This window comes from Thamnophis elegans, chromosome 5, assembly GCF_009769535.1.
Source record: "Thamnophis elegans isolate rThaEle1 chromosome 5, rThaEle1.pri, whole genome shotgun sequence".
NCBI classification, from domain to species: domain Eukaryota; kingdom Metazoa; phylum Chordata; class Lepidosauria; order Squamata; family Colubridae; genus Thamnophis; species Thamnophis elegans.
In genome coordinates this window covers 29,247,043-29,319,131 of record NC_045545.1, presented here as the reverse complement: position 1 = coordinate 29,319,131, position 72,089 = coordinate 29,247,043, and the positions used below count along the sequence as shown (strand labels likewise).

Genomic DNA, 72,089 nt, shown 5'->3' with positions numbered 1-72,089 from the left:
GAATTCCCCAGCCAGCGAACACTGTTTTAGGTTGTTCTGGGATTATAGTATTGCTCACCACAGAAATTGGTGATTTTATTGGTTATTTATTTTGAAGCAGAAGAGTTCCAAAAGCACAGCTTCTAGGTCACCAAAACAACATCCTTATGTTTCTTCTCATACCGTCTTCAAAGGAAGTTTCTGCTTGAGTTTAGATGGCAATGTATCATTAATTTTACTTTCTATGTCTTTCCATCAAAATAAGATTATAACTATTATTAACTATTATACCTATTTGACATTGGAATGTGTTAAAAGTTGGGGTCTAATGACGAGGCAGGACTCAGGATAGTGACTACAGCTATTTATTGCAGGCTTGGTACATTCTGCATTGCTCTATTTCCCCGCTGGTAGCATCAGCCAATTAAATTAAACCTTACAATTCCCGCTTGGAAAGTGGACCTGAGTGAAGCCTACATCCCAGGCTTCACTCCCTATTAACATATCTAACAGAAAGAACTACTCTGGAGTTACTATCCTAGATTATTTACTTTCCACATATTTAGTGATGAGAAACCTGAGGGATATTAATTAGCGTGAGCAGAATTTTAAGATTTCTTTTAAAAATAGGCTGAACGATATCCTTTATATATAATACAATGGATTTTTCTATGCGTTTTTATGCATCTGGTAACATTTTTAAATTTAAAACAAATTGAAAGTAATAAAACTGTCATCTAGAATTAGACACTTGAGCCAAATCATTTTATATCCATACTAATAAATTCCAATGCTGTGATTCTACTATGTCAATGACAATGACACATTGTCACGGCGGCCTCCCTCAGTAACCAAGAAAGAAACCACTCAATTCCATTTTGCAGAATTAAGAGTACTTTTACTGGTCATGAGTAGATAGCAGCTAGGCAAAGCAAGATCTGAGGTAAAAGCATGCGTAATCATAGATATCAATATGTGACCCAACCCCCTCGCCTTGGTAATCCCATCCCATAGTCCAATCCGTACACCCTACAGTGTGGGAGACATCTTCAAAAAGCATCATCAGGCTGGTATGCCGGACAGCTGGCCTTGGCGGCAAATCCTCTATCTGCAACATGCGCAGTAGATGGTGAGAACAACTCCCTTTTTATAGTCACTCCTGCACTGAATACTCCCCCACCCAAATACCATGCCCCCCCTTCCCCGTTTCAATGGCAGACGAAAGCAAGCAGCAAAACAGAGGCTGACACATATATTGCAAAACTCAGCACTTTAGACCGGGGGGTCTCCAAACTTGGCAATTTTAATAGTTATGGACGTCCGTTCCCAGCATTCCCCAACCAGGATTCCCTAATTCCCTCAACCAGTTCTCAGTAGTAAATTGCAAATTTGCTGCATCCTACTCTTAAACATTTTCCAATATGTTTTCTCCATTAAGAACAAAAACCAAAATAAAGTCTTCCCATTACCCAGAATGAGAATAGCCAAAAAAAATGCAGAATTACATTCACCATTATGTGACTCTGTCTGGAGAAGAAGTGATTTTTAGCTATCTGTCACCATTTGGGAGAGATGGTTACATTTATGAAAACTTTATCTTGGTTTCCTCCAAGAAGCCATTAGCTACAAATAGATTTCAGCTGCTACGAGGACCTAATTAAAACAAAATGTTCTGCTGGTGGCCCTTTTGACTGATGCAGCCTCAATGAGATGTCAAAAATGCAATCATGAGTATCCTTAAACTCTTGAAGGACAAGCTCATAAATTGATCCTTACAGCAAACAGAGAAGATTAAAGCATTCAGATAGAAACGTTCATGTACGCACACTCTGACATCTGTTCTCAGGGATTCAGGATTTCACAATCTTAGACGTTGCAAAACACCAGCATTAGGAGATACAAAACTATAAATAAACCAGTTCAGTTTTATATTATAAGGTAGCTCATTTGGGGGGGGGGGGGTTGAGGTGGAAAAAAGGTGGAGAAAAGTATGATTTATTTGTTAAGGCAGTAAATCTTCACAGCTTGGTGTTAGCAAGTTGACATTTTCTGCCTTGGATGTGTTAACTGTTACGATGGCAGGACTGATGCTATAGGGCACTGAAAGCATTGCTTGCTCATGTATATAAGACAGTAGAAATAATTTTTAATTGAACTCGGAACATTTCTGGGACATAACAAAATAAAAGTCAGGTTTCTCTGCAAATAATGCCTGCAGAACTGATCAGCATGTTTATTATTATTTTTTCATTTCCTCAACCCCCATTTTCACTCAACATCTGTAATCATTACCAAACATAGGCTAGGAGCTATAGAAAATGTAAATCACGTTTGTAACCAGGGTGGATTGATTGCAAACAATTTGATTAGAGCTATAAGAATACCGAGCATTTATAAACACACGGTCTGTTACCGGCATCAGAATAATCTCAACCTGTGATTAACCAATGTACACATCAAAGAAATGTTCCCATTACACTTTTAATCTGTACTATTCCCACATTCTGGAATTTGGAAGGAGGAGGCCATATTATTTCTTGCTGCTGAAAAAGCAACCAAATGGAAGACGTTAATGGTAAACAATGGATGGCAAGATCAAAGAGCATGAAAAGAGAACCACAGGGAGACATCTGTGCAAGGCAGAGAAAGGGAAAACTTCAGAAGGATTGGTGTGCCTTCTTTTGTCAGAAGTCTGAAATCCATCCCCCTGAAGCCAGACACAAAATAATGGCTTGGGATCAGAGGCATCTCCCTACCGTACCCCAGTGAGATAATTTGTGCATGCATGAATGTAGGATTATTACAACTCAAATATTCTATTTTTAGTTCTGAACCAAAGTGTGTGTTTTTTTTCTATCCAGTTTTCCCCCCACTTCCGCTTTCTTTGTTCAGCAACCTATTTCGGAATTGAAATGAGGTGGCCTTGTGCCATTTCTGCTGTTAAACATGTTTCTTCAAGGCATTTGCCACTAGACTACAATTTAGTTTCTGTTTGCCCCCAAACAGATTATTCCCAGCCCAGTTACAATACGCATGGGATCAGACCTATTGTGTTGTGATTAATAAGGTCTACTTCACACCGACTTATTCAGTTATGTTTATTTGTAGAATTGAAGACATTTCAAGACAGGTAGGGAAAAAAATCAATCAGCCAATGAAACATTAATATGAATCCATAACACAAGGAGGGAGCAGAATACATGAATAGTTCTGCCTTTATTAGAGTGCTAACTGGCCATCAATGATTACCTGATGGGATTGTTCATTTCCACTGGGCCTTAATGCTAATGCTTGCCATACAGAATGCCTGATGCATTTTTTGGTGAGAGCACAATCTGCAGTCTGGCAACTACTACAAAATAACCCCCCTTTCCTGCCTCTTCCACCTGCTGGTTGACTAAGGCGTGTGCATAAGTTGAATGGGAAGCATAGTCAATTCTTTGACCTGCTATAGATTTTCAAGAACAGCCCTTCCCCAACTAGATTCCTCCAACTGTTAGACAATGTCCAATATTCTCAACGAAAGACATACTGGTTGGGAAATTTTACTATTGTACTTCCAATCATAAGAAGCACTTCACATGAGTGAATACTTCTAGAGAATATTTCAACTTGCTATTATTAAAAACAATAAGAAACAGTCTCCCCATCTTTAATTATATGGTACTTTCTCCATGTACAGCTGTGTGGACATGCTATGAACATGCTATATTGGAAAATAAAATACAGCCTGGAGAGCAGACCACTACAGGTGGCATGACTGCATCACTTCTTTTTCTGATTAAGTATAAGTGTGTGTGCATATATCCGTGTGTACATGTATCATGCAGGTCTATCCAACTAGTTGTTCCAACAAAACAACATTTTCACTTGTGACATTGCTCAGGATCATCACAGGTTGTCTCTGCTATGATGATGTTCCAGCAGCATTTTTAAAAAGACAATTAGACCATTTAAATGAAGATTGTAGAGCAACGACCCCCAACCTTTTGGGCACCAGGGACCGGTTCTGTGGAGAAAGGTTTTTCCGCGGATAAAAGGGTATGGTTTTATATGCTGCCTGCATCCCATGGATGAAGCTTCGTTTGTTTGCACAGCCTGGTTGCTGGATGCCGTGGACCAGTGTCAGTCCATGGACTGGGGGTTAGGAACCCCTGCTATAGAGACGTAAAACTAAAATATGAAAATGAAACCAAGATAGCATTGCTCCACAGGAAACATGTTTTGACACTCAAGAAGAATAAAACAGTATCAGTATGGATCATATTGGACTAAAAAGCCCCCCAAAGTTGGTGTTAGCAACCAAATTTGCAGGTGGTATAAAAGATATCCCTCATGTAGAATTTGTGTTTCTGTTAAAGAGTGATTTACTGCAGTGTTTCTCAATCTCAGCAACTTTAAGATGCTGGCTGGGGAATTCTAGGAGTTGAAGTCCACACATATTAAAGTTGCCAAAAAAAACCAAACCACTGGTTTACTGAATTAACAAGCTAAATGAATATTAATGGCCTATTTACAGCTTGAGAAACATTGTCTTCTGAGATTGAATGAGATTTGGGTATTGGGTATGTCTAACTGAGGGGGACAGAAAACTTGTCTGCCTTATCTATGTGTGGCAGATGGTAAATATGGCCTTTGTCTATCCACTGAACAGATACATACACACTCATACACCTTTAAAAAAAAGACAAGGAGATCCAAGTTGCCTTGATAACACTTTCTTGGAATACAGATAATCCTCAATTTACAACCGTTCATTTAGTGACAATGAAGTTACAACAACACTGAAAAAATGACTCATGACTGTTTTTCCACACTTGCGACTGTTGCAGCATCCTGATGGTCACGTGATCAAAATTTGAATGATTGTTAACTGGCATGCATTTATGTCAGTTACAGTGTTCCGGGGTCACCTCCCAGGGTTGGAGCACTTACAACTTCTGGAGGAAAGTTGTTCCACTGATTAATTGTTCTATCAGGAAATTTCTCCTTAATTCTAGGCTGCTTCTCTCCTTGATTAGTTTCTGTCCATTGCTTCTTGTCCTGCCCTCAGGTGCTTTGGAGAATAGATTGCCTCCCTCCCTGCCTTCTTTGTGATAGCCCCTTAGATACTGGAACACTACTACCATGTCTCTCTCTCACACACAGACAGTCCTTCTTTTCATTAAACTAGACATACCCAATTCTTGCAACTGTTCTTCATATGTTTTAGCCTTCAGCCCCCCCCCTTCATCTTTGTTGCTCTTCTCTGCACTCTTTCTAGATTTTCAACATCTTTTTTTATACCATGTGATCAAAACAGGATGTAATATTCCAAGTGTGGTCTTACCAAGGCTTTATAAAGCTGTACTGTGACTTTAACTGTGTCAAAGTCGAAACTGAAACATGAGAATGTTGTTCAGTTGAGATAAACAGTTGGGTAAAAATATATGGCCATATTGTATCACCCTAGACCTTCTACCATCTTTCTGTCTTCATGATATGCTAGATTACAACTCCCAAAATGCTAAGCAAAAAAGACATCTGGCTGACATTTCTGGGAGTTATGCTCCAGTACAACTAATATTCTGGATGTTTTATGTTGGAAAGATATCTTAATTTACCATTAATGGAAATAAGACTACTAATTTAATTCTTCAGGACTATATAAATTGTGGTATTCTTTGAGTTGAGATGTTTTATCACCAGACTAGATAATACTATCAGTACTCTGTCATAGGGAAAAAAGATGAGTGGTTGGCTGTTTATGTGCAGCAGCTTGTTTCCCTGAAAATAAGACAGGGTCTTATTTTATTTTGACCCCCCCCCCCAAAAAATAAGCAGTTGGCCTTATTTTCGAGGTCTTATTATTTTTGAGGTGCAGGAGGCGGCGAGCGTGGTCACGTCCTGGCTGCTGCTGTGTTGCAATATTTTCAGGGAGGGTTTATTTTAGTGCATGCTTAGGGCTTATTACCTGGGGAGGTCTTATTTTCAGGGAAACAGGGTAGCATTGTGTAGATTTGGGTATTATCTGTTGATTGGTCTTATTGTTTCTTCTTTGACAGGCAAACTTCCCTACCTCTTGTGAAAATTAGATGCTGGTTCCTAATGATATCACAATGAATAATATCCATGATGGTGTCCTTGAGAACTATAGAATTGTGATGCCTAGAATTTCCTTCCAATTGTAGTCCAGTTCTCATGCAGGCAATGAGATGTGTTCTCTGGCTTATGGTTGCATTTTTCCATTATTTGGTGGTGGAATCAGAATATCCTTCTTTCTCAATTCCCATGTAGATGTTTGCAACTGGCATTCTTCTTCAGGCAGAAGTCAAGCAACTTCTCACATGTGACAACTGCATTGAAAGGATGTGACATAGCAGACCTTCCTTTGCTTCCAGAATATGTGTGTACTATCACAGAAAGATACTGAGAAGTGGCCTGGGAATTCAGACAAGAGTAAAACTAGAAATATTAATGAACCAAAGGGAAGATGGCAGGCAGTAGGAAAGTGTGTAATAAATCCCTCCCCCCTCCACTTATGTGTCTGAGCAGCATCAGGCGAGGGTTGATTTGTTTAAGAGGAATCTAATTAGGAGCAGAAAGATAGACGTAGAGGAGTATAATTAGCAAATTGAGAACAGCTTTGTATTTTTCAAACTGCGATGTGGTTGCTCACTAATAGCCAGGGATATATTGTTTGTCAAGTCGTTACAAGGAAGAGTGCAAAATGCTGTATCGCTATCTTACAGCAATATGGCCTTTGTGGAAGATTGCAATTCAGTGTGAGAAAAGTACGTCCTTTGCTTTAACATCGTTTGTTGGCCATTTGTCAACAACTGACTCAGGGAAGTTCATGTGAAATTCGGAGCTTTTTCAAATGATTGCATGTCAATTGAAAGGGTGAGTTTGACGTGGGGTTGACAAATTAAGACTCAGTTCCTCAGCCAATAGATAGAGTAGCCTGGCCTTGGAAGAACAGTCGTTTCTGAATGAGGTAAGCTGCCCTTCTGAGATGCATAGTTTGCAGAAACCTGCAGGTTCTCCCTTGCTGCTGGAGACCTGGTGATGTCTGTAGCCTCAACAATCTGTGTATTATTGATCTCCATTTAGATTACCACAATGCGCTTTTTGCATAACTGCTACAGGGTGGTCAAAAACCACAGCTAGTACAAAATAGAGCAGCCAATTTGTTTTCCTTTATGAAACACTAATCTTATGCCAATTACCCTGATCTGCTTCCTTTTTTCCAAATGCATTTCCAAGAGTTTGTTCCTTCTTATCTATAAATTCCTAAGAAGCCTGTAAACAGAAGCACTAAAAGATTTACCTCTTGCCACATATATAACCATAAGACATGGAAAATTTCAGAAGTTCTCCAAGATTGCATCGGTCTGTAGGAAGTTAAAACCCATCCCTTTCCTAGAAAAATGAAATATCCTGGAAAATATTGAAAAGGCAGAATATTGTATTTCCCTGGATAAGAAATGGAGAAACATGTTTTTCAGCAGGAAACAGACTCACTCTTAATAATCCCCACCTTTGTCAATGGGCCATTAAAAGGCCTGAGCCAATCTATTCTACATAACAAAAATCTCCCCCTTCAGTCCAGGGTGATGGGATTAAGGCATGATAGTATTAGCTCTTTACCCATCTCACCACAGGGCACCTGGGAAGAAGCAATGTTCAACCAAACCTGGACTCAAAACAAAGCCTACAGAGTTGCCCCTGCATGGCCGCATGGGAATCTGACAACCAATCAGAATACAAGCTCAGGTTCAAAGCCCAGAGAGGCATAAAACCAGGGACTTTCAGCATCTCTCTTTTTCTTCTTCGCCCAACATCTGGAAGCATGTGATTCCCCCTTTTCTGTTCAGGAGCTCAAGCCATGTGATCCTGTTCACCATTAAACCATCTTTCCAAGCAGCTTCCCTGAATCCAGTGTCTTTTTCCCCACTTGGACCCAGAAGGACATTTCTTCCAACAGGTCTGAACAGAAATGTCCAAAGGGGATGGTCAAAAAGTTAAGATGGCAGTCACAATAATGTGATCCAAGTTCTGCCTGGTTTTTATATGTATTGCAGGTGAGGGCATTAAAAAAATTCTGTTTTAGTATAATGGAGGTCGCATCAGCCACTGTGTTGCCAAGATTTAGAAAACTATTAATGCAGGTTTTATTTTTTTACAGTAGGTTGGCTTTGGGTGCAATTTAACCCATTAACTCAACCCATTGTGCTAATTCGTTTGTTTTACTGTAATTTGTCAACTCACCTAATTATGACCTCTTCAACAACAATGATTAGGTTATCCATGAAATTATCCATGACATTATCAGCCAGACTTGTGGTTTATCCTTTCCTAACCTAGTTATGAAATTGCAACTCGCCTTGATGACTTTGGTGGGAAAATGGTGGCTCAAAAATATTTTAATAAAGAAATAAGACAATGGGCTCCATAGATTTATTAAGCACAGTTAACTAATCTGCTTAGAATTCCATAAAACTCTGTGTGTGTGTGTGTGTGTGTGTGTGTGTGTGTGTGTGTGTGTGTGTGTGTGTGTGTGTCCCATAACTAAAGACTCACTTACTGGCCCACCATAAATGCAGCTATTCCTCAAGCAGCAATAAAAGGCATCATTGTGGTTAGCAGGCACAGGAATTTCAAGAGGGTCTTTTACAGCATTAGCGGTCTCTTAAGACATATTGATGAAAAGCGAACAGCTATCAATATATGCTTAAAGAGATTTTGGCCTGTGATAACCAGCCCCGATTGAAAACCCCCAGTAATTTCTGGTTAGATATATAGTGGCTTTTTGCTAAGAGAAAACACTCCAGTTGACCAGATTAATCTCCATTCCATGAGAAAGTCTTGTAGAAAGAGAAAATTAAGTTGGAAAATCAAGTATTTGGCAGCTGTGCAACTGAATGATAGTGTGAAAGGTGGAGAGAGGGAGACAGAGAAAGGGAGGGAGAGAACACACAACCTAGACAAGAGATAATGGTTGCAAGAATGTCAACCATGTGCTTTGTACCTGTGAGGGAAAATAGTAATGTACTACGCACAAGGACATTAGCTGACAACAGAGTTGTCCCTAGGAGGATAAAAAAAAATCAGGATAATGAGACACATTAAAAAGAGGTGAGGCTCTGATTGCACAGTTGTGGTTGTCATGTTGATGTTTTTACCCCTTCCCCAAGGACAGCCCTGGCTGGCAAAAAAGCATGTGAGGTCAAATATTGCTGCCTTCTATTCTGGCAGTAGTAAGGAGGCAGACAAGAGTTCCATCCTTATGTACTAACTGCAGGTCATACTAAGGAAAGAGACTGCTGGTTTCTCCCAATTTTTTTTCCTCACCAGCCAATGGGAAATCAACTTACAACCTCTCTCCCAGGGTGGCATTCCTGCCTAGGCAGAGGGTTGGACTAGAAGACCTCCAAGGTCCCTTCCAACTCTGCTATTGTATTGTATAGAATAGTATTGTATTGTGTTGTGTTAACTATAAATGGGTGCTTTAATCACCATTCAGTGACAGATTGAAGGAATAGAAGGGTGGACAGGATGAATTGAGTGAGTTTCTAGATCCGTGTTTCTCAATTATGGCAACGTGAAGATGTGTGGCACACTGGCTGGGGAATTCTGGGAGTTGAAGTCCATAGCTGCTGAGATTGGGAAACACTGTCCTAGATGCTCTTGCTCAGCAGGTCCATTCGTGCCTTTCAGTTGAACTATTTCTCAACACAGGTCTACTGTTCTCCTGATAGAGCATTAAACCCTTATCCAAAAATAGCTCATCTGCTGTTCACGGGCATGGAGGAGAGGCACAGTGGAAAGGGGGAGATGATAACAACGAATGAATGATTAGTGCTGTAATAGAACGGCAGTGCTGGAAACAATTAATTAAACTGCCCAGCTTGTGCAGGTGGTGGTTGTCACCTCTAAACTCTTACATGGCATAAGGCCAGGCAATTTGAGGGAACTGCCTCTTTCCCAATGAATCTGCTCAACTCACCAGATCTACAGAGAGGGCACGTTCCAGGTCCCCTCTATTAAACAATGTCATTTTGATGGACCCAGGAGTCATGCCTTCTCCGTAGCAGCACTTGCATTGTGGAATAGCCTCCTGCTCAATAGCCCCCAACCTTATTGGTCTTTCAGAAGACCTGGCTGTTTCCCTGGGTATTTGGGGCAAGAGGTTAGGCAACCTCTGTTGATGTGATTTTATGATTGGAATGTATTATTTATCTCAAGAGTCCGGGGCTATTTTTTGTAATAAGTTGCGTTAGTCTGGGTACGCTGCCTGGAATCGCCGTTAGGATAATGTGTGACCATATAAAATATTTAAATAACGAAATGGAAATAGCTAGTTGACAGAACATGTGATCAGCCTGCATATAATAACTGATCACCATGGCTCTCAGGCCTTCCCAAAGCAGAAAGGAAAGGATGTTATCCCTTCCCCCAAATTTAGTAAAAATAGTAGAAATACAGCCATGCAACCTCCTTTTTTGGCTGAAGCATTTCAACTGTGAGCTATCTGGAGACATGTATATGAGATTGGCAGCCTATAAATTGTTATATATACATACATACATGCATAAACCCAGAGATGTTGCTGATGGTAACAGAAGGAGCAATTACATAGCTGGTAAAATCCTGTTCTCTTTCCCAATTTAAATTGACTTTCTGTGCAATGTGAGAACATTACATTGATAAAAGACTGGCAGATGCTTTGGAAAGCGTTGGTCAGCCATTACATGGCAAGGCCTCTGTAGAAGCCAGGTGTTCATCCAAATTGGCCATGCTTGGCGGTTCTCAGTGCCAAGGAGGAGGAAGGTCTGGGCATCTGCAGCAGCCTAAAGTGACCAGTAGGAGTCAGGTCCCAACCCTTAACTGCATCAGTAACAAAGCAGTCAGTTCAACCTGCCAAATTGTATGAGAGCAAGAAGGGTATTAGGATAAAGAGAAAGTTATGAGGGCATGATATAAAATACATGATTATCACCACATGTTCTGCAATCATTCTGGAGTTATATGCTGCCAAATTGAAGTAATTAAATAAACCATTTAGGTAGATGTGAGAAAGAGCTGTAGGTTTCCCTTTCATATAACATAAGGCAAAGATTGATTTAAACAATGGTTTGTTGAGTTAGGCACAATGGCCAAGTTGATATGCAATGCTTAGTTACATTAAGTAAAAAACAAACTATGTTACAGTTACAATAAATTCTGTGAACCAAGTACACTCTGTTGGTGGCTTTTTCTGATTTTCAGAGCCTTTTAATTGTGAATAGGGCAGTCCAGTGCAAATGTTCTATTTTTAATGGAGAAACAGAGAACTCCCTCCTTCATGGATGATCTCCTTCCATCAAGTTTTCTTTATCCTGAAAACATTTCGGAGAAATGGCCAATCAAATTAAACCACTGGTTACACTCTACACTATTTGGGAAATCTGAAGGTTTTCCTGGAGACTTCTTGTTCAATTCATTTCTGGATGGAGGGGGTGGGGTGGGGAAGCAAAGATTATCAAGAATATGCTTTGAATTTATTAGTCTAAAACCTGAATGACATAGAAATTAACAAAACCTTAGGAAACGTTATAAGGATGCACAGAATAGCTTAGCATCTGTGAAGCATCCATTCTCAAGATATGGTTCATAGGGGTCAGGGTGGAGAACAGGAGGAAGATTTCACATTCAAAGACTGGTTAGCAAAATTAAACCATCTGTTATGGGTTATGGGTTTCCCGTTTAAAATTAGCAATAGCAATAGCAATAGGAGTTAGACTTATATACTGCTTCATAGGGCTTTCAGCCCTCTCTAAGCGGTTTACAAATTTTTTTAGCAAATTGAGTCAGCAACTTGCCCTCACAGTCTGGGTCCTCATTTCACCCACCTCGGAAGGATGGAAGGCTGAGTCAACCTTGAGCCGGTGAGATTTGAACCGCCGAACTGCAACTAGCAGTCAGCTGAAGTGCCTGCAGTACTGCACTCTAACCACTGTGCCACCTCGGCTCTGAGGTTTCAAAGAATGTGTAGAGTTTATTTCAAAAATGAAAAGCTGAGGGCCTTTCCTCACTTGCCCTTAATCACAATTCATATTGTGCACGCTGGCAATGTCTTTTTACTCCTGGGTTCTTAAGGGCAGTGACCTCATTTCATCCCTAGCCCAGGAATAGCAACTTATATACCGCTTCACAGTGCTTTGCAGCTTTCTCTAAGCAGTTTACAGAGTCAGCCTATTGCCCCCAACATTTGGGCCCCTCATATTACCAACCTTGGTAATATGGAGGGAGGGAGGGAGGGAGGGATGGTAATATGGAAGGATTGAAGCCTGAGTCAACCTTGAGCTGGACAAGATCAAACTCCTGGGTATGGGCGGATTTAGCCTACTATGCTGCATTCTAACCACTGCCCCACCATGGCTCAGTCAGCTAATGTGACAGCATTAAGTTGTCTTTAGCATCTGACTTGGGGTTTAGTACAGTATTTTCTCCTTCCAGTATATTGATACCATCTAAGGGCCGCCTTCGGGTGTATACTATCTGATATGCTTTGTTACCCATTACCCAGACAAGTGACTGAGATGACTGAAAAAGGAGCAATTGATAGAGATTTGCAGGTGGCCTTTTCAAGAATTAGCAACATTTCAGTTTAGGAATGGAGAAAGGATTGAGGCCAGAGCACTTTTTGACTCCTAGTTTACATGATTCTAGAAAGATAAAATATTGGGTGAAGTTTCAGTTATTTATGAAAACCAACAAAAGCTCCTTTGATGCAAAATCTTGTTCTGATTTGTAAGAAGTAGCCTTGTTTCTAACAAGGAGCTGAACAGCAAATCAGAAAACTATTAAGAGATTGTTTCTACCTCCCCCTCCCTCCGATTCCTGATCTTCCACAAGAGACATTTTGAAAGGGGCTTCATTGTGGGATATACTTTGGGAACAAAGCAAGGTATCTCCCTCTTGCCAACTTTTGGAAAAAGGCACAGATAAAAGCAGGAAGATACTGAGGCATTCCAAGAAGTTGGCATCAGATTTCCTATATGAAGGCAGCCCTAGAAATAAACAGAATACATTCAGTCAGCAACACTTTCAAACAGCAGCCGATGTTGTAAACCAAAATGAATTCAATCCAACTTCACCCAGTGAGTTGTTTCTATGCCCTTCATTTTTTTCCTATGCTCAGGTTTTGTTTTTTTGTTTTGTTTTTATGGCTATTCCATTTCCTAGCCATCAAAGGATAAGAAGCTCAAGGAAGATTCTGATCTTTGAATATCTGACAGTAATAAATGATATGCATTGCTTCCCTGACAGGTTGCTCACTTGGTAACTGATGAGCTGAGGTCCCGGAGAGCAAAACCCATGTATTTAACAAATAGCAAACCAGCTGCAGTGATCGAATCTGTACGGATAAAAAGAAAAGCAAATATAGGCTTTTGCGCTAAACATGTATGATAGATAGATTCATCTTACTGCATACTACTCAGACTCAAACGTATTTATTCAGAATGTGTATGTAGTTTGAGGGGGTTCCCTCAACTTTGGTTCTTACTCAATAATACTTCAAAAGTTCTTTCTTTTAAAGAATGCCAGTCATTTATGAAAAATGTTAGTTCACATTCCAGATGAAGCCTGCAGTACAGAACTTGGTACTGCCATAAATAAAACTTCTATGCAGCTAAGCCCTGGTGTAAATCAATATATGGAGAACAAGGATTTTCCATTGCTCTGGAGAGGGTTTTGTTCTATGGTTTAAACCAGGGGTGTCAAACTCGATTTCATTGAGGGCTGCATCAGGGTTGTGTTTGACTTCAGGGGGTTGGAGTGGGCGTGGCAAGATGGGGATGGCTAGCTCGACCTCACCATAAGTGTCAGGAGCACTTATGGTGGCCCGAGTGCTCTGCCAAAGAAAATGGGCTCCTGAGGTCTGTTTTTGGCTACAATGGCCTCCTGCAAACTTCTGGCACTTTGGGGCCAGTCCTTCACTGTTTCCAGGGCAGCCCCTGGAGCAAGATCTAAGCACTGAGCAGGCCAGATCTGGGCCCTGGGCCTTGAGTTTGACACCCCTTGTTTAAACAAAAAGGGGGCACAGTTTAGTAAGCACTGACTTCTTTATTGGTTATTTGTGACCCCAATTTCCATATTTCTATCTGTGTTTGGTGCCCTCTATTTCACATTTGACTCTGGAATTGCCATCGCCTAAAATTTATAGAAGGAGCACTGGAGTAGCTAAAAATAAAATAGTGCCACTTTTTAAAAATCTGTTTTTTTGAATGCCACCTCCTGCTGGCTTTTTCTTTACAGGATATTCTAAACAAAGTGCGAGCTTCATTTTTAGAGTGAAAGATTTATGGAAGCAATTTAAAACTTACTTTAACATACATAGATACACAGGCAAAGGAGTCTCTAGAATAGCCTTTCCTAATTTCCTTGTTGCCAGCCTCCAGTCTATATGTAGTCTTCGGGTCTTTTCCCATGTAAGATTGAGATTGTCTTTGCAACGTTTTGGTGAGGTCTCACTTGCCATCTTCAGGCTGGTGTTTTCGGCTTAAAGTGTGGTCGGAGCTACCATCTTTCTATAAATCTTGGTGGGTGGGTGTGGAATGCTGGCGTTGTTTCAGTAAGTGGAATGATTGGTTGTGTGGTTGTATCATTATTGGTGGATTAGTGCTGAATGGTGCTGGCTCTGTGTCCGTTGTTTCATGTTGTAACGGCCTGGGTGGTGGGTGGGGCTCATTTGTTGATTAGGGCTGGTTTCCAGATGTCTAGTAGGTGGGAGGCATCGTCACGTTTATTCATGTTGTGGGAGTGTTTTTCTATTTCGATAGCTTCCATAATTATTCTCTTGTTGAAGTGTTCAGTTTTGGAGATTGACCTGGTTCTTTCAAAATTAATTTCATGTCCTATAGCTTTAAGGTGCTGGAAAAGGGACGAAAAAGATAAAGAAAAAAAAGAAAAAAAGAAAAAAGAAAAAACTTCCTCACTGAAACGTTGCCAAGACAATCTCAATCTTACACGGGAAAAGACCCGAATACAATAAGACCAGCATACCTACACCCGTGAAAATCAATGAAAACAAATATATATACCCCTGGTATGCCCAAATATGGGAGGGAGCATACTGCTTCCTTTTTTCTGTCTTTCGCCTCACCCTAGGAGCCATTCAGGCAGAAAGCCATTTTTTTATGTTGCCATTGTTATTTATCAGCATAAATGCAACATGTGTGTGTGTGTGTGTATTTCCACATACATACATACATACATACATACATATACATACATACATCATATACAACATATATACATACATACATACATACATCAATACATACATGTGTGTGTGTGTGTGTGTGTGTGTGTGTGTGTTGCAATTGTGCTGATAAATAAATAAAGGGACTAGCATAGATCTATTTCAAGCTATTTAGCTCTCATCAGCTAGCCGTATCCTTACTGGGAATCAAACCTTATTTATATATATAAATGTACTGTTTAAAGTCATCTTAGCAGACCTTGGACATTCAAGCAGATTATGGCACACAAGAACATTTTTTAAGAAACCTATATAAAGAGGAGGGGTGAGGAGGGGAGGATTATACTACTACGGTACCAACTACTACTAATTCTTTATTTACTTCGCAGGAGTAATTCTACCCACAGATCTTCCATGGCCATTTTATAACTGATGGAATGGGGGGGGGGGGGGAATATCTTAAAACTTCCTAGAAATACAAGCATCATCAGAACAAATAATAAGTTTCCAAAAAGCATCATCAGAACAAATAGTAAGTTTCCAAAAGCTTTCGGTTTGAACATGGAATATTGTGCAAGAACCAAAATATTTTTTTTAAAAAAATTAAAAGCCCCAAAGAAAGACCATCACAATTTGTCAAAGCCAGACTAAGAACTGAGCAATTTCAACACATCAATTAAAACAGCCTCATAGAGACAGTCGAACTGCCATCTTGTGGTTAACAAATCTTGTTGCTGTGACTCTAATACATTAGTCAGTTTTCCTTTATTCTGTGCACGTAAGGAATAAATCAAAGGGCAACATATTCCAGGCAGGAATAAAGAGCTTTGATTCTCTGGAGTCTAAATATCCAATATGGATCAATGTTACTAGAGGGAAAAGGAGAGAAATTTAATTACCTCAAGCCTTCAACCAAATGCATAAGACAGTAGGACAGGAAGCATTTGAACAAGGGCAGAGGCCATGTAAGTGCTACATTGTTCACTGCAACTAACTGATAATGGGGTAAACAGGCTGCAACATCACTAGGAAAGAATTATCTGGAGAAAGAAGAAAAATCACAGAAGTATTGCGCCAGCGCAGACTTTCACAGATGCCCTAGAAATCGGTCACAGAGGACAGAGAAAGATTTGTTTGCAAGCTACTTTTGTAATGTTTGGGATAAAAATCATCCTGTTCTCTTATCTTCTGGAGGTTGCCTCTTGCCAGTTAAAAATGTAACCCTGTAGGGGAAAACACCCCACAAGGGAGATAGCATGTTAGTCTCTGGAACTGAACTTGTTTCATCATTTCCAATTGTTTCTGCTGCTACAATCTACCTTTCTCTGGTTGTGGTGTGCTGTTGCGTTTTTGAATCCTCCTTATAGCACCAATTTTTTTCCCATGACACAAACACAAAAGCACTATATGTGGGCTGAAAGACACAATAGGAATAAAACCTCACACTGTGGTCTGCAGAGCCAAGTCACGATGAGTTTCTTAACCCCCACGAGTCCAAGATGTATGAACTTCAATTTGCAGAATTTTCCAACCAGAATCCCTAGCGTCAGAATGCTTTCTTTCAACTCCCTCCTTTTCTGACCAGCACATGAGGTAAGGAGCATATTGCATTATGTCATGAAATTCATTTTGAGTCAAGGGAGTTTAATTAGGCAATATGTGCTAAGGGATGCTCCTCCAGCACAGCTTTTATTTGGGAAGTTAACAAATAAGGTAAAAGTTCCCCTCGCACTTATGTGCTAATCATCCCTGACTCTAGGGAGTGGTACTCATCTCCGTTTCAAAGCCGAAGAGCCAGCGCTGTCCGAAGACGTCTCTGTGGTCATGTGGCCAGCATGACTAAATGCCAAAGGCGTACAGAACGCTGTTACCTTCCCACCAAAGGTGGTTCCTATTTTCTATTTGCATTTTAATATGCTTTCAAACTGCTAGGTTGGCAGAAGCTGGGACAAGTAATGGGAGTTCACTCTGTTACGTGGTGCTAGGGATTTGAACTGCCGAACTCCCGATCTTTCTGATCGACAAGCTCAGCATCTTAGCCACTGAGTCACCGCGTCCCTTAACAAATAGATATGAGTTTTTATACAGGTAGTCTTTGTTACAATGCTGAAAAAAATATAACAATTTTTCACACTTACAACTGTTGCAGCATCCACATTGTTGTGTGATTAACATTCAGATGCTTGGAAATTGGTTCATGTTTATGACGGTTGCAATGTCTTGGGATCACGTGATCACCTTTTCCAACCTTCTGACAAGCAAAGTCATCGGGGAAGCCAGATTCACTTAACAACTTTGTTACTAACTTAACTAACTGCAATGATTCACTTAACAACTGCTTCAAGAAAGGTCATAAAATGGGACAAAACTCAGCAACAGAAATTATGGACTCAGTTATGGTTGTAAGTCAGGGACTATCTGTATTGAGGACCATTCTTTAGGACAGGGGTCTCCCACCTTGGCAACTTTAAGACTGTGGACTTCAACTCCCAGAATTCCTCAGCCAGATGGCTGAGGAATTCTAGGAGTTGAAGTCCACAAGTCTTAAAATTGCCAAGGTGGGAGACCCTTGCTTTAGGAAGAACAACTAGCCTTGCTTTGTAGTTGAAAATAAACTTTTTATGGGGAGACTTCTATTAAGGGTTAATAGCCAAAGAATGTTCTGTAGGGAGGCCTCTATTCATTCATGCAGAAAGACACATATTCTACTGCTACCTAAAAAAGTTAAGTAGTCTTAAAATTAAGCACAGCTCCTGCCCAACTCATACAGTAGACATGTCTATAAGGTTGCCTTGGCAACCGTAAGGAAGGAGACGGACATCATCTTTGTCTAGAATTTTTTTAACTTCCAGTTTTGCCTATAATCGTGAAGTGTCTTACTGGACTCTCCTTCATGTAATAACCAGGCCCGACTTTGCTTAGCTTTCAAGCTCAAGCAAGGTCAGGCAGATGCTACCACCTGCTGAGACACCACTGCTGTGCAATAAAGCAAAACTCCTCCAGCATTGAACGCTTTCATCTGGTTCAAAGGGAACTAATAAAGAGTAGGCAATCAAAGTCAAGTGGCCTAAGTGGCCGTGGAGTCAAAGGATTAGGAGTCAGGATGAGGGATGGGTTTTCTAAAATGACCTGTTGTTTTGCAAAGAAACCTATTATTCAGAAATTCTTCATTTTTTTTTCCAAATCCCAACCAGATAAAAAGGTGATAATGAAGTCCTTCAGACAAGCTGTACAAAACTTTCTAGAGAAGATGAGGCAAGTGAAATTGGTTTTGCATACAATTTTTTAAAAAGTGAATTAGACTATCCATTTAGTGGGGATTTTAAAAGTTTATATCCATTTGTCGGATTGTATATAGCTGGAGGCAACCTTTATTTACTAAGGACTGCAAGGTGAAAATGAAGTCTGCAATACACCCTTGAGGGTATGTAAATATTTCTCATATAAACTGTCCTTTGATATTCCCTAACTATAATGGGCATTTGCAAAATGAAGTGCACATTAAAATATACAAATGAAATGTTTAATTAAATTTCCCTGCACCAATTTCTGCCTCCAAGTTCTTTTCTTATCCAGCCATTCTCCTAAGCTACAGGCAACACCTAAAATTTCTAGCCAGCAAGTTCTGACACCTTGACAGTTATGGAACTTAAAAGTTCAAGTTCACTTGGAGGTCACCAGATTGGGGAAGACTGAGTTTTCCCATCTATTAGAAAAGCCGTAAAATGCAACATGTTGCACCAGAAGAGTATGAGGGTTCTTCAGATGCTATAACACTTCCCACTTTCCATTCTCACGTGGTTCTGCTAGCGTTCTGTCTTAAACTTGGTCCATGGTGTTCATGGCACAGTATGTTTTGTATATATTCTTGGTGAGATATTGTCACCATCTTTTCTGAATCAGAATCATCAGATACAGTTCCATTAAATATCAAATAATTGTTTTCCCAAGATGATTTTTCAGGTGGCAACTGGACTTTGTTTTTTCTATGAAGACATTTCACTTCTCATCCAAGAAGCTTCTTCAGCTCTGACAGGATAGTGGGGAATGGAAGGATTTATATTCCTTGCAGACAGCTGGTCATTCGCTTCCTTGAAGCACTTGGGAGGTTTATCTGTGTCCTCAGGGTCAGCCTGCTTTGGGGAGTGGCTTGTCGGCGATGTGACCGGGTGGGAGTGGCTTGCTGGCCATGTGACTGGGTGGGAGTGGCTTACCAGCCATATGACCAAGTGGGAGTGGCCAACTTGTAAAATGTGGTGAAACTCACTTAACAACACTCTTGCTTAGCAACCAAAATGTTAGCTCAGAAACTCTGGCATTTGAAGCACGCAAATCTTAAAAGCTGTCAAGTTACAAGATCCTTGCACCCTAACCCTTTAGAAAAAAAAGGGGTGAACCCCAGGGGTGTTCAAACTTGACAGCTTTAAGACTTGTGGACTTCAACTCCCAGAATTCCTTCTCCAGACAAGTTGGCTCAGGAACTCTGGCATTGAAGTGTGCAAGTCTTAAAGCTGTCAAGTTACAAGACCCTTGCACCCCTAACCCTTTAGAGAGAGAAAACCCAGGGGTGTTCCAACTTGACACCTTTAAGACTTGTGGACTTCAACTCTCAGGATTCCTCCTCTTGCTCTTCATCTTAATTATGTCCAGACAGACGGGGGGAGAGAGCTGGAACCGCTTCTAAATGGCACTGTAGATTTGTGGAACTTCTTCTATAGAAGAGGTTAGAACTGGCAGGAACCCACCCCTGCCTGAGTAGTAGTAATAGTTCCTGTAGTCTGCAGTATTTTTTCTTTCTGGAAGTCCATTTCTCCTGCCACACCATTCAAAGGCTGTTCATCCCAAATTGTATAGCTAAACATCTGTAGAAATTCTCAGTATGGGAATATGCTCTTTCATATTTTATCCATGGGCATATTGTGTTTGTCCACAGACTCAGTTTAAAATGCTGGTTCTCATTTTTTCCCCATTAACAACGTGGGATTTGGATATATTCCCTCATTCAACTTCTGTTGAATTCCTGTTCAACTTCTGAAGTTCTGGTCCATGTAACTCCCAAACCAAATCTGTAGCGATTCAACTGGAAGAAGGCATTCTCAGTTATCATGCCAAATGTATAGAACGTACATGCCAAGTAATAGCACTTTTACACGCCAAGTAAAAAATGAGATAATTTCAATTTGATTTCTATCCTGTGCTTTATTGCCAATCTTTCCTATTCTATTCAGCTTTTTTATTTCTTGTAATTTTGTTTTGCTGATAATTATTTAACTTTGTCCTGTAGTTTAACTAAACACTTTACTATTGTTTTGCTATCCACTTCTATTTTCAAAAGATATAGATGGATACCATTGTAAACCGCAATTTCTTTTCCTATATCAGAGCTCTGCCCCAGGGATTTCACTGTTTTAAAATGAGACTAAGTCTGAAGCCACTTCCTATGCCGATGCTCAATCTTTTCATCCTGCCAATGTGAAACAAGCACTACCTTTTTTCCTTTTTCCTATTGTCCTCCCTCCCAGCAGGAAAGCAGACAAGGGTTATCTCACACACACTGGACAAGAAATATTTTCTTCCTTTCCTATCAAATGTAAGGGCATCCTACATCATTTACTTCTACAAAACACTTGGTCCCTAACCTATTTATTTGATCTATAGGGGGAAAATGATTACTATACGGGTATATTAGCCCGAAAGTGCTTTTTTTAAAAACTGATAATCTCCATAGACATACTGTACATTATGCTTTTCTCTTTATTTTATGTGATAGCATCAAAATAGCTTAGCGTATTTTGATGTTTCTGTTTATAGAATGGGCAGCGAAATCCTGAACAGAAATAATGATGTGGCCAAGAATAGCCAACGTGAGCCTTTTGTTTGGCCTTGCATTCTGAAGCATAGAAGAATTGAAAATGATGCATACTAAATCAACTCATATAGAATCAAGACTGACAATAGAGAGAGCCAATTGTGGACAATCCTCTCTGGATAAAGATAGATTACATAATGTTAGTAAATAAACTAGTAGGTTTTTTTCTCCGTTGCTTTCCTTTAGTGAAAACAAAACAAAAAAAGAACATTTCCAACAACCAAAAGGTTACACACACACACCCTCACAGAACAGCCCTTAACAAGATACCTCATTCCCAACTATACATTAATACTTTGGTTTTATTTAGTATTGGTGGCATCTCACTTTTAAGCAGGAGTTCCAGGTTGTTAATGCTATTATATATTTGACCTATATTTAATTTATAGAAGCTATTTAGGCCTAATTTGCAAAAACAAGTGAAAAAGCGGAACAACAAAGGCATGGATTAGCTTCAGATTTGGGTTGATGGTTTAACAAGGCAGAAATTGTGTGCTACCAGCAAAAACTTATTTTATTTGATTGATTGATTGATTGATTTTAATTGCCACCCATCTCATTATGAGGTGACTTAATGCTGTATTTTCAAATCATGCCATGCCTGGTAACAGTAAACTGCCATCTCAGTTTTGGATGAAACATTAAGCTATAACTTACTCAGGCTCAATTCTTATCATTGCTTAACTTACATTCTTCTATTAGTGAGTGTGAATGGGTTGCATAGACATTTAGCACACCATCCTTATTGTGGCTTAACCTCTCTGAAAACAGCAAGCAAACCCATATTGTGACAAAAAAGTGAAGGTATATATTCAATAATCTTTTAAAACTGTTCCACACATTAATTTTTCAATATTCCTTGACTGATAATTGCAGAAACTACCATTACTAGTAATGGATGAACTTCTGAAATCTGGAATTTTGCAGCAATGTCTCTGGTTATAGCAATATTCTCTTTATAGCTTTTATTTCAGAAGCACTCTACTTAGATTTTTAAAAGAAATACTTTATTCCAGTGGAAACGTTTCTCAGAATAACATGGAAGAAAAATCTCCTACTTCTCATCTTCCTGGATTTTTATATCTTTAGCAAAAGATGCGTAAATCTTTTAAATTGTTTTGGAAACATGGCTGTCCAGTAGTGGAAAGCCTTTGCTGTAATAGGCGAAGTGGGATTTAGGGAATGAGTTTTATAGCGTAAACAAATGTTCTAAAATAAGGACTACATTCTGACAGTCATGTTCTCCCTAGAACGGTTGGGTTGCAGAATTATTATAATATTGGCCAGGCACGATATCATCATTATCAACAGTATGCTTCAATGTAGAATATTTACCTACAGTAAAAATGAAAACACTGCAAGGATAACCCTTTGCAAATGGACTAGTTATGAATTAGGTTCAAAGTAGGGACACAGGAATGAATAGGCAGTACAAGGTTAGATGGATTGTTTTAATCCTCACGCCTTCAGGCACTTCTTCAAGAATGGCATCAATGTATCTTAGCAATATGCTTTAGGAAACAGGCTTTAGCCTGGCAGAGTCCTCACCAAATGTTTATGTTTAATCATTAAAATCATGCTGGTTCTGCAGGAATTCAAGGCAATATACAGGGCGCTCTCTCCTAAGTTTTCTTTACAAGGTCAATTGAGTCAAATAGGTTGAGATGAGAGATAGTGAATGGCCTCAGCGACCCAGTAAATTTCCATGGCTGAGAACAGATTTCCAGTCTCACTCCACCAATTTAGTGTACCACATAGCTAGAACTCATGAACTTCCCATCGATGGGTAGCCAAACAAAAAAAAATCTACTGAGTTTAATCTAAATGGTGTTTCATCTACCCTATGCAGATAAAGTTATATTTAATTACATTAATCTTTAACAAAGGAAATGTAACCTTAAATGTAACAGGCATCACAAACTTGAGGAAGTCATTTTTCACAGCCCTCCTGAAATTAGGGAGCAGTAATTTCTCCCTCTGGGACGCAGTGGCTCAGTGGCTAAGACACTGAGCTTGTTGATCAGAAAGGTCAGCAGTTTGGCGGCTTGAATCCATAGTGCCATTTAAAAGACTGAGCTCCCGTTACTTGTCACAGCTTCTGCCAACCTAGCAGTTCGAAAGCATGTAAAAACCCAAGTAGAAAAATAGGAACCACCTTTGGTGGGAAGCTAACAGAGTTCCATGCGCCTTCGGCATTTAGTCATGCCGGCCACATGACCATGGAGATGTCTTCGGACAGCGCTGGCTCTTCGGCTTTGAAAAGGAGATGAGTACCGCTCCCTACAGTTGGGAACGACTAGCACATATGTGCAAAGGGAACCTTTACCTTTAATTTCTCCCTCACCTGCAAAGAACTATCCCAAAGAAAGTTGCCCATTTCAAGGGATGCAACAAGTGTCGCAAGAGGAAATTCTGCAGCCAGACTGAGAGAAAGGAAGAAGGGTGTTGTCTTGCCAATGGCTCAGAACAGAAATGCTTACTCTCAAAGCACAAGAACGACAGCAACCTTGATAATTTTTGGTCAGGCACTGCAGAACCTCCTGGGATTAAGAGGAAATGGCTTGGCACTCAGACAAGGCAAGGCAAGAGGCAGGGGACAATCCTACTCTCATATCAAAAAGCCACCAGAGTCAGAGCCAGAAAAAAAATACTCTACCAGTGAGAACCAGGAGGAAGAGCAGGAGCAATTTCAGCCTCATTTCTTGGCCATGATTTGTAGCATCTCCTTCATGCAGGATTAGAACAACAGCTACCCATTGACCTGCCCTAAGCACAGACTGATTTGTGTCTGTCTAAAGCTGTAACATATGTATGGAATGGAGAAGTGGGAAGAACAAGTGGTTGTGATGATCTTACTCCTTCTTGAGAGCACCTCAAGGCTTTCCTCCTGCTTGAGGACATCTCAAGAGGGAGTATAGAGAGAGAATAACAATATTTGCAAGGCAGCACGCTGAGGCTATGGAAGGAGGCACCTCCCCCTAGGTTTTGGTGCTTTCACTTTACAAAGGTATTCCTATACCCATTCCTCGGAGGCAAAGGCTTAGCTATTCCTAGTCATTCTCCAAGCAACAACTACCTATCACATACTAGCTCCAATATCAACAGCAAACCCAAGTATCACTGCACAGCTGTCACTGTGAGCCAGGTGGGCAAAAGATGTGGTGGAATGTTGTCTGGATTTCTAAGAGGGAGGGGCTGCATTCCAGAGGGGAGTGACAGCCAAGGATGGTCAGGGGGAGTTAACATGGCTCATCCCTAGCAATTCCCAGAATATATTTATAGTGATGCAATTAGCTGCTTCAGTTTGGCAAGACTATAGGTGAGGAATAAAGGAAACTACTCAGAAATAACTCCACGCGCCTTTCTTGGTTCCTGGAAAATGCTGACAAAAAGGAACACCAGTTTTTATTACAAGGCTTTTTATCAATGTGTGGAAAAGTTTTGATATATTGGCCTTCAGTGTAATAAAGAAGTCTTCACACAGTACTTTCGTTGATTTAAGTATGAAACTTCTGCTACATTAACTTTTACTTATTTCCACAACACTTTGGGCTAAAATATGTAGTGATTTCAAAAACTAAGCATGATTGAATTTTTCTTAGAATATGAATGGAAGACCAAGAGAAAATGCCAAATGGAAATTAAAAATAAAATATCTGAGGAGATGGCAACAAGCAGCTACTTCTTATCAACACCAAGAAAACAACATGGCTGTAGCCTTGTTACCAGTTGAGCATATTGTAACACAAGGTTAACTTTACCTGACTCAACCTGTCTTTTGGAAATACAAGAGAAACTCAACATGAAGTCAACAAATTAGATGATGTTCTGCCTAGTTCATTGTACAGTTTACTGCACATTGCTTCTTGAGACAGGCAGTGCAATTTTTTTGGTAATTCAATACAAGCTGAACAAAATTGTGTAAAGCTTATAACAGACTGTGAGCTAGTGAATATAACTTAAATGTACCATGCAAACAGGAGCCATATTTAAACAGACATTCAAAGGGAAGCAAGATTTTAACTTTACCAGTACCAGAAGTAAAAATCCTCTCCCCTGACTTTTCATATAGAAATATGGTATTATAATATGATATAAATAATGGGTATTTTTATAAGAAAAAAAATGTACAATCATTTCTTTGTTTTTGAGCATCTGGTGTGACAGTCCTTGGTAGATATCTTGTTATGTAAGTAGAATCCACACTTCTATGAAACGAGTTCCAGGCAACTAGAGGGATGAATTACAACACTGTGTATAAGAAGCCATCTTCTGGTAATCCATCCAAACATCATGTTTATTATGTGCGTTAGGATTTGGGGGAGGGGGGGAAATCATAGTCATGATACACATCTTTCTCTTCATGTTGTCGTCAAATGTTTGTACAAAACCTATGACATATGATCCATCATGTGATGAGCATTTGGATAAAAAGTATCCAGAAATATTTTGGCTTTCATACGGAGTGTTATTTTCCAGTGACATAGTCTACTGGCACCGTTTCCTTTTTTGCGAATGGAAGTTTAATGTTGGGGGGAGCAGAACTATGAGGAGTAATATTTGGGGTTTTTTGGCCTTCAGATGCTTGCAAGAGATGCTGCATACTCAGTTTGAATATAAGGCGCGGATCCTGACCAGGCAAAGACGGGCAGTTGCAACTTTCCCTTATTTTCAGTGCCTGCAAAGAGAGAAAAGGTGCGTTATGACACAAGCAAAAAAACCATTAATCAACAAAATTTACCTCAGAAATCCATAATTCCAACCAAAACCTCAATGTTGCCTCATTTACAGTTCAATATTGTTGGGCTTGGATTGAAAACTTCTCTGAATCATTTTTTAAAAATATAACACTTCCACCTATTTTTCACACTACTAATACTTTTAGAGGGAAAAATCAAAGTAACATTTTGATTTGTACATGGTCTTCTCAACATTGCTTCTAAAAAATCACTAGCTGTAGACCCAGTCATTTCCACTTACCAATCAATAACTTCACAGATATTTGCAGTGACAGAGTTTTCTCTTATTCTCGTGTTGAACATAAGCCACTGCATGACTGCATTAATGTCAAATGGTATTACTCAAGCCAAGCATAATGATTTGGGTTATTTGTTAAAAAGAGGAAATTCAGTTCCTTTCATACTAATGTAGCGGTTTTTTAAAAAAATCTTGCAGTGTTTGGGTTTTTTGTAAAACTGAGTATTGTACCCATCTTCCCTTTGTTTTGTTTATTTATTTAAATTAGCAGAACATCAGCAACAGAGCCAAAGTTGCAAAAAACAGCAGAGCTTAAAGTAATATTTTGTCTGTACAAGTTTGAGGGAGTAAGAGGGGCCTGATTAAACGTACTTCACACTGTTTTATCATCCATTAAATACAAGATAAAGGCTATAGGCAGGAGAGATAGAGAGTTATGCTCAGCATGGAACATTCTGAAATTTTAGGCCACTCAAAATGATATTTGCAACTATTTCCTGTATGAAGATTTATTGCTGGTACTGTAAATTTAGACTCACCAAGGGAATGTCCTGTGCTGACTATTTTGTTTTATTTAGTGCCAATAATGTTGTGGAACACAAAGTAGTTTAAGACTTGTTACTGGTTTTATAGCTTGACCTATGGTGCATTGCAACAACAGAAATACCACTGTATGGATATATGGAAACAAATAACAGTGATATCTATTGTTGTTTATTTGGAATAAGCTTCCATTTAGTCAAATTATGTTTCCTTCATAGTGCATTTTGGACTTCAATTTAAAAATGGCTGCTTGCATATATGTGCATGTGGAAATAAAGTCTTAGGTCTGGAAAAAAAACAGTTTTTCCATATTTACAAATGCCATTTCTGCAATGTTCGAAAAACAGCAATATTCTGCTGTGCCGCCCCATTTCCACCATTCACAAACATGTTCCTGTGTTAGTACAAGGAAATGAAAGAAAAACACTTTTTCTTGAAGTATGAACAGAGCTTTATGCAATTTGCTTCAACAGAGCAGAATAATTAATCATGAAATCTGTCTGCAAATTTGAATGCATACTTACTATTTATATGTTCCCAGCTGGGAAGGCTACAGATGGTGGTCACAGGACTTGGGACATTGCAACTATCATAAATACATGCCCATTACTAAGTGCCCAAATTTTGATGCTGTGACCATGGGGATCCTGCAACTGTCATAAGTGTGAAACTTATCATAGGTCACTTTTTTCAGTGCTGTTGTAATTTTGAAAGTCACTAAAAGAATGGGTTGGAAGTCGAGGATTTCCTGTGCTTTGCGTCTCTTGGTCAAGCTTAGCTCTTCCCTTTTCTGAGACATCAGAACTTCATTCTAAAGGCTTTAATTTTTCCCCACATAGAGCCCCTCCAGGGAAGGAATTTTTTTTCCAGAATTTAAGCAAGGGAAATCCCCCAGCACTTACTCCATCCAACTGATGCTAATTTCATTTTGAAAGCCTGCTAATGTTAAAGCTGTGTTATCTGCCCTTTAACAACAACTTACTTTCTTCGAGCATTAGCTAGTGTTAATTCCTCCTTGTTTGTTGTTCAGCTAACCCCATATTCTCTCACCAAAGCAAGTAGGGAAACATATGAAGCAATTATTATTTTGATTTACATTTCTGCCCAACTCAAAGCCAATTCTGGGTGGAATACTATTAAAATCAATGCAATAGCTAAAATAGCAACAACAACAACAACAACAACAACAACAACAAAACGAATAACACGTAATGAGAAAAACACATACTATATAGCCATACAGATCAAATGAGCACACGAACAAGCTATCCTAGAACTTAGGGAAAAAGCCAGGTTTAAATGTCTAAAAATTTGCAGAGCCAGGACAATAGCATCAGGGGAAAGATGCTATCCTAGAAGATAGGAACCATGACAAAGAGTGCCTGTTTTCTAGAACTTACCTGTTCTGACCTAGGCTTCCCAAGAGCATGAAGCAAACTTCTTGTTCCGACAAAAAACCCTTTTATTGATTTATTGTGAATTTTGCTCATTCACACCCAGCAAAATCTTTCAATGGAGGATTTACAGTCACAGACCTTATCTAGCTTGGAGAGTTGACAGGCGGATATCTGCGAAACCTGACAAGGAGTCTTGGAGAGTTACGAACCAATTAAGCAAACTAATTGTTTCCTGCAAACTCCACTCCCCTTTTGCTCCTCTTTTATTTCCTCTGGGAGGGCCATTCATCATCCACCTGTGGCCTTACTCACAAGTCAACCCGTTCTTTAGCTGTTCCCTTCGTCTGGCAACTCTGTGCATGCGCACATTGGGAAGAGGCTCCAGTGTTTGTCTTCCTCACTGATGTCTAATTCTGAAAGTAGCTGATAACTGGCATACAGTTCTGGCCCCCTCTGTGCCTCAGACACAGAGCCCTCAATAGCACCTTCCCAGACTCCAGGACTGGCCCATGTTCCTTCCCAACCTCCTCACTGTCCGAATTTGCTGCCAGCTGCACTTGCCACTTGCAGGCCACAACATCACCAGACACATTGCTTAATGAATGGGATTTGCCCATCCTGTTGAATCTTACAGGGCAGGCAGAAATAATGGGAAAGTTGTAAATGCAGCAATAATTATTATTCAATTTAGAGCAAACTAGATTATCTGGATCCTTTTCAGTCAGAGTTCATGGGACAATGATCATACGCTTATATAACCTCTGGTGGGAGAGGATGGGGGAGTGTGACCATCCTCATTATTCTTGACCTCTCAGAAGTCTTCAATACCATCATGGTATCCTTCCGGACCTACTTTGGGAGTGGGTGATACTGTGTTGCACGGATTTTCCTCCTCCTGTGGTCAGTTCCAGTCAGTGTTGAGGTCAGGAGAGGGGGAAGAGATCAGACTGCAGCCGTTACTTTGTGGGGTGCCCCAGGGTTCAGTTCTCTTTCCTCTCCTATTTCATATCTACATGAGGCTGCTGGATACCGCAATACAACAGTTCAGGGTGAGGTATCATCAATATGTTGATGATAGTTAGCTTTAGATCTCTATCCCAGCTCATACAACTTAGCTGTTGGGCCTTTTCTTTGTTTCAAAGCATTGGATAAGTTATCCAAAGAAGACACTAGAAAATGGGACCTTTACAGAAAACTGATTGCAAATTGGATGATGGAAGTTGGCAGTTGAATGCAGATTGGCAACTGGATACTGGAAGTTGCTTCAGCAGAGGAAACTGAATTGCGAAATGAGAAATGCTGTAAAGCAGGGCTCTTCCTACTTGGCAACTTTTAAGATACAGTATGTGGACTTCAACTTCTAGAATTCCTTAGCCAGCCATGCTCTAGAGCAGGGGTTTTCAATCTAGAGTCCATAAATTCCTTGGGATCTGTGGATAGAATTTCAGGAAGTCTGCAAAGTTGCATGGGAAAAATAACTTTATTTTCACTAAACTCTAAGTGAAACTTAGCTTTTCATTCAATAATGTACGGAGGCAATAAAGTAATTTATGACTTCTGGACTCCAAAGATATTTGTTAACTTCAATAAATCTTCCTATCTAAAATTATTACATCCAACAAAGGGCACTGTTTTATTATTGATAAATGGATTAATAAAGAAGCACATTTATTATTACATTACATACTTTTTAGTATTTTGGTAACTATGCTTCACCTTAATTGGCTTCCTTTATAATAATCTATATCGCTGCACGCTATTTATGCATTTAAATACATTTTTATGAAAAGGGGTTGTTGATTTCACCACTCTCAAAAGGGTCTATGGCCGTGATGGCGAATCTACGGCACGCATGCCACAAGTGGCATGTGGAGTCCTCTCTGCGGGCATGCAAGCCATCACCAAGTTCAGCTCCACCACGCATGCGGGTGCACCTCCCACCAGCCAGCTGATTTTTTGGTCTCTGCCATGAATGTGGGAGATGCACATGCATGCACGGGGTTACACACATATGCATGGGGGTGAGAGAGTATGGGGGTGTGGCAAAAAAACCTGTGCTCCATTTTTTGTGCCAGGAGTCTTCAGAGAGGCCTCCAGAGCCCAGGGGGAGGCCATTTTTGCCCTCCTGGAGGCTCGAAGAAAGCCTATGGAGCCTCAGGAGGGCGAAAATTCCCCTCCCCCACTATGATGCAGGAGGCTAAATAGGCCACACATATTCATCGTCACTTTACACATTTATGGTTTGCCTTATGTTTTCTTTGGGTATACTTCAAGTACCCTGGCTTGCAGTTTTCATTATATTTTGGGAAAAGCAGTTAAGCCAAAAAAAAAAAAAAGATTCTGGAACTGATAGGAACAAGAATTGTATTAATATCATTTATCAATGCATTTCCTTCTTCCGTGTGTTAAATTACAGAGAGCTACATGTTTGCTTTACTAATTAGATCAAACAATGCCAATACTTGACAGTATCTGTCTAATTCCAAGACTCATCTTTCCTGGGAAATCCTCCCTTTATTGAACTGACTTAGAAGGAATCCTAGCAGAATTGAATCTTAGCAAGAAAAATAGCCTAATCTTGGTCCATTGCTACTTTTCCCATTTAAAACAGCTCAAGAAATTCACAGCATGATTAAGGCACTCTCCTGAGATTTAATTTGATATTGGCTATAATGCACTCTGCATCCCAATGTTCATTCATTATTATTTAGCATTTTAAAAATATTATTTATTCTTTGGGAGGTAAGAAGACACAGACTTTACCAGATGAAAGGTATGCTTTGCATGATTCAGCTTCATTTGTGTTTTGGGGCATAACAGATCTATAAGAGAGGTCTGGAATGGATAACTACCCAATTAGAAATTGCTATGCCTTGAACAGTTAAAAACAGAAAAGAAGCTGAAGATCCTAACGGAAGGAAATACGGTCTTCATTTATTTCTGCTCATAAAGGCTCTTTCAAGACATAGGAACTCTACCAGAAAAAGAAACATCAACCCACAGAAGTCCAGTTCGAAACCCAGTAGCTGCTCCTTTCTTGCAAGGCAAGAAAACATGTTTTCAGTGTTAAAAACACTTTCTTGACATGTAACTAGCAAGCACAAGCCGTCTATATTGTTCGATAGCATGTGACAGCTCTTCAAAAAGATGCAACTGGGATGGACTGAGAATTCCATTTTTTCAATTCTCAAGTTCAGCGTAAAGTCCACCTGGCATTTAATGTGATTGGAAGTGTACAAAGACAGAACAACGTGATTTATCTGAAATTTCAGAACTGTCCTGAGCTTGCAGCTGGCATTAGTGGTCAGACCAATATTTCTTCCAGACTGGAAGTCTGTCCCCCCCCCATCCCCCCCCCAATTTGGCATAGCATCACAAATGTATACAAGTTGAGATTATGAACTGCAAGAGTTGTGACATTTGAAGAAGGTCTAAAAGATAACAGATAAATGATGCCTATGGAAGCTTTGGCTCTGTCTTATCTAGCAGGAAATGTGTACACAGATTATATATATATTCTGTGCCCTGTTTTACAACAGCTTCTTTATACCACATCCCCTAAGTATGTAAGTATAGATTCAGTACATTGTACTTTCTGCCAAATTCTGGTTGCTTCCCCAAAGCAGATGCCACATTCATTATGTATATAGAAAACAACATCCACTGTACCACTTAAGAGTTAGGGTTATTGGAAGTATGGTTACCTTTAAAAAGGCCAGGCTGCGAATTATCCCCAAGGAACAGGACACCAAAGGTTTTTAGGTACCATTTTCGTTTTTTGCAAACCTTACAATTTTATAGTCAAGTAAAATAAATTTTAAAGGAAAAACATAGTAAACATAGTAAACTATATATATAGTTTCCTGAATTACAGTGCTCAGTTCAATATGTGGAGAAATAACATATTAACCAATAACACAGTTTTTTAAAAAAAATTATGGTCTCCACACAAGTTTGTCTGCTTATCATCTGCTTACACAAATATTCACAGAACGGCAGCATAATAGTATCCTAAATTATACATTCCCAGAATACTTTTCTCCATCTATCTTCAATCATCCAAGTGTTAAATTTCCCCTCTGACTTGCTTATCTTAAATCTGTACAAACCAATTCTGTATTTCAGATCTCTCCCCAAGGATTTCTTTTTCCATGCTAAATTGAAAATCTCCTTCCACTTCTTGCTATAAAAGGAATAGCTTTTCCTTAAATAAATGTGCCAAGGTTTTAAAAAATGGTCATCTTCCAGTCTCAGCAGATTAGAAGTGACTGAGTTCTTAGTTTCTCAGTATAAGTAACCATTTGCTTATAACCATGGAAAGCTTCTAAGATACGTAGTATTCTTGATTTACTGCACCAAGATTTCTCTTGTTTCTATCACTTTGATGTTGAGTGAATAGTTAGCTCTGTAAAATAACAATGACAACACCATCCATAGCATTTTTTTACAAGAATATGCATTATGGTCACAAAATGGAAAAGCATATGAGTGTTCCTATTTCAGGAGGCACTCTCAAACATTAAGGTATTTGGGCTGCTTCAAAAGAAAAACTTGTCAAGTACTTTAATGGAAATGACCCACAATCACAGCTGTACAGGTTGACATTTGATTAGTAAAAATCTGAAAATCCTTCCTTTTTGCAATTAACAATTAAACTTTAGCAGTTGGCATTGAGTTCAGTTGAAATTATTTCTGAATAGACATACAGGAATTATACAGCAAGATTTATTTTCAAATTTTCAGTTAGTTTGTTTGACAAAACTAGAGGTAGAGGACAGAACCAAATGCTTACATGTTTAAATTTCCAGTACAAATCAGAAATGTAAACTCAAATAACTTCTCCAATATTCCCAATAGTTTAAGAGTTGTGGAGACTACAAATTCATCTGATCCAAACAGAGGAATTAACAAATATTTATTCATAAATTATATGGAGCTGATTTTTGATGGAAACAAATTATTCAAAACAGTTAAATAAAAAATAACACTGAAGATCAGAGGAAGAGGAGGAAGAGAAGAGGGGAAAACAGTAACTAAACTCAGGGAAAAGGCATTTCATTGACAAATATTATTCAATGCAAACATGGGTGTACAGTGCTGAAACTTGGACCAAGTAGCTTAACCTCTACTGAAGAAGTCTGGGATGGCAACAACTGTCCTGGGAAGGGATCACATGAATGTGATGAACAGTTTGCAAAATCATCAACTCAATTTGTAGCAAATTCTTTGTCTAAGCTTAATAGGAACTTTTTAAAAATTGTCAGTATCATAATGTTTTATGTAATGTTTTTATGTAATGTCCTATGATCATACTTGAGGTGTGAAGGTTCTCCTTGCACATATGTGCTAGTCATTCCCGACTCTAGGGGCAGTGCTCATCTCCGTTTCAAAGCCGAAGAGCCAGCACTGTCTGAAGACGTCTCCGTGGTTATGTGGCTGGCATGACTAAATGCTGAAGGTGCATGGAATGCTGTTACCTTCCCACCAAAGGTGGTTCCTATTTTTTCTACATGCATTTTTTACATGCTTTTGAACTGCTAGGTTGGCAGAAGCTAAGACAAGTAATGGGAGCTCACTCCGTTACGCGATGTACGGATTCGAACTGCCAAACCACCGACCTTTCTGATCCACAAGCTCAGTGTCTTAGCTACTGAGCCACCGCATCCCTTTTTGAGATACCCTATATACCTGTCTTAAGGAGAATATTGCTGACTTGGAAGAAATTTTGGGAAAGACTAATCAAAATAATCATATGACTGTCACTACTTTATAATGTTGAAGTTATGACTTTCACTTTTCATGTAAAATGTGTGAGTAAAAAGGAAGATATTTTTCCTGCAAAATAGAAACAGCAAGGAAAACGTTCTTATCCTTCAAAATACTAAGTTCTGGGGACATCCAATTAAGTTCGAACTTACGAGGGCCCCCCAAAAAGTAACTTACAACCTTTCCTGGAAATTGGGATTGTCACAAAACCTCTTTCGTCACAAGATCAGAATTGGCTTGTATTTATGACAGTTGCAATTATCTTGGAGTGATCACAATTTGTGACTTTCCCGGCTAAATTCCAATAAGCCAAGTCAATTGTGGAAAGCCGGATTCACTTAACAATCATTTGCTTAGCTTAACAACCATGATAAAATGATCATAAAATCAGGTCTGGCCATGTAATGACTTGATTTCCTTGCTCAGAGATCCAAACTGCTGTCCCGATTTGTTTGTAAGTTGAGGACTACCTGTTCTAAAGGATACAGATGTATTTTTAACATTAATGTTATTTTCTTCAACTGAAAATCTGAATCATTATCTATTTCACTATCCTTTATATACAGATATGGAAGGTTGGAAGAATTCTTAACAGTAAGTTGGGGATCCCACCATCAACATACTGAAGAAGGCAAGTATGTTGTTCTTATCAGTTCACATTGCCCAGATCCTCCAATATGTGGCCTCTTTGAAACATTAAAGTTTTAAAATTTTAAGATGACAATGTGGCCATATCATAAAATCAACATGAAGATTCATTTGATCGTTTGATCTTGCTTAGTACAAATTTTGCGTAATGAAGGACTGCAAAAGTTCCCAGTATGGTGCCCTTCAGTTCTAATTTGTTCACAAATCTCTTTTTTGATGCAGTATATGTGTGGAAGAGAGAGAGAAGGAGAGGAAGAGGGAGGGAGGGAGGGAGGGGCAGAGAGAGAAAGACAGAGAGAGAAGGAAGAAAGGAAGGAAAGAAGAAAGAAAAAAGAAAGGAAGGAAGGAAGGAAGGAAGGAAGGAAGGAAGGAAGGGATGCCCACTCTCTCCTTTGCTGTTTATATTAACTTTGGAAATTTTATTAAATGAAATTCGGAAGGACCAGGGTATAAAATGTTTAAGACTCAAAAATGAAGAATATAGGGCCCAAGTCTATGCCGATGACTTAGTATTTGTTCTAGAGGACCCATTAGAATCCAGCCTGAAATTAATTCAAAAATTAGAAGAATATGGCGAAGTGGCAGGACTAAAGATCAATAAAGACAAAACGAAGGAAGGAAGGAAGGAAGGAAGGGAAAGAGAGAGAGAGAGAGAGAGAGAGAGAGAGAGAGAGAGAGAGAGAGAGAGAGAGAGAGAGAGAGAGAGAGAGACTGGCCAAGGTTCGCCACCACAATTTTATTAAAGGACATCTATCCACCACTATGGCAGTCCAATGCCCACAAAATAACCTCTCAAAACTCCAAATGTGCCACTGATCAATGAAGCTGAGGATTTTTGCCTCAGGCTACAACATAAAACTCTACTTATTTTCCCCTAACTGTGAATTTCCCACAGGATTCCTGTTGGCTGATTTCATTCTGTGGTCTAGATGAGTATTTAACTCAGCAGAGTTGTTGTGTTTCTTTACACTTATTAAATGCAAGCATAATTTGCATTCTGTGCATCCAGCAAATCCACAAATAATAGAGAAATGATGCATATTTCTATATACTTCATTACACTGAGAATAAGCATTATGTGTTACTAGATGAGAGCCCACTTGTAATTTCCTTAAAATCAACTATATGAATTCCACATACAGGTAGTCCCCACTTATAGCCATTCATCAACTGATTATTCGAAGTTACAATGGCATTGAAAACAAGTAACCTGTGACCATTTTTCACACTTACAACCATTGAAGCATCCCCCAGTCACATGATCAAAATTTGGACACTTGGCAACTGGCTCTTATTCATGATAGCTTCAATATCTTGGGGTCATGCAACCTTCTAACAAGCAAAGTCAATGGGGAAGCCAGATACATTTAACAACAGTGTTACTAACTTTAAAAACAGCAGTGAATCACTTAAAAATTGTGGAAAGAAAGATTGTAAAATGGAACGAAACTCACTTAACTTTTTGCTTAACAACAGAAATTTTAGACTTAATTGCGGTCGTAAGTCGAGGACTACCTGTACTTCTGATGCAATGCTTTAATGTGCCAATGACTGCCAGAAAATACATGCATACATTATATACTAGTTCATTATATACTTTTTTCTCCTTGTTACATCACAAACCACTATCCATAGTCTGAATCCTCTTTGAACAAGGATGAAAATCACGTTTGGGGGAGAACAACAAATATACATACAACGACATCAATTCTAAGAGCAAGCAATTTACAGATGGTAACTCCCACTAGAACAAGTGGAGGAGTAGAGTAACACAAACTTTTCAATACCCAATCGCTAGGGGAGTAAAGAAATGAATGAGACAGAATAATAAATAGACCATACGTGTATCAGTCCACTCAGTATTCTTACCACAGGTCATCTGACTGGAGGGATGACTGGAAAGTCAATTATGAAAACTAGCCCCTGTCATCTCGGGTTATGTCTTATACTAGCCAATTTCTCTACTATTTATTTTATTATTATTTTGAAGCATCTATGCATGGATTGCAAAACACAGTACAAATTGACAGCACACAACCTGGTGACAATTTTCTTTAGAAAAAAAAGGGAAAGACAAAATAAAGCATCTTTGCTGGTAGATTGTAAAACGCATTATGTATATTTATCAGCAACACATTAAAGAGAATGGACACCCACATTATCTCAATGCTAAGTTATTTCATGTGGAGTGAAATTCTCTGTGATTAACAAATAAGACAGGGCACGCAAGGTTTACAAAGAGTGACTAACCTCTGGTATCAGTCTGTCTAATTGTTCAGCTCGATTCTCGTGTGATGGATGTGTAGAAAGCCATTCTGGTAATTTGGGTTCATTCTGTAGAATCTTAGCCAGTTCCATTTGCTGCCAGAAGACAGAACTGGCTCTTACATCCATACAAGCCTAGAACACATATGCAGAAAACTGCTTAGTAAAAACATTTTCAGAAATTCCTTGCACAACAATTAGAAATCTTGTAAATATTGCTTGATGCTCTCTTGACACAAAGGAAATTTACCCATTAATCAAATAGGTTTCTATGGCAAGTTCCTAAGATAAGATATGGGAAGTTCCTAAGATAGGGACGAGGTGGCTCAGTAGCTAAGATGCTGAGCTTGTTGATCAGAAAGGTTGGCAGTTCAGCGGTTTGAATCCCTAGCACTGCCTAACGGGGTGAGCTCCCGTTACTTGCCCCAGATTCTGCCAACCTAGCTGTTTGAAAAATAGGAACCACCTTTGGTGGGAAGGTAACAGCATTCCATGTGCCTTTGGCATTTAGTCATGCCGGCCACATGACCACAGAGATGTCTTTGGACAGTGCTGGCTCTTTGGCTTTGAAACAGAGATGAGCACTGCCTCCTAGAGTCGGGAACGACTAGCACATATGTGCGAGGGGAACCTTTACCTTATGGGAAGTTCCTAAGATATCAATATGCTGAAACTCCCAAAGTACAGTAAGTCATTAGGTTTTTGGAGAGGTACCTTTGACTCAGGTTGACTCCTGGTGACTACCTGGACTAGTCCCTAAAGTTTTCTTGGCAAGTTTTTCAGAAGGGGTTTGCCACTGCCTCTTTGCTAGGGTGAGTGTAAATGACTGGTTCAGCTGGCTTTGTGCCTAAGGCAGATCTTCAACTCATGGTTTCCCAGTTTCTAGCCTGATGCCTTAACTACTACACCAAACTGGCTCAAACACTGAGATAATTTACAGCCAATTGCTATATTCGAGGTTTTGCTCAAGTCACAATCTTCATCAGGCACTGTACTAGGACGGGGAAGTTGCTGTCAGCAAAGAAGACGCAAAAGACAGAAAGCATAGGAATACTCCTGGACTGTTTTCATTGCAGGAATTGTGACATCCCTTGCTATGAAACCAAAGTAATTGGTAGACCTTCTCACTTTAGAAGTGAATGGGGTAATAATAAAAATAAAAAAGCCAGCATAGTTATTGAAGTGTTTTATTGAAAGAACAAAGCCCTCTAAATACAATAAAGAATTGAAACAAAAAATAACTGAACTTCTAGAGCAGCCCAAATACAACAGAATAAGGCTACCTACATTGAAGTTTGTTACAAGGAAACAACTAGCACAAGTATTAATAGATACCAATATTGTAATATCTAATACCATCTGATTACAAGAAAGAAATTAAGTAATTTGCTAAAATCAATTGTTGTTGGATGCTGGATACAAAATCAGCAAACAAGAAAAAACAAACAGTGCATACCAAAATGGAAAATCAGGTGGGCATTTTCAGAGGTATCCAGAGATTGTCGTAAATATCTGCAAAATTGTCTGGCTTGACTCAAATGACTATCTTTTATTACATCATTTTAAAAACGAACAGCTTCTGGGTAGTAGAGTGAAAAAATTTCAGTTGGCAATAAGAGCCTTTGCCCATTGACATTCATGGGAAAACACTAAGGCAGCAATAGAAAACGTTGATTAAATATGCACAGAAAAAACTAATACCAATGTATTGAACATTACTGTAAACACTAATTATTATTTCCTAAAACTATTTGTACCCAAACACAGTTTAATTGAAAATGGAATTTTTATATGTTATAAAATAAAATATTTTTTCTTTAAAAATATGCACAGAAAGGCTGGGTGGGAGAAAGATGGGATGTATTTACTGAGTCAGAATTAACCTCTAAACTGGCAGTTCCCAGATGCATGGACTTCTCAGAATTCAAAACCACTGTAATTATGCAGAGAATGTTTGGGTAAACATCCTTGTTTAGAACTCATGATTATTCAAGCAATCACTCATAGTAGGAAGAACCCTAAGCAACAGACATAATGAGATAAGGTAGCTCAATTGTAACATTTTTATCTTGGTAGCAAATTACCGTAGTTTGTCTCCTCCCTAACCCTGTTTCCTCTTACTTCAAACTAATCCACATGGGAGGATTATATCAAATGAGAGGAAGTAGGCATATTTGCTCTCTTCCTCTTTAGTCAGTTTTGCCTGAAACTTTTTGAGGGTGACAAGAGGAAGTCATTTCATTTAACTGGAACAGAAGAATAGAAGATGAGTAATTGACTCACATACAAATATAAGGAGCAGAGGTTTGGACCAGTTCATCCAAACTGGTAGCGGAAATCATGGGTGGGCCTGCTCTATGCCGTCCTATTTAGGGTCATTTTTGAGGCTGGGCACATGCATGGAAGGCGTGCGCCCGAGCAAAGCGCAGGTGCGGATAGCTGGGTACATGCGCGGAAGGGGCATGTACGCCAAACCAGTGGTAACAAAATGTGAAACCCACTGCTGAAAAGAAGATACCAGTTTTGCAAAAAGAAACAAAACTACCTGAACTAAGATGTGGACTTTTGTCAGCAAAACAAACATGCACATGCACACACATACGCAAATATGAAACAAAACTGCTATACAATGTGGAAACGATAAAAACAAAAGTTTTGAAATATTCTTTACAAATATAGAAGGTACTGGAGAAAATATTATGGGGATAAATGGTTAAAAATTTTCTGTATGTTAAAGTTTTATTTAAGAAATATTTGTAGCCTCACTGACTCCACTATATACTCCAGGATCAGACTGCCTCTGAGCCTGCTGGCTTTTCATAAAGCCTGAAGATCTGGATGTGCTCCGGGGTCTCAGGGTCAGGAGATTGAATGCCCGCTGAGAGATCTTTAATAATAGTTTTGTTTGGATTTATCTTCTGTGACCACTATTAGTTTTTCCCCCCCTTCGCTTTTAGTGAAAAGCTGCATTTGTGAGATGGGTGGCCATATAAATCAATTTAATAAATACATTAAATAAGTGTGTGTTTACATATTCGTATTCCACTTATACATGCGACCCATCATAAAAGGCTATTCAATAATGCAAAGGTGTGAACATGGGATGATAAAACCTGCTGCAGATGCCTGGGGGGAGGGGGAGGGAATGAGCACCTTCAGATAGGTAGTACTTTCATACAACAAGCCTGGATTTTCATATCAGCACCACAGCACATACATGAATAGTAGCGGAGAACATGTGATGTGTAGTGATGTGTTATGTTCCAACTTTTAATTAATTGTATAGGTTGAATGTTATGGGTTGAAAGAAGGTAGCTATTTGGATTTCACTGCTTACTCCCATTTTTCCTTGTGCTGGTCATTGATCAAATAAAGACTACTTTACTTACCCCATCTTCCCTTTTTTGAAAGAATGAATGTTATCATTATAAAGTAGTAATAGTGTGATTTTTCTATAGAAACCATTTAAGTTGATTCATCATTGTATAAATGATAAAATCCCGGAAAGGAATTTAAAGAATTCTGGCCCACAAATATAAAGGAAAGTTCCTGATATTGTTGTTAATTAACATGAGCTAGAACACTACTTAAATATAATGCTGTATTTAGCAGTCCAAACAGTTCACATATTCTAAAAACCTCATATACATTTTTATTATCACTAGGTGGCAGTGATGGTATATAATGATATGCATGTCATATATAGACTTATAAGTGTATATACATACATGTATTAAGAATGTATACAAAGTTAGTGGAACAAAATAATCCCAAGACTAAAATTAAAGACATTACAACTAAAGGCGGAAGCTATTTGTCAGCTACTGAGAATTCAACTGAAACTCTAACAAAGAAAGACAATTCTTACCTTAGCAGCAAACTGAAGTCCCACCTTGTCAGCTTCAGCTTCTAAATTCCTGTTGTATGGCATATCAAAAAGCAACTAGAATGAAAGAAGAGGAGAAATAACCCAGTGTTTATACTTGCTACTTTCTGAAATAAACCAGTTTCTTATCAAAATCTACCTAAAAATTACACTCATTGAGTTTCTGCTAAATGCAAGAGTGCATATTTTAGTAATATAGGTAGAGATGATTAATGAGTAGAATTTAAAAAAGGAAATGTTTTGGAGCACACATGGTGAGCAGGGTGGGCCCATATGCACCTCCTTAAACCAAGTGCTTCTTTTCTTGGATTTATGGGATTTGGAAAAGGCATGACTTATTTATGTCTACTTTTCTTCCAAAGTATTGGACTCCCGCCCCCTATAATTCTTAATTTATAAAACTACCTACCTCAAGGGTATAGTTTTCTTATTTGTTTATTGAAATATACCCCACTGAAAACCAAACAGTCCCTTTGGCAGCTTACAATTGGTCTAGTGCACAGGTGTCAAATTTGCGGCATTACGTTGCCATCACGTAACATTTTGTGACTTTTTTCCCATTCGCGGAGTGGGCATGCCACCAGTTTGAAACCCCTGGTCTAAAGGTTAAGGCAGCAGAATAGAAAGGAGGAAAGTGTGAGTTCAAATCCCACCTTAGCCATGAAAGCTAACTGGACGACTTTGGGCCAGTCACTCCCTCTCATTCCAACTCACCTCATAGCGTTGTTATTATGAGGAAAATAGGAGGAGGAAGGTGTGTTGGATATGTTCACTGTCTTGAGTTATTTGTAAAAATAATAAAGATGGAATATAAATAAATATCCCAAATTTAAATACAATATATATAAAATAACCCAAAACACAAAAACTCCACTAAAAATAAATAGGTGCTGCCATTTCTCAAACCTCCGTTTATCAGAAAAAGGACTGCTTCTGGGCTTCGGCCCTCTTAACCTCCCCAAAGCAGGGAAGAGCCAGCTGCTTCTCCAAATAGGATCAGTCAAGCTAATTCCAAGGTTGGGAATTCCAGAGGTTCTGCAAGTAACTTAGAGCCAAGCTTTAAAGAGCAACATGGGTGAAAGCCAATACTTTAAATCAAATGGTAATAAGGATCCAGTGCAGATGTAATATGATTCCATGAACAACGGCCAATAAGCATCTAATCCACTGCCTTTTGCATTAACTGTGGCTTTCAGGTAGTCTTTAAAAGCAACTGCATGTAGAGCATGTCCAGCAGCTGAAGTAGGTGGTGGGCATGAGGCAATGTAAAAAGGTTCTCAATGGGGAATATAAGCATTGCTGGAAACAGAAGAAGTGCTAAATATTGCCATTTTCTTTGCTACACACTATTGTTTCATGCATTCTGTAAATGAAAATCAAAACAAGTTTGGTGTAATGGTTATGGCATCCCTTTAATTCAGAAGAGTTTAGTGCTGCCCTTGGGCCTGAAGCCAGCTAGGTGACCTTGGGACAGCCACTAGAATGCAGGCCAGGGGTGGGTTGCTGCCAGTTTTACTGCTGGTTCGCAACCCGTGCACAAAGTGCACTGAGTGCACTGTTTAATGTAAATTGTTCTGCACGCATGAACAATTTACAGTGAACTGCACACGCGCAGACACTAAAATCCAAAATGGTGGCGGCCAAGCAGCAGCAAGGAAACCAGTTCAGGGGCATGTCAACCGGTTCTGCAACCCAGGCCTGAATTCAGCTGAACTGAACTGGGCCGAACTGGCAGCAACCCACCTCTGAAGCAGGCAATGGCAAACCATTCCTGAAATCTTGCCAAGAAAACTGCAAGGACTTGTCCAAACAATCACCAGGATTGTCAAGAATAATTTAAAAGTATGCACACAAACAGAGGCTAAAAGGTGTGGGCCAGCTGGTGGGCAGGGCTTCAGCTACATTCGCTCTATAAGACGCACAGACATTTCTACCCACTTTTGGGGGGACGGGAGGTGTGTGAATCTTATAGTCCAAAAAATACAGTAAACATTTTACCTAAACATAAACATATTAAATTGGAATGGAAACTAGTTAAGGCATTAGCCATGACTTTTCCTGTTATCTGTGGAATGTGAGAAGAGGCTTTACTTATGTACTTATATATTATTATACTATTTGGAAATGTTGAAAAAAAATACATTTAAACCATTTAAAATAGAAATGCTAAAAAAATATACTACAACATAGAAAACAGTAATAAGGTGCTACAAAGCAATACCAAGGCAAGATGACCTGAATATGAACTGCATAATTCTGTGGTCAGTTATCTTTATTAGTTGCTTTTCATCCCTGGTTCTATATTGTCTTTTAACCCTACTAACTGTATATATTGATTTCATAAGTAGCTCAGAGTCTTCAACCAGTGTGGCATATAAACCTGAGTTAATAAACAAACCCATAAATCTCAAAAGATCTTTAAGGGCATAGGGAATGCAAAAAGAAAAGATTCTAAAATCATTCTTTTCAATTAGAAATGAATCAACCATAATGTGAAAGTCACACAAAACCACAGTATTTTGTTGCTATAAATCTAAGTCGGTGTTTCTCAACCTCAGCAATTTTAAGATGCACAGACTTTACTCCCAGAATTCCCCAGTGAGCAATATTCAATCGCTTAGTACTACGAACAGGAAACTTTTATTAAGGATAAGAACAGCACATTCATTCAGATACCTTTAGAAACTAGGAAAAACCAATCCTCACCCTAGAGATTTCCCTGGTGCTGCCTTTTAGAAAAAAACAAAATATGCTACCCCAATTTTTCCATTTCTGCAACATGAAGAGAAGGAAGCTGCCAGATATAATACGAAGCAAAGAACTGGGCTTGGCATCTTTTGAACTATAAAGAAAGCTCAGTGCTGAAGTGCCATTGATCACTCTGACAGTTCCTTCAGCTGATTTAGGCTAGGCAACTGAACTGCCTTTTCCTACTTCTCTGATTTTATTCCTGACTGGCAGGAAGAACAAGTGTAATAAGAAGTTTTACAGGAAGAATAAGGGCATTTATTTTCTTCTTTGTTCCAGATGAATGAGCTTTGCAGCATTCAACCACAAGAAGCCAAGTTCTGGATTATTTCTGGGTGATCAGGTTAAAGGAATAACATAAATAAAAAAAGACAGCTCAACCACAAACTGCACGCCATTGTTCCAATAGTTAACACCACCACAAATGAGAATGCTACAACTGAATTTAAATTATTGATTCTAGAAAAGCCTTACATCACTCAGTAGAATATATGCAGTTGCTGGAATAAAGTTTTTTTTTCTTAAACCCTGTTCTTATTTCAGAGAATTTGAAAGAATATTACAGAAAATCAAAGAATATTACATTCCCTCTCAGTTCTCACAGTCCAAAGTTGAAAAGTTAAAGATAGATAGGTAGACAAACAGACAGACACACACACACACACACACATACATACTGTATTTTTTGGACTATAAAACATACCGGTTTATAAAACACACCAAGATTTTGAAGAATTAAGTAATAAAAAAAAGTTTTTGTCCTCCCCGGTCCCCAGGAGCACTCTGCAGGCTTCAGCAGGGCTGGAGGAAGGGAATAACGCCCCTGTTTAAAACAGGGCCGTTTATCCCTTCCTCCAGCCCTGCTGAACCTGCAGAGTGCTTCTGGGGACAGGAGGAAGGTAAAACCGCCTCCATTTTTGCGTAAAACAGTCCATTTTTGGCAAAAATGGGATGCGGGGGCGGAACTTCGGGAGGCCAAAAATGGCTGTATTCAGCTGTAAGACGCACCAACATTTCCATCCTCTTATGGGGGGGGGAGGTGCATCTCATACTCCGAAAAATACGGCAGTGACGTGCAGTCACGGGAGGCAGGGCCTCACCACTGTCATCATGAAAAGAAAAGGAAAATGTAAAAGGAAAAAGGCTGAAGTAGTTGCTGCCAGAGTCACAGTGGATGACTCTGCTTAGTGCTTAACTGTTTAAAAAAGCCTCTAAAAAAGTGCCCTCTACAGGAGGAGGCGGGAGAACCATGTGCCTCATTTAGTCTGACTTTATGATCACTCGAGCAGAGTTAAGCAAGGGTTAAAAGCCGAAAAATTCCTTATGTAGATGAGGCACTTGGTTCTCTTGCCTTCTCCTGTAGAGGGCGTTTTTTTTAGAGGCTTTTTCAAACAGTTAAGCAGAGTCATCCATTTGGGATTCTGGCAGCAGCTAGCCCAGCCTGACCTCAGCAGCTCTTGCCTTTTTCCTTTTATATTTTTACATTTTCATCAAGACAAGAGCAGAGTTGAAATCCTCTGTGAAACAGCTGGAAAAGGTATGTGGGTCGGAGGGAGGGGGATGAATTCAAAATTAATGTAATTTGTAAGTAATTGTATTATTGTAAGTAATTTGTGTATGTTCGTGTGTATGTGTTTTACTCGCCTCTGCAGCAGAGCTTTTGGACATAGCGGCAGGACTTTTGGATGCCCGGCGCTATGTCCGACATAGAGGCGCCCCGCCTCTATGTCAGCCATAGCACCGGGGCAGCAGGGCAGCTTTTGCCCGCTTTCAAGAAAGCTTTCTTGAAAGCGGGCAAAAGCCGCCCTGCCACCCTGGCGCTAGAGGCAAAAGCCGCCCTGCCGCTATGTCCAACATACAGGCCCCCCGCCTCTATGTCAGCCATAGCACCGGGGCAGCAGGGCAGCTTTTGCCTGCTTTCAAGAAAGCTTTCTTGAAAGTGGGCAAAAGCCGCCCTGCCGCCCCGGCGCTAGAGGCAAAAGCCACCCTGCCGCTATGTCCGACATAGAGGCATCCCGCCTCTATGTCAGACATAGCACCGGGCCGGCGGGGCGGCTTTTGCCCGCTTTCAAGAAAGCTTTCTTGAAAGTGGGCAAAAGCCGCCCTGGCGCTAGAGACAAAATGGGGGGGGGGGAAGCAAAGCAGAGGTTAACAGCACCGGAGCCGGTCGGGGAATTTTTTTGTCACCTGGTTATCTGTCCCGTCCGTCCTCCCCCGTCAACCGGTGACAATTTCTAGCGGGGGAGGATGGCCACCACCGAGAAACAGACGGCATCGCATTCAGAGAAACGCACGGAGGGATCCAACTTCTAGTCCAGCTCCGACACCCCTTACCTGCTCTTCCTCCTCCCCCATCCCAGCGGCTCCCTTTGCAATCCCAGCGGGTCTTCCTGCCGGACAGACGGTGTGCCCACTCCCCACCCCAGACCCTCTGCGCAATCCAGCGATAAGCGTGTCCCCCCCATCCTCCCAAGTGCTTACAGCCCCCTTACAGGGAGGTAATGTCGGGCGGCACGGTGCAAGGGATCGCCCGGGCATTGTCACAGAGCGTGTTATCTTTGGTACAAGTGCACGAAGCCGGGCAGGTGATCTTCCTGGGTCTGCTCCCTTGGACGCCCCGGCGCTATGTCCGACATAGAGGCACGATGCCTCTATGTCGGACATAGCGGCAGGGCGGCTTTTGCCTGCTTTCAAGAGGCGCCACCTGCCGCTATGTCCGACATAGAGGCGTCCCGCTTGCCTCACCAGCCATAAACCTCACTGAAATACTGCATATAGTGTCTTTCATGAATTAGTCCACTGCTTCAAAGAAGAGAGGTAGTGTGGCCTAGTGGTTAAGACTCCAGGTTAGAAAGCAGGAGATTGTAAGTTCTAGTCCTGCCTTAGCCATGAAAGCTAGCAGGGTGACTTTGGACCAATCACTCTGTCTCAGTCTAACCCATCTCACAGGGCCGTTGTTCTGGGGAATATAGGAAGAGGAAGGTGTGCTGGATATATTTGCCACCCTTAGTTAGTTGCAAAAACAATAAAATCAGGATACAAATAAACAAATACTGAATAATCTAATGAGGTATGCACGATGTGCCCTACAAATTAATTCGTGATTCGTAATTTAATAAACTTATATGACGCCCAATCCCGTAGGACTCCGGGCGGCTTACAAATACAGGGATAAAACAAAAATAAAAAAATAGGGGAAAAACGAGAACAATTTAAAAGGAACACACCATACACTCGACTTACTTAGGGGCTGGACCTCATTCATGGGTCAACAGCCCCAGGCCTGCCAGAACAGCCAGGTTTTTAGCAGACAACAGGATTCCCAGACATGCTAGTTCTAGTTCTTTGCCATATACGTCAAAAGAATGAATTAGTGTGGGTAAAACAAAGGTGAAAGAGACAGCATTTGAGGCTGAGGATTGTTACTCATCAAAGAAAAATATCACGATCCACTATGGATCAAAATAGAAGCAATCTGATAAAAAAAGAAATAGGTCACAGATGAGATCTTGTTTCATATCCGTACTCATTAATTTTTAATCAGGGAGATCACATTCTTCACACCAGCCTACGGAGGAAAGTGCCAAGACTTGCAGTATCAGCTGTTCACAGAAGCTAATCTATAGTTTCGCCCAGCATTCTGAAAGGCAATAGCCCTCTGGATCAGACATGAATCTACTGTTCGCAGCATCTTGTTTCCAACAGGATCTGGCATATCTGAGACAGAAGCGTTTTCAAACTAATCTGGGAATTAGTCAAACTGAAATGTTAAAGATACACTGCAGGAACTTGGTTAACTTACCTCTTGAAACCTGCTTTGGATCCACTGGCCTATCACAGCTAAACTGTCTTGAGGACAGACAGCCCAAATCATGGTGAGCAAAATAAGGGAGAAGAAGTCCAGGAAGTGCATCAGACTTGCCTTTTCTGCCTTGAAACGAAGGGGGGGAAATAAAGATATTGTTTTAATTCTTCTCTCATCGTTCAGTTTTTCCTATATTTTAGTCCAGAAATAAAACTATAAGGATGTTGTTTAAAGTATTTTTCCCTCATTAACAATGACAGTCCAAAAGAGACAATCAAATTACCTTAAAAAGAAGATTTAGCAGAAGGTTCAGCTTACCTATGCTTGTCAAAATGATGGGGGTGAAATATGCACCAACCATCTGGCAATTAGTTTAAGAACATAAGAAAATTTCTGCTGAATCAGTCCAATAGTCCGTCTAACACAAACATTTGATGTCACAGTGGCCACTCAAATGCATTCAGAAAGCTTACCAAGTAGGAGGGCACTTGCTCCCTTCTCATATTCTCCCTACAAGCCATATCTTCTATATTATAAAAATGGCTGTGTGTTTGTGTATATGTGTGTGTGTGTGTGTGTGTGTGTGAGTGAGTGTGTGTGTGTGTGTGTGTGTGTTCCAGCATAACTCTGGAACGCCTCAAGCAATTTCAACTAAACTTGGTACACACATGTCTTACTCTCTGGAAACAAATGCTGTGGAGGTAGGTCACCCCTAACACCTCTCAGGGTGTGTATTCTGTTAAGATACAGCCTGTTGTGTCATAAAATGGCTTCTACTGTGGAGTGGAGTGGAGTGGCCATGGTAATGGCTTCACAGTATTCCACAAGGGGGCTCCCTCTGGTAAGGGGGAAAATCCAACATTAGAAATTAAGGTGCTATCATTTTTCTTGATGCTTCTGGGGGCACAGGTGAAACATTTGGAACTCATTTAATTGCCCTCGAAAGCAGAGCTTTTCTTGTCTAATACAGGGTTAGGATAAATAAATACCTGAGCAACGCCAGATTATCAGCTAGTTACCTATAATTCACTTTTAAGAATGGCTTCAAACTCAAAAGTAAGTGTTTTAACCTTGAAACATTTTGCACCTTGTCTAGGGTGAACTAAGTGATTAAGACTAACCCAGTTTCTTAATGCAAAGTATCAGTCTTTCAATGCAGAAAATATGGCAGTCTTGACTGTGGCAGTTACATTTATCCTGATGGAACAATTTTTGGGTTAACATTTCTTTTTTTTAAAAACCAACTAAACAAAACTTACAGCATGTCCCAGAATAACATGAGCAATTTCATGTCCCAAAATGAATGAAAGCTGATTGATATCTGACACGGCACTTAGCAAACCAGTGAAAACGAACACTTGTCCATTCTGTAGGCAAAAGGATAAAATAAGCATTTAGACAAGCCATTAGGTATTTTCTCCCTCTCTCCCTCTTAATTATGCGTCGTTTCTTTTCAGTTATTACTTACTGGAAGTACAAAAGCATTAATGTTAGGCTCTTCTACCACATGGATAGTCCAGGTAATTTCAGAGAATCCTGGAATGTCCTTGTTGCTTTCAGTTAAATGAGTGACAACTTTCTTGACCACCTGGTAACGAGGGTCTTTTTCTGGCAGCATTTGATTCTGAAATTGTAGCATCCACTGAAATATTTAAAAAAGAAGGTGGGTGTGAAAAAGGGGAGGGGGAAAAAAGGACAGTACATTAATTGTCCCAAATGACTCAAACTGCAACACAGATATGAATATCTATGAAGGAGATGTAATAAACAAAAGAGATAATATTATTCAGAAGAAAAATGCTATCCATCATGCCACAGTCTGCTTAAGATAAAGTTTAGGGATTTGAATAGAGTGCTTTTATGGGGAAGTAGGTTTTTTTACATTGGTAAAACAAACTAAAGCTTCTTTACAGAGTAGTATCCACATCAGAGATATGTAACCTTGGTAACTTTAAGACCTCAACTTCCAGAATTCCCCAGCCAACATTGAAGTCCATAAGTCTTAAAGTTGCCAAGATTGGATACCTTAGGTCTACTCGTTCTTACAGCTTTCATCACAACACATCAGATAAGGGGTAAAGGTAAAGGTTCCCCTCCCACATATGTGCTAGTCGTTCCCGACTCTAGGGGGCAGTGCTCATCTCCATTTCAAAGCCAAAGAGCTAACACTGTCCAAATACATCTCCATGATCATGTGACTAGCATTACTAAATACCAAAGGCGCATGCTTACTTTCCCACCAAAGTAGTTCCTATTTTTCTACTTGCATTTTTACATGTTTTCGAACTGCTAGGTAACTGGTAACTGGAGCTCACACTGTTATATGGCGCTAGGGATTTGAACCACTGAACTGCCGACTTTTTTGATCGACAACCTTAGCGTCTTAGCCACTGAGCTACCGCATCCCTGTAGGACTTGTTTAATGAGACTGCAATGCTGTTTACATCACTTAGACACACCATGTCCCCCTCCCCACAGTCTCTACCAAATGTAACCTACCAATACGAACAATCTTTAAAATCAAAAGGAAACACAGGCTTATAGTAGCTACGATTCAGTTCCATACCCTTCCCCTGTATTTCAAATTAATCACAAGCAGCACAGGTGAAAAAGCTGTCTGTTTAACACCCTGAACTGTTATGTATCAAAGAAGGTGCCAAGCTAATTGATCCACTAAATTGGCTTAATAATGAAGGTGGAACAATGGTTCTCATTACAAAACCCTGTTCGGAAATGCTAAAAATCAGAAACCACCATTGTATTCAAGTGCCTTTATAAAGTAGCTTCTTCTTTGATGCTTTAAGTTCTTTGTTCCTCTCATTCTCTTCATTTTCTCTTCCTTCCACTTCTATTACCAATTGAAGCCTTCACCACACAGAAGGCAGTCATCATATATGCAGATAAATGCCACTCAAATCCTGCAGGGCAACCAAGAGAGATAAGCAGAAGAAGGGAGAATTCTTGCTGCAAATAATAATTTTCTTCCAACTGCCTCCCATAGCCTCCGACTTCTGCAGCACATAAAAATGGTGTCTTGCCTCAAGGGTATCATGTAACAATTTCTCCCCAAACAACAAGAAGCTGTGCTTCTACAACAGAAAGCTCAATTCAGCTTTCAGCATTTTGACCTATCCAGTTGGATCAAACCTTATTTTTAAATTCTTTTTGGTCAGGCAAATTTAAGCTTCTGGACAATAATTGAGTGTAAGCCAAGGTAAATGAACAGACGGAGACAAAATTACTGGGGTTACTTTTTCCCCTGCCCTGCATATCTCTGTGGCTTTGTATTTCACTGTTGCATTGTGATTCAGAGGCAACAGTTCCGGAGAGATAAACACTTAACATGTAAGTCAAGACACAATCCTGACGTAACCAAGTTTAGCTAGAAATTGTAGGAACCAACCTTTCCAATGCTCTTGGCACCTTATAAAGCTTAGTAATCAGAGGCAGCAAAACTATAATTTCCTGACTCAAGTCAGTGGTTTTCTACTAAATCTTGCTTGTTAGGGAAGGCCAAACTCTGTCAATATGCCTCACCCAGTCTGACATTCAACTGAAGCCAGAGGTGATGAAATCTTCCCTAGGAGTGGCTTAAACTTGTCAAACAGCCACACCAACTTCCCTGGTATTTTGAAAACCCAGTGATCAGAGAGAGCAAAACAATCATCCAAAAGACCAAATCAGGGGCGAATCTTATATTAAGCTGCATGTCCCAGAAAAGCAAGTGGAAAATCAAGAGTGTTTTCCCCAAGAGTTTCTGTGAAGGATGATTTTTGCATTGGTTTAGCGTAAAGTAGACCCTTTGCTGGAGAACATGGTGGCTTCTGTGCTTTCTGCTATCTTTGCTGTTACTGCCTCAAAACAGGTACAAAGAGCATATTTCAAAATGTCAAGGTTACAAAACAAAGTCTGTTCAAATCCTGATATTTTCACAGCATTCTATAAAAAAACACCCACCAGTGCTTTATAGTTTATGATTAACTTTTTTCAAGCAGAAACTCAAGGCAGCTGAAATCAAGGAAGTTCAAACCACAAACCTGAATCACACACCATCTTGGAATCACCCTCAAAATTAAACCAGAGCTGATTCGCAGGGGTCTAAACATACTTTTTACAGATATTGATCTTATTTTCATTTATTTAACCAATTTATACAACTGCCCGTCTCACTAGCAAGCAATTCTGGGCAACGTACAACAGAGCTAGAAACAAGTTAATAAATATATTAAAAAGTATAAAAACCAAATTAAAACAAAGAATAATAGATGAAGGAATAGTAAAAAGTATTTTATCATCAGTTTCAAGCCAATTGAGTGTCATCAGCATACGGATGATACTTCACCGCATGGCGATGGATGAGCTCATCCAGGGGACTCATGTAGATCTTAAATCGGAGAGGGGAGAGTATTGATTGCTCTGGCATCCCCCATAGCAGGGACAAAGGGCAGAATCTCTCTTCTGCAATCACCATTGACTGGAACCAACGCTGCAGAAAAGAGGTGAACCTGCACAACACCATGCCACCTACCCTCAATTTCTGAGTCGGTCCAGAAGGCTACCATAGTTGATGTTATTGAAAGCAACCAGGATGGACACAAAGCCACCATCCTGCTCATACCACCATCATCCAAAAGCACAACCAATGCCAATTCCATACCGTATCCAGGTCTAAATTCTGACTGGGGAAAAAATTGCAGATAATTCATCCAAGTCCTCTGAAGTTGCTGCATACCCATTCTCTTAACCGCCTTCCTCAAAAAGGAGAGGATGGATACTTAATTATTTATTTATTTATTTGTTTGTTTGTTTGTTTCTTTGTTTGTTTATTTGTCTTGTATGCCGCCCACCCCCGGAGGACTCCGGGCAGCTCACAAAAGACAAGGGAAAGGGGGGGAACGAGACAAAGACAACATATTAAAAACAAAACCAACATTCACAATTTCTGTGGAGGTAGATGCTTCTCAGCTCCCCCCAGCCTGCTGGAACAGCCAGGACTTGGTGGCTTTGCGGAAGGCCGGGAGGGTAGTAAGGATCCGGATCTCAACAGGGAGCTCGTTCCAGAGGGCCGGAGCTGCAACAGAGAAGGCTTTCCCCCGGGGAGTCGCCAGCCGACATTGGCTGGCAGATGGAATCCAGAGGAGACCCAACCTGTGCGATCTAATTGGTCTGAGAGAGGTAATCGGCAGGAGGCAGTCTCTCAGGTACCCAGGTCCGATGCCATGTAGAGCTTTATAGGTAGCGACCGGCACCTTGAAGCGGATTCGGAAACTAATAGGTAGCCAGTGCAGCTCGCGGAGGATAGGTGTAACGTGGGTGTACCTTGGTGCACCCACAATCGCTCGCGCGGCTGCATTCTGGACTAATTGGAGTCTTCAAACACTCTTCAAGGGCAGCCCCATGTAGGGTGCATTACAATAATCCAGTCTTGAGGTCACAAGAGCGTGAGTGACTGTCTGAAGGGCCTCCCGATCCAGGTAGGGTCGCAATTGGTGCACCAGGCGAACCTGGGCAAAGGTCCCCCTGGTCACAGCCGACAGATGGTGTTCTAGAGTCAGCTGTGGGTCCAGGAGGACTCCCAAATTGCGAATCCACTCTGAGGGGCGTATAATTTCGCCCCCCAGCCTGAGAGATGGAACAGTTGGACAATCTTTGGGAGGGAACATCAGAAGCCACTCGGTCTTGTCTGGATTGAGTGCCAACTTGTTTGCTCCTATCCAGACTCTAACAGCCTCCAGGCACTGGCACATCACTTCTACTGCTTCACTGAGTTGGCACGGGGCAGACAGATACAGCTGCGTATCGTCTGCATATTGGTGATACTTAATCCCGTGCCGGCGTATGATCTCACCCAGCGGCTTCATGTAGATGTTAAATAGGAGGGGGGACAGGACCGAACCCTGTGGCACCCCATATTTGAGGGGCCTTGGGGTTGATCTCTGCCCTCCGACCAACACCGACTGCGACCTGTCCGAGAGGTAGGTGGAGAACCACCGCAAAACGGTGCTGGGTGAAAGTTTGTCCAGTGTCATGGGGTCCAGTGATGGCTTCTTAAGATGCAAAGGAACAATTTTTCCCTACTGAAAGAAGAATTTACCACTGCTAGAATCCACCCACACTACGCGTTCCGAGCCACTTTCACAAGCCAAGAAGGGCATGGTAGCAAAAGAATGCCCTTAATTTTTACCAACCCTGATTTTGATATAATTGAAAGTTTGCAAAGACATATTTTCTCTAAAAAAGGAGCATATGTCTTTTCAGATGTTAAATAATTATCATTATTTCTAGTCAGCAATAATGGGAGAGTAGTTGTTATAATATAACAATGTCTGTGGATTATAAACAGGGGTGGGCTGCTAAGGGGACCCCCGGGTTTGGGAGAACCCGTAGCTAACATTATGGCCAGTTCAGAAAACCTCCAAATCCCACCCCTGGCTGGCCCTGCCCACCCCACCCCATCCTGTCCTGTTCCTCCCACACCACCCCTCCCCTCCCCTCCCAGGAGTTTCCACATGGCAAGGATGCAAGATAAATGCAGGGCCCGCTCAGGGAGGGGAAAAAATTGGCTTACCGGAAGCTCCAGAAGTCCAGAGCCTGGAGGAGGCAGTTTTTGCCCTCCTAGAGGCTTGAGGAAAGCCTCCGGAGCCTGGGGAAGGTGAAAACGAAATCCACTAGGCCATGCCCACCATGACCATGCCCACCCAGCAATCCGGCAGAGAACCCATTGCTGAAATTTTTGAAGCCTACCCCTGATTATAAATTGAAACAGTTAAAGCCAAAACACTAAGTCTACCAGAATTACACAATACTATATTAAATGGATGGACTCATTGTACTTCATATATTATAGCACTTTGAGAAAAAAGGCCATTCTAAAGAAACAAGAAACAAAGATTCTGTTTACCTTAGTAATTACCTACCATGTCATACTCCATTTCCGTCATTTCTGCAAACTGATCCTTGTGAAATACTACAAGCCGAGTGCGTCCAGTTATTGGTGTCTCCTCCAAATGCGTAAAATAAAAAAGAATAAATACAACTCCCAAGCTAGAAATTCCAAGAGTTATCTTCCATCTATTTCTTCTCAAAGCTTCTTTAAATAACTCCTTCTTGTTTGGAGGAAGTGCATGCCACCATTTTCTTATACTCCTAGAAGACACAAATATTATAATTTTCAAACAACTGCCCCTAGATTGCTAAAATATATAATCTTGGATATAGATTTTATCCAGATGAGAGGTTCACAACTAACTTGCCTGTTATGAAGTCAAAAACAAATAAAGTGCAATTGTTTCTCACTATAGCACAATAAATCAATATCCTGCCAATTCCACCTAAGGATTGCAAAGCAAGATTTACAAATTGGTAGTCACTGAGTCTCTATAAAAGAATGAATATTTATTTTATCATACTTTAAATTACTTATCTATAATATGAAGAAACATGTTCTTAGGTAAATTTGCCCTAGTAAAATAAGTGTTTATTTTATACTTAACTATGGTTTAAACATACCAAACAAAATAAACAATTTAAGATTTGCACTGGCCCTTGAGACAATTAAACAAACCACACTATAGTTTAATTCAAAATGTAACCCCAGAGTCTGCAACATATACAAATTATTAGAAGTAGAATAATAATCTATATTTAAACCACAAACTGGTTGGAATTTTAAATATTTAGGACGTATGTTTAGTATTTCTATGTATTTTTCTCCAAATTAACAAATAATACACCTTATTCAGTGCATGAGAACTTAACAGAGGGACGCTCCTATAAACCCAAGTAAAGAAACTGGCTGGAACTTCTAGCAATCCAAGTTGGATTCTACAGAACAAACTGGGAACTAATTTCATATCTCAAATTCTTAGCAATAAAGATGATACGTGTGACTGATGCAGACTCAACAACTGACCGATCCAAGCAGCAGTGAGCTGTTTTCTTCTGCTTTTCACCCAAGACTAAAATGCTACCATATGATGAGCTATCTCAGTAACTTTAAAAGAGCTACAAGAAACTCAAGATTATTTTCTTGCATACCATGGACTTTTATCACAACTGCTCCTTTGTAAACACGCCAAACTTTACAACCAATTATTCCTACTTTTTTTCTCTTTGACCAGGACAATGTTGATTGGTTACCTCCCAAGGATGATAGCAAAAAGCTTTTGCACTGGCTTCAAGATCATCAGTAAGAGTGCAGCTGGAGCAGCTTTCAGTATTGATGATCTGTGAAAGCATCTGAAGATCTGGATATTCTGAGTAGCAACGTCTTGTAATTTTTGAGACATGATAGCTCCAAATAGTACACATTTTCTCCTTGCCTTTTGCTGAGTGAGTATACAAGGCCTTCTAAAATAGCTGCATCTGGTTGTATCTTTAGGATCCAGAGGCAATCGATGGGTTCTATTCATGTTTCCATAGATTCTGGAATTGTCATTCCAGAAATAAAATCTAATGCTGTTCTTTTTATTCCATGCTTGACACTTTGTCAGTTGATGTTGGGCTCCATTTAAAGCTTTACTGGAAAATGTGTAAGGATTAATGCACTTTCTCCAATTAATTGAAGATGCCAACTGATTTAAAATACAGTTTCTTGAGCCACCAAAGGAAGCCATCTCTCTGTCGTTGAGTTTTGATATCTAAATGAAGACAATCAAAATGTAATGTTACAAAAGAAAGAATGAATTTGTAAGCATGTAATACAAAGAGGGAAAACAAATCAATTAATTCATATATGGCTGACTCTGAGTGCTACATGATAAAACTGCCTGGTCTTGGACAATCATTCCAGGATTCATAAATTTTGTTTCTAAAGACAGGAATAAAAATTCCACTAGTTAATTTTTAACTAGTTTCCAAAGAATAGTTAGCAGTTTACAAGCCAAATCTACACTCTTTATAAGTCAACATTAAACCAGAATTCTACCATTTGGGCACATAACTTAATACAAGTCTTAATACAAATCAGTCTCTTGCTGAGATAGGCATCCATTCAAATTAAACAAACAAATAAATAAAACACTAACATGGTCTCAAACAAGAAGTATAAAAAGAGAAGGGCCAGACCCAGGGTTCATTCTGAGAAACCAGCAGGTAAACATGGACAATATGCTTCATAGGATTTTTAATTCATAAAGGTTGCTCTAGGATACATCATATTAGGTATATTTGCAGTCCAACATGATCTAGAGACCAAGAAAAAGCCAAGAAGGCCAAACAAGGAAACTCCTGATGTTGAATCACCAGCTTGTCTGAGTTAACTTTTCATAACTTTCAACACAGCCATGACTAGAATCCTGCTTGTGTGGCAAAACCACTCCTTGTTATTCATCACATACACAGAAAGCAAATTTTCACAGCACGCAACAACTAAAGGAGAAAGGAGGACTGCATCCCTGCCCTTCCTGGGGATGCAATAGTATGACATAATTAGATTCCAACCTTTGTAATTTTAGATTTTGTTCCATTATTTTAGTACAGTGTTTCACAACTGCTAATCCCTTTAAACACAATTAAAAATGACAATAGTTAATAAATAAAGCAGAACTTTGGAAACAGGAAGCAAGACTGAAGAAGTAGTGAAAGAGAAAATAGAGCAGAGTTTAAGGGAAGGAGAAAGTGGATGACAGCAAATAGACAAACAAGTTACAGGAGACAGGAAGAAAATAAAAGACTAGGGATTCCAAGCAGGCTTAATTTCATACCTTTTAGGGATTTATATTTTGTGCTAAGCCTGAAGTCATATTGGTTGCTACTATAGTAAGTTTCTGCATAATAGATGGCTTAACAAATCATGGATAATGAAATTCTGGCTTAATATAATAACCAACTGAATTGGTCAGAGGAGCCTTAAACTCGTTGCTACGCAAGTTACAATTTCTCTACTCCAACATTCATTCACCACCCACCGGAATGAGATATTTTACTATCTCATGAAACACAACTGTATATATAATGGGATGTAAGATTCCGTGAAGCCCTTACAATGCCCTGTTATATAGATCATTAAAGTGTAGCAAGGCTGCCTATAATTCAAGGAATACTCCCCTCATTAAAAGAAAGGAGGCAATATTCAAAATGCACTTTAGCTAAAGGAAATGCTGAGAAACATGGGGAAATATAGATAGCCTGTGAAAGTGTCAAAAGATGATGGGGAGGGTTAGCAGAGCGAGCAAAACGATAATCAGGCATTGTCCAAAGTTTCTTTTTTCCAATGTGGAAAGTATCTATGTGAGGCAAAAACCAGATAGTACATTTATCTAGACTCCATACCAATATAGTAAGTCACCCATTAAACCAATTGAGAACTAAAAACAAGTACTATCGTATTTCCATTTCCTTTCTCAACATTAAACACACAAACATGTATTTTAGACTGCAAGGTGCCAGTACTTAAAACAGGTAGAACCTATGATTAAAGGAATCACCCTACTGAACTTGCACATCTGCATTTTGAGATTCCAAACCCAGTGTGGGGAACAAACACCCACATAATCTCCAGCACAGATTATGCAACCAAAGGGCCAAATCATGCACCTCCAAACTGTAAAGGGGGAATACCATGTATGCTTGCCCTTCTGGTTCTTCAACTTTCTTGTAACGTCTATGAAAAAAAAAATCCCGTCTGTTTCTACGTCAGACAGAACTAATGTTACCAATTAGAATAGAATAGAATATTCTAATTACCAATAGAAGAGAATATTCATAGTTCAGGATTGATTTGTGGAATCCTTGGTACTCTTGAGCTTTTTCTTGTAAACATTTCATTATCCACCTAGGTCACATCATCAGTGCAATACTGATGTTACCTAGTTGGGTAATGAAACATCTGGCTTTGCCAGCTGGCCTGGGCCCCCAATGGGAGGTGGTCTTACTGGAGATGGCTAAGCAGGTAAGAAGACCTCCTCCCCATCCTCCCCTGGTTGTTAGCTCTCTTAGTTCGATTTTACTATAGCTCTTAATAATAAGAAATAATAATAATATTTCATCTTTTAACTACTTACTTGTTTTATAAGCTGTAAAGCCACCCAGAATCACCTTGTAAGGGAGATGGGCAGCATAAAAAATTAATAAATAAGATAAATGCCACCAAGCTCAGAGAGCACCAAGGACTCTACAGAACTACATTCTCTGCTATTAATTTAATGTCCCTGTCCTACTTTCTCCATTTATTCGCACCCATTTACTGTGTTCATACTTACCTTTATACCTGTTATCTTTTACATGTTTGACAAACTAACTAAATAAATAAATATTACAAATAATAATGGTAGCAATAACACATTTTGGAATCTGGTCTAATATGTTAGCTTGCCTTGATCCATATTTCCCTCCAGGGATGCTTACTATGCCACCCACCATCCCAAACAGGGACTGCTGGGAATGACGGGACTTAGCCAACAGAGGCTAAGGAGAGACTCACTTGGAGAAAAGCTGCTTTATGGGACGTAGAGACGCAAAGTGGAGAGAGAAAGAGAGAGAGAGAGAGAGAGGAGTCGGGTAGCGCTGGCGCCCGTGGAGACTCGGCACCTACCACCAACGTGGGAATGATGGACCCATCCGGCCCGGGGAAACGGCTGAGACCAGGCGCCAGAGGCGGCAGAGGAGGAGGGGCCCAAAGTTTTGCAGCTCGTCTTTCAAGTTCTGCTTTCCCCGAAACCAAGAGGACTTAGCCGCGGGCGAAGGGTCTTAAAGGGGACGCGGGAAGAAGGGATTGCGATCACGGGGGCGAGTCTCTTTACAACCCATTTGACCCACTACCCAAAAAAGAGGCGGTTTCCTCGGAGCCTTAAAGCCGCACCCTCCGTCCGTCCGTCCCGTTCAAGGGCTTTGGCTGCGCTCAAGGCCGAAGCCGGCCCCTCAATTCGGTTCCCTTCCGGGATGGAGGGCGGAGCGTCGCAGGGAAAGCCTCTCGACTCGCGCGCTGGTGGCTAAGGGCACGCAGGAGGGACCGGCAGCAAAGCTTACTTTGGCATGCCAGGGCTTGGTCACTGCACCTCCTTGCTTAGTTTATTGCCAGGACAGGGCTGCCTGGCCCTGGAAATGTCCTTCATTACCCGACCTGCCTTGCCGTTGCAGCAACATTTTTATTTTATTCCAGCTTCACAAATGCTGGGTCCTTTTCTTTTTTAATATTTTTATTATACAGTTTTCTTCATTTTACATCACAATTTCATCTTTACAACAACTCTATACCAGTTTATATCCACAGTTTTTTTTACATTTATATATACTGTTATGTATAGATAATATAGTGATGAAAGAAATGTCCTTCTGGGTTTGGCTCCAAGTGGGGAAAAAGACAGTGGAGACATGGAGGCTGCTTGGAAAGATGGTTTATTGCTGGACAGGGCCAGTAGCTTGAGCCCTGAACAGAAAAGGTGATCACATACTTCAAGGTTGGTGGAGAAGAAGAGAAGGGCTGAGGGAGGGGCTTTCTAGGCTTTTTATAACCTGTTCAGTCCCACCTCTCTGTTTCCTGTTCCTGTGTAAGAAATATATTCTGATTGGTTGTCAGACTCCTATAGGGCCATGCAGGGGCAACTCTCTGGGCTGTGTTTTGAATCCAGGTTTAGTTGAGTTCTCAGATGCCATATGGTCAGTTGAGTAAAGGGCCAATATTATCATGCCTTTACTCCCATCCCCCCTGGGGCTGCAGTGGAGAAGTCTTTATTATGTAAAAGGGACTAGCTTGGCCTTCTTAATGGCCCATTAACAGTGGGGATGCGCAGGAAGCTACAGGCAACTATTCTGTCTTTTAAAACATGTTTCTTTTCATATCCAGAGAAATATTCTGTCTTTTCAATATTTCCTACGATATTTCATTTTTCTGGGAGAGGGCTGGATGATAACGTCCCACAGTAGTTATCATTCTAGTTTAAATACAAGGAAAGATGAAGAATATTTCTCTATATCTCTAATCCCTAGTCGGATCATCTTTATTAGGACCAACTCAAATGTTGTGCAAGTTGAGAAAAATATAAAAGCCCTTGTAAAGTAAAAAAAATGACAATCAGAGGTGAGAAATGTGCACGTTGCCTACAGGCTGTTTTTTAAGATCAGATTTCCGTACTGTTGCTTTCTTTAAACTTCTTGCCTTTACAAATGAAAACAAGCAACATTTAGGAAACAGTGTTACTCCGAATAAAGTAAGGTAACCAGACATCCCGCTTTTAACAATTTGTCCTGTGTCCCGCGGCGTTTTTAAAAAGTCCTGATTTTTTTAAAAAAAATTAATCAAGAACCCACCCACCCCCGTCAATGGTGTCCCGTTTTACAGTGACGTGCGGTGAGATTTACGGTTGGTGAAGCAAGAGCGTGGCGGCGGCAAGAAGCAGCATCCCTGCAGCTGTTCCCAACAGAGGTGTCTCGTGTTTATGTCCGCCATAGACATGAGACGCCTCTGTTGGACACAGCAATGGGGACGGAGGAGGCAGGGGGCGAGGCAGCGGAGTGCGGCGGCGGCGAGAAGCAGCATCCCCACAACTGTACCCAACAGGGGCGTCTCACGTTTATGTCCGCCATAGACGCAAGACGCCTCTCTTGGACACAGCGGCGGGGACAGAGGAGGCGAGGCGGCAAAGCGCGGCAGCGGCGAGAAGCAGCGTCCCCGCAGCTGTCCCCGACAGAGGCATCTCGCGTTTATGTCTTCCATAGACGCGAGACGCCTCTCTTGGACACAGCGGCAGGGACGTAGGAGGCGGGGGGTGAGGCGGCAGAGCGTGGCAGCAGCGAGAAGCAGCGCCCCCGCAGCTGTCCCCAACAGAGGCGTCTCGCATTTTTGTCCACCATAGACGCGAGACGCCTCTGTTGGACACAGTGGCGGGAATAGAGGAGGCAGGGGCGAGGCAGCAGCCGGTGAAGAAAGGGGAGAGGAGGAGGAGGAAAGGGAGAGGGGATCAGGATGGGGCTCCCGGTGGGGGGGAGAGGAGAAAGGGAAGGGGGGCACAGCAGGCAAAAGAAAGAAAACACCAGCCCGCCAGTAGAGGCGGGTAAAAGACCCGCTTCTGCTGGCGGGCTTCCCCTCTCTTCTCCAACAAGGCTGCCCTCCCTGCCTCTCCCCCTTCCCTCTCTTCTCAAACGAACTCTCTCTCAAATTGAGAGAGACATGCACACAAACACACACACAAATTACTCACAATAAAAAATTAATTACAAATTACAATAATTTTGAATTGCTCCCCCCTCTCTCCCTCTGACCCACATACCTTTTCCAGCTGTGTCACAGAGGATTTCAACTCTCCTCTTGTCTGCCACAATGAAAATGTGAAAATGTAAAAAGAAAAAGGCAAGAGCTGCTCTAGCCAGGCTGGGATAGTTGCTGCTAGAGTAACCATGTGGATGACTCTGCTTAACTGTTTTTAAAAAAGCCTCTTAAAAAAGTGCCCTCTGCAGGAGGAGGCGAGAGAACCACGTCCCTCCTTTGCATAAGGAATTTTTCACCTTTTAACCCTTGCTTAACTCTGCTCAAGTGATCATAAAGATAGTCTAAATGAAGCATGTGGTTCTCCTGCCTCCTCCTGTAGAGGGCACTTTTTTAGAGGCTTTTTTAAACAGTTAAGCACTAAGCGTCATCCACTGTGACTCTGGCAGCAACTAGCTCAGCCTTTTTCTCACCTCCCCTGCAGTTAAGCACTAAGCTGAGTTACCCACCAACTACCTTAGCCTTTTTCCTTCTATTTCTTTTTCTTTTCAGGATGACAGTGGTGAGGCCCTGCCTCCCCTGACTGCACCTCCCTGCCGCTTTACCAATGCTAAAATCTGGTCACTGAACATGGCGCGACTGACGATAGTTTGAGCAGGTGCGGCCAGCACTAACTACCGTCAGTCGCCCCACGCTCATCAAAACAAGTCCAAGGAGATCCTTTGCGGGCGGCCAGTTCTAGCTGCCTGCAAAGGACATCCCCAGTTTCTGGAGTCTGTGACAGTAGAAATCACTGCGCGGCACTTGCAAACTGCTGCGTGGCGTTTTCTTGCCACCTGCAAGGCTGCGTGAAAAATCCGGACTTTTTAAAAATGCTGCGGGACGCGGGACAAATTATTAAAAATTGGGACTGTCCCGCCAAAAGCTGGACATCTGGTCACTAGTATAAACAGCTCTAATCAGACCAATGGCTTGTGGGTTTTTTTTCTCTTCTGCTTAAAATCTTTTCTTCAGTGTCCAGTTTCTAAAATTAGCACATTTTGTTTAACTTGTGATAGCTGGGATTGCCAAAAAAAAAGGCTTGTTTCCCATGAGAAGCTGTTTATACTAAAGTGACCAGACGTCCCGCTTTTGGCGGGACAGTCCTGGGCGGCAAATGTGGTGGTTCTGTTGGAGGCGGCGGCAGCAGTGGTAATGCAGTGCCCAGCTCAGGTGGTCCGAGTGGAGGGGGAGGCGGTGGCGGCGCTGCCATGTGCAGGTGCACCAGCGGGAGCTTTGGCGGCTTCACCTCAGCCGCAGCGCCGGGTGGCAAATGTGGTTCTGTTGGAGGCAGCGGCGGCAGGGGTAACGTGGTGCCCAGCTCAGGTGCTCCGAGTGGAGGGACAGACAGTGCTGCCGCTGCCACGGATGGGGGCACCAGCAGGAGCTTTGGTGGCTTCACCTCAGCCGCAGCGCTGGGCAGCAAATGTGGTGGTTCTGTTGGAGGAGGAGGCGGCATATAGACCAAATTTTTAATCAAGAACACACACCCCCCGGTCAGTGGTGTCCCACTTTACCAATGTTAAAATCTGGTCACCTTAGTTTATACTTAAGTAAAATCAGGAAACCTATGTGTGATGCTAATATTAAATATCCATGGTTTATTTGGTCACCTTGATTAAAATTTGAATCTTTTGTTCATGTACCTGGTATTCTACATCACCTGTGGGCATATTATGTATACCTCAGGGGTGGATTTCAACCGGTTCGTGGCGGTCCTCGCGAACCGGTTGGTCGGCGAACCCAGAAGTAAGTAACTTCCGAGAACAGCAAAGGGCCCACCCGCCCGCCCGCGCTCCTTACCGGTCTTTGAAGGCTTCTGCGCTTCCACGCAGGCGCATGGCACATACAGCGCCTGTGCGATTCTCCGCGAGGAGCTGGATGGCACATACAGCGCCTGCGTGAGTCCCTGTGAGCAGCTAGAGCATCGCGCAGGCACTAAGACGCATGCGTGAACTGCGCGCGTGCACGAGGACGCCGCCGGCCCTGTTCCAACTGAACCGGTTGGAACAGGATTAGCAACCCACCCCTGGTATACCTAATGGGGTTTATTATTTATTTACCATTTATAAAATGTATGGGCTGCCCATCAAGGTAACTCTCTGTGGCTTGCAATTAAATCAAATAATTTGGCAATTTAAATAATTTTGCACCCGTTTTTTTTTTTTTTAAAAACACCCCTGATTGACAAACCTATTTATTACAATTCTAAGCTAGTCACCAAATGTAACATAGATAATTATAGGATAATTTTACTAAATACAAACATGAATACTACTTTTTATGTAAATGTGGCATGTGTAGTCATACAATTAGAAATTTATTAGTGCATTTTTCTTTAAATAGACAGCTAGATCAAAAGACATTGTAAGTAGTCATTATAAGCAGTGCCTGTTCTCGAATTTTAATGAGGAAACCACCTTTATTTTGAAGAGAGGATGAAAAAGGTCTGAAACTGTCCTCTGATCTGTGAGGAACTAGTAATTAGTATAGGTGTAGGGAGTCCAGGTTTATACCTACCATGATCCATACTTACTGAATAAATTTGAGCAGTTGTATTTCTTGGCCCAATCATCTCACATCATCTTTATGGGGGGAAATTAGAGAAAATAATGTGTGCTAATTATTGAGACCACGTCATGGTTGTCTACCTACTAAAAGATCCTGATTGGGAAGTCCCACAATTATACCTAAATTTTGTGCCATCACTATGCCAATTATAAAGTTTTGCATCTGATTGTTTCCTCAGATGTACGGTATGTAATTCAGGCATGAGCAGGTTTTCATGGTCTGGGTACTGTATTTTTTTTAAAACTTTTCTATATTTAGGCTATAATCATGTAGTTTAATAAATAAAAACTGTTAAGTGTGCTGCCTTGAGCTGAAGGAAAGATGGGGATATATACATCTAATGCAGTGTTTCTCAACCTTGGCAACTTGAAGATGTCCGGACTTCAACTCCCAGAATTCCCCAGCCAGCTGGCTGGGGAATTCTGGGAGTTGAAGTCCGGACATCTTCAAGTTGCCAAGGTTGAGAAACACTGATCTAATGGATATGTACGGTTGCACAACTTGACTTCCTTAGACCTTCTAATAGGTTGGAAATTCCTTAACATGCTAATTTCCAAATACATTGGATTTTGACTTCCAACACCCTTGGCCTGCAACATTAAGATTTTTTCCCCATGTTTAAAATAATCATGGAGTGTTGCCACCAAAAGAAAAGCACACCACATGACTTCCTTGTAAAGCAGAAGCTGTTTAGCAGAAGCTGGGAGTTTTAAGTCCATAGATCAGAAAGGGCCATGGTTGCTCATGCTTGGTATATGGCTCCCACTATCTGTTGCCATTGATTATGCTGAGTGGGACTAATGGATGTTGAAGTTTCAAATATCAGAGGACACTTGGTTCAAGAAAACCAAAGTATTAGGAAGTTCTTAACTCTGAAGCCTTTCACTGATCAAAAAGGACTATGGATACAGCATGTATAAAGTTTTCAAGTCAGGCTGAATTGCTGGTAGCTTCATGAATGTGTCTAGAGCAGGAATTCATGAATTCTGGGAGCTGAAGTTCAGAGGTCATAAAGGAGCCATAGTTATCCACCCCTGCTCTAGAACAGGGGTCACCAACCTTTCGGACCACAGGGACCACTAAATTCATAATTTTAAATCCCATTGGCCACTAAGATGATCTGACTAATGACCAGCTGGATGGGCGTGGCTAGGTGGTCATGTGACTGGATGGGCATAGTCAACTTGATGTCACTCATGTTGAGGGGTGCCTCGCTGGCTTCCACTTGCCCCTTCCCTCCCAGCCACTCCTCTCCTGCCTGCCCGGGCTCCTTAGGCCCCAACAGGAAGCAGTTGTTGGAATATCAGCCACCAGGAGAAAGAGTTGGCAAAACAGCTGGCTCAGTTCAAATTGGATCTTACTGAGGAGGCTCAGCAGAAGCATCTCACTGAGGACTACAAGCATAGGCTTTCCAAGCAGAGGGAAGACCTGTGGGAGTGCAAGGCCAAGTACTGGTGCTTGGAGGCTCAGTGGGCTGAGATGGTCAGTCAATTCCAGGCCATGATTCAGTTCCACTGGAACAAGGCCCTCTGGCTCTTCGCCACCAGCATTACTTCCCTCCACCATTCACCCAAAAACCCGTACCAGAAGACTGAAGCAGATCCCAAGTTGGAATTTCTGCCCCCCTCAGACCCGCACAAAAAAAACCCTGAAGGGGGAGACTCTCTGCAGCAACACAAACGTTCATTGCACGTATCCAGCCCAGGGGGTGTAGTTTGAGGACCCCTGATTTAGTGCAATATAAAAAATAATTTTTCTGTGGACCGCCAAAAAAATTTCATGGACCACCAGTGGTCCAAAGACCACCAGTTGGTTACCACTGCTCTGTAATATATAGTTTTCATGGCAGCAGTATGTTGTGCTATCACTATTTTTCATAAGATAACAGCTCAAGTCCTCATTTATTAATTATATTTCAAAAGAAAGTTTCCCAATCCTTTGCCAGGAGCCTTTTTAATGAAAGTTGTAAGAGATTTTAACATTTTTGTATTGAGTAACTATGCCTACAAAGAGAGGGGATGGGAAGTGAAAGGGAGGCATATGCAGTAAAAAGTTTTCTACTTTTTGGCATGTTGAATCTTTCACCCAGTTAAAGAAGTGAAAATAAAGTTTTTATTTAGTGTTATTGAACGTAGCCCACAATAACAGAATAACAGAGTTAAAAGGGACCTTGGAGGTCTTCCAGTCCAACCCCTGCTCAATAATAATAACAATCACATACATTGTAATACACACACACACACACACACACACATTTAGATAGGCATTAATGCCAACAAAGTATTGCCTGAAAAATAACGGAAGCAAATGTCACCAGTTCTTCTGGACTTAGCTCTAAGATCTCAAAGGAAGATTACAGGTCCATTTTCATTTTCTCATTTAGCAGTCGCCTTGTGGCTCCTTATAATTATTTCCTCGAGTCGTGAAGTATGCTGGGAAAGGATTCCAAGTCTATTCGTCCTTCAGGGACTCAAGGCCTTCATGAAAATCAAAATGAGGACCTTGTCAGCTTTTCCAGTGTGCACAATTTTAACAAGATGAAACTGGCATAAGGAATTTTGGTAATGGTACCAAGCCATATTTTTTTAAAAAAAAAAAATCTGGAAAAGTCGAATCTCGCTACCCTAATAGGCCATTGTAATATTTCTAGATTAATTTCAGCATTAAAGTGAGGTAATTGCAGCACTTAGAAATTTATCAAAACCCCGAGGCAGATCAATGGGGAGGCTTTGAAAATGCTAATTGTACCTGCATGGGAAAGATTATGGTTGTAATAGTATTAACAACCCTATTAAGGAACAGGGAATTGAGGAGCAATTTATAATATCACAATCATTCTCTGAAGAAGTGGTTAAATAAAAATGTAATATATAGATTATGTTGTTTTTATTGCTGTTAGAAGATGACTATTTATTGATGCTATCCGGCCCGATTTACATATATTTCATTTATGAAAAATACTTTTAATTACACTTTTTAAAAAGAATCCTATAAAAGAGCAGACAATACAAGGAAATCTCTCTGCCATTTCAATCCCATTTTTCAACAGTTGTCACTGATATATTGTATGATGAAAATTAAAACGTAAAACTATCCACAATATTAAAACTCTGTTTAAGATCTAATTGCTAACTATTTGCAAGAGAAAATTAAAGTTACATGTCTTAGCTCCCTGGGAAATCCTGGGAGTGAGGCAGAAGCGCTCAGATGATCTTTCAGAACTGAAGAAATACAATCATGAGCCTTATGTTTCAAGAGTAGTCCTACATGTACGGGTGGCAATTTCCTAAATGTATAATGTTTAATTGTACATTTCTCCAAGCATGCACTTCTTGTCATTGTTGTCACTTGAAGATCCAGACCCAGCATAGTATCAAGGACGTTTCCAGAATGTTCTTCTAAATGTGCCTACTACTGATAGTCCTCAACTTATGTCTACAATTGAGACCAGAATCTCTGTTGCCTGGTCATGCCCGATTTTATGACCAATTTTGCCATAGATGTTAAGCATTGCAGTTGCTAAGTGGATCATGTGGTACTTAAGTGAATCTGTCTTTCCCCATTGACTTTACTTGTTGGAAGCCAGCTGGAATGATAGTAAATAACAGTCTCATGACCTTGATTAATACATGCTGGTCGCCAAGCACCCAAATTTTGATTATTTGACCTTGAGGATGCTGCGTTGATTATAAGTGTGAAGACTAGTCATATGTCACTTTTTGTAGTGCCAGTGTAACTTAAATTGATTGGTAAACAAATGATTGAAAGTTTTAACTTTCTCTTTGGAAAAGTACTCTTTAGTCTATTACATCCAATAACCTTTGAGGCCCGCAATACTTTACTTTTTGAGCACTTTCCTGTACTTCCAAACATTCCCCTACAGTACTCCTTTGGGTCCATAGTCAGGGCTGTCTTAACGCATGGGCCTGATGGACTCTTGCCCATGGGCCACACAAGCATAGGAGGCCCATACTAATCTGTGTATGTTAACCCTTCATTGCACTTTGTATCATATAAATACAGCAACTGTATAGCTTACTGAGTATGATTGTGTTTTTCAACACCAATTTTGTTGGAAGTGCCAATAAAATAAATATATGATTAATTTTATAGACCATTTACATTTTTATTCCTGTGAGTTGTTGTCATAGGAGCCCCAGTACACTGCTTTGCCCAGGGCCCATGATGCTGTTAAGACAGACCTGTCCATAGTAGTCATTTTCTGAAGAAACTAAATTGCCTTTTTGACATCCTCTACCATAGGATTGCACCATTTCCTAGACCTGTTCATTCCTTCTCTTTTCAGTAAGGAAAAAGCTGGAAGCAACTATGAAACATATTGGTTCAAGTTTCTCATTCATTTGTTAAGGTTACAGCGTCTAAAATTAATCTCCCAACACCACCTTTTGCTAGGACTCAAAAGCCACAGGTCCCTCAACCCTGGGTAAAATTTGCTAAAGAACTGTTATTCCAGTGCCTTTTCTTTGAATTGAAAATGACATATGGCCAGATATATTCTACATGTTCCTTACTGCAATTAATCTTTGTGTTCCTTTGATTAATTACTGACATATAAAGTACAATATCCCTCCCCATTTATAACCTCAGAGTTTTGTCTGTTCTTTCTCAATGGCAGACATAGAAATACCAAAGCTTATCCATTTTCAGATGAGGTTAACTAATTACAGAAAAATTGATATCATTTTTAAACTGCATGGTTCATCCTGGTTTCATTGTCTCCTATACATCTGGTTCATACACATCTTCTCTTTACACTCTTTATTTATCAGGGATTTTTTTCTGGTTTTCTTTTGTGTTACAATTTTGATTAATCACATTTATCTTCCTTGGTATCCATTAAATCTTTCAACTTTCTTCTGCCATTTTACATTGTATTTTTGTGTATGTAGTTTTGTGTATACTGCAATTTCAACCAAACTTGATACACAGATGACTTACTCTCTAGAGAAAAATATAGTGGGGGTAAGGCACCCCTAGCGCCCCTCAGAGTGTGTTCAGTTAAGATACAGCCTGGGGTCCCTTTATATGGCTTCTACTGCACAGCCAGTAGAGTTGCCATGGTAACGGCTCCACAGTATTCCACAATGGATTCCTTCTGGTAAGGGGGAAAATCCAACATTAGAAATTATGCTTGATCCGGAAATTATGCTTTTCCCTCTATAAATAAATATCTTGGCAATGCTGGGTTATCAGCTAGTTTATTAATAAAATCTTGCCAGGCAGCTTGTTTGTTAAAGCACTCAGATATATCTGTGAACCCTAGAAACACACATCTTGGCCTATTGTTCGACATAAATGATTTTTAGAGCATCTTCCTCTGTCTGATCCAAGAAGTAGTGTAAAACCATAATTACTAGTAACCTTTATAGCACAATCTTCTACAAATTGCTAATTATTTCAGCAACCCTCATCTTTATATGCATTTAATCATTTAGTCCAGTACAGTATATGGAAAAATCAAGTTTTTGTGTTGTGTGTTTTATGTAAAATAATCATTTTATTCCTACTAAGGAAAAATGGACTTGTCTCACTTGATGTATTTGTCTTGCAAAATTGCAATGTATAGTTTAATATACTGTGCAAACACAGTCACTTGGCTGGTATAAATCACAATGGCTGCTGTCATGATAAGTTTAAATAATAAATAATGTTTTATAACCACAGTAGCTGTGTGTACACAACATATTAAGTTCATTTTAATCTACATTTATTAGGTCGATACAACATACCATAAGCATCTGATAAGCAGTGGTGTCACTTTGTCATATCATGACACAAATGAGATCAGTGATGTAATTTGCGTCATTTGTATAATGATGTCATGATATATGTGATGTCATTTGCCTTCCTGCACTCACCCAAGTGAGAGTAATTATTCCACAGTAATAATATGGCATAGTGTGACAGATTGTCCAACCACTTTATCTTGTCTAGTAAGATATGGGCTATATCAACTATTGTAAAGTTCCTGGCCTTATGGGAATGTGGATTTTAGGAATCTTAATATATAGATAAATAGAGGCAGAACCAACTATTGCTACTAGCTCCAAACCTGAATGAAAGGATTATCTTTTCATAAAGTATAATTTTTTGCTGGACAACTGAGTTCTACATACTGCAAATTTGATTCTGGCTAGATACAGAACTCTTGAAGCTTCTGTAGGTGTTCATTTATAAACAAATTTTTAGGAATACCCGCACCCGTATTCCAAAACCAAAACAGTCTGAACAAAACTCAGCTCTTTTCAATTCCAGCTCAAGGTTTTGAAAGAATAATTTATAACAGACTTTCAGAACAGCTTCAAGTTATACTTGCAACTCAGTGGATCCATTCCCTTGGAAATCAAGCAAAAGGTTGGTGTGACAATAGCAATAGCAATAGCAATAGCAGTTAGACTTATATACCGCTTCATAGAGTTTTCAGCCCTCTCTAAGCGGTTTACAGAGTCAGCATATTGCCCCCAACAACAATCTGGGTCCTCATTTTACCCACCTCGGAAGGATGGAAGGCTGAGTCAACCCTGAGCCGGTGAGATTTGAACAGCCGAACTGCTGAACTGCAGTCAGCTGAAGTAGCCTGCAGTGCTGCATTTAACCACTGCGCCACCTTGGCTCTACACAGACACAGAGCTATGCTAAAAAATCCTTCTTCATTGGAACTTTTATTAAGTTACAATAGATAATCTGGACACATTTCTATATAGGAAATAACATATGACGAAGAAAGCAGTTGTGCAAGCTTGTGATCATTATTAAAATTCATAATAACTATTCTAATTGCCTGTTACTGTAGGAGAGAAATCTTGAGAACATGACTATTTTACAGTAAGGCAACATTTTTTTAGAGATGATTTTATTCCACCTATATTGTATTATGACATTTGTTAACCAAAGAATTGGCCTTAAAGACTAGATATCGCATATTGAACAACAGCACTGAACTTGCAGGAAGCACTGCATAAAACAGTGGATCAATATTCATAACCTGGGTCTATCTGCAGTGAAACAAAGATGACTTTTAAAAATTATAAGCATGCTTCCTTTTTTCCAATGTTATTTGATTCCAATGGTGTATGGGTTATTTATAGATTGCTAATTGTAGAAATGCATTGCCATTAATAATTACATTTCTTTTTAAATACCTAGTTTTAGATTGTTTGAAATTAATAAATGCACAGCATTGCCAGTTCCTACATTTTGGCAAAGTTACAAAGCTAAGAGGTAATGCATTACTTATTTAAAGGATTGCCTTGGTAAACAAGAAACAGCAAACCACATGTCATGTCCTAAGTGCTCAGCTGAATCATTTTTGGCTGTTAAACAGCAGAGGTGTGGGGGAAGTGAGTGGGGTTTTTCCACAACTAAGTTACAAGGAAACAGCAATTATTTGCATGATGCCAGGTTTTCTTAGAGCTGCATTAGCTTAGCAAAAAAAGTGCTAACATCAGATGAAAAATGATGATGCTCTCAGGAAATAGTAGTTACTGAATTGGCCAAATTGCCATAGATCATCCACTTTAAAGTAGCCTAAGCAATTTACATACAACCATGCAGTGGTGGGTTGCTGCCAGTCCTTGCCGGTCCTCGCGAACCGGTTGGTCAACAGACCCGGAAGTAAGTTCCGGAACGCCTGCCCCGCCCCCAGCCCTGTATACCCGGCTCAGAAAAGCAACTCCGGAAAGGTCCTTTGGTGGTGCTGCCTTGTCTTTCATAGCTGGGTCGCGCTGCTTTGTCTTTCAAGCCTCCTCATTTCCAATTTGGGGGGGGGGGGAGAAATTGATCTTTTTTGTCCCTCTCCATGGATCTCCTTCCCAATTGGAAATGAGGTGGCTATGAAAGACAAAGCAGCGTGACCTGCTCGGCATGTAGAAACAGCAAAAGAAGGAACAGGAGAGGAGTTCCAAGCGGGGCTTTTCAAACAGCCAAACTCTTCTCCTGTCCCTTTCTTTTGCTGTTTGAACAAGCTGTGCGGGTTGTGCTCCCTTTTTTTTCACAACCACCTCATTTCCAATTGGGGGAGGGGGGGAAATCAATTTTTTCTATTCCTCTCCATGGATTCCCACCCCAATTGGAAACGAGGTGGCTATGAAAGACAAGGGAGTGCGACCCACACTGCATGTACAGACAGCAAAAGAAGGAACAGGAGAGGAGTTTAAAGTGGGGCTTTTCAAACAGCCGAACTCCTCTCCCGTCCCTTCTTTTG

The 72,089-nt window shown here is 40.4% G+C and overlaps 1 protein-coding gene across 2 annotated transcripts; it reads right to left on the bottom strand.

Moving 5' to 3' along the window:
* Positions 1–24,139: 24,139 nt before the first annotated feature.
* OMA1 (OMA1 zinc metallopeptidase) lies at positions 24,140–59,014 on the bottom strand. Of its 2 annotated transcripts, none has more exons than XM_032217336.1 (9): positions 58,646–59,014; positions 55,252–55,751; positions 54,030–54,258; positions 48,581–48,754; positions 48,372–48,479; positions 47,110–47,238; positions 40,542–40,616; positions 36,659–36,808; positions 24,140–25,755 (listed from the first exon to the last, which is right to left on the bottom strand). In XM_032217336.1, exons 2-9 carry the CDS (start codon positions 55,725–55,727, stop codon positions 25,546–25,548), a joined length of 1,551 nt encoding a protein of 516 aa, XP_032073227.1. In that variant the 5' UTR covers positions 55,728–55,751; positions 58,646–59,014; the 3' UTR covers positions 24,140–25,545. The 2 variants fall into 2 exon arrangements, with proteins under 2 accessions (XP_032073227.1, XP_032073228.1); XM_032217337.1 differs by lacking the exon at positions 58,646–59,014 and adding an exon at positions 58,535–58,607.
* Between the last annotated feature and the right edge of the window lie 13,075 nt (positions 59,015–72,089).

What these genes read in the sequence shown, in the direction of transcription:
- OMA1 (XM_032217336.1), bottom strand. Translation starts at nt 55,727, where the DNA reads ATGGCTTCCTTTGGTGGCTCAAGAAACTGTATTTTAAATCAGTTGGCA. An exon ending in TTAATGCTTTTGTACTTCCA is followed by an intron (nt 48,480 to 48,580) that starts GTAAGTAATAAC and finishes TTTTGCCTACAG; the next exon opens with AATGGACAAGTGTTCGTTTT. An exon ending in TAGACAGACTGATACCAGAG is followed by an intron (nt 25,756 to 36,658) that starts GTTAGTCACTCT and finishes CTCTCTTTGCAG; the next exon opens with GCACTGAAAATAAGGGAAAG.